Here is a 60,948-nt window from a genome sequence, read left to right as displayed (position 1 = left end):
CTGAGCTTTACTTTAACCAATGTTCTGGAAAGAACATAGTATTTCTCCAAATACAAGTAAACTCTTGTTGTAGATTATCATATCAGTAAAACCCTGTGTCTGATAAATCTAGGAAACTTTATTCACATAGTCATGTTTACTTTCCAATGTGTTGACGGCACAATAAACAGGATCAAGTATGTGAAAAGGGTTTCAGATGAATCTATACATTATGTACATATAATCATGAAATAAATCATGTGAACCATGCAACATTAAATGTTATTTCTGATCTATATTAATGAGTAAATCTGATTATATTGAAATGAGTTTTATTTAGGGCATAAAACCCAACAAACTCCCACTTGCACTAATATAAAACAAAAAAGTGCGTTTCAAATAATCTCAACACATTGATATACAAATCAAGTGTAGTAGTAGTAAACTCCTCGTAATAGGATCTGAAAGGTTGAATTAACCACAACCTTTTCTCCACTATTACTCTTCCTTTAATCACAAAATCATTGATAATGTGAAATTCCTCTCTATATGTCTACTCTCTTGGGATACTGGATTCTATATCTTTGGCAACTACTTTTGGTTAATCAGGAAATTAACACTAGTAGTTTAAGGCAATTTGGAATGATGCCAAAAATGTATAGAACTTTCCTTAGACTGAATAAGTACCTTTCCTGCAGCTTTAACATTCAGTCCCTTCCTGGTAGACCTAGAGACTTCAGATAGGTTTTTACACTTCTCCAAAATCACTATTCCACCCCCAGAGTAACCACCATCTTATCGGAAATATTTACTAGCACAAAGGCAAATTTCGAAATCTGATATGGTGTAGTCTAAGAGTTTTAAACACACCCTTATAGACTAACATATAGTTCCTCTTCTTTATCTTAAGATTTACTTGATTGTCTTCCAATGTTCTTCTCCTGGATTAATCTGATACCTACTCATTACTCCCACTCAACAGCAGGTGTCTGGTCTAAGGCATACAAAAGCATATCTAAGACCTCTCACTGTTGATATAAGAAATTCTTTCATGGCTTTATCTTTTCTGGAATAGTTGAAACTTTTCCTTAGATAAATAAAATCTATACCTTAGAAGTTGTGAAGCTTCTATAGATTTCCATTAGAAAGAAAATGCTTCAGCATCTTACTAAAATAAGTTGCTTGCATTAGAGTAAGTAATTACCAGGTATACCACAAGCCATAGGTTTAGATAAACTCAAACCTATAATACTAGGAACAGGAAGTTTGTTAAGTCCATAGAATAGACTTATTAACTAAAATTTCCTTTTATGTCCTTGTAATAGAAAACTTTAGGTTATTCCATGTGAATGGATTAAATCATAGTTCTATTGGATTTCTTCTTAGTTTCTTATCTTGACAATCCATTACTTGTTTAAACTCACAATGGATTTTAATCACTAGTGTCTCCCAAGTCATAAGTAGGTGAGTTCCTAGAAACTCTCCCACTACGACAAGGCACCGTGAATTATGTCTAAGAAAACTAAATGGTATTGATCTCTTCGGTTGTGACAAGACAACAGAGGCAGTGGGATCATCATATGTTATATAAGATGATAGAACACTTTTGGAATCAAGAATTAAATATCTCCTTTAATTGCTACTTATTTTCAGACTTAGTCATTATCTTAGAAAAGTAGTATTTGTTTGAACAAACACTTTCTTATTTATTGACAATGGGATGGTCCACCCCTAATCACTTAGAATAGCTAACAAACCATGGTTAACAGTTCTAGCTTTTCTTAAGATTTTGATTAGGTCATCCATGAATCTAGTAATGATTTACATTAAGTACCCAACTATTACATCATTCTGAAATTGTATTACCATAGAAGGATTTAGGCAACGACTAGTAACTAATCATCAATATGCAACTTGAAATTTCTGGGGAGGTAAGTTTGGATATAATTCAAAAATCAATTTAATGATCTTTGAACTGGATATCTACTAACTATTTCTCCACCCCTATCAGTTCTCAAGATCTTTAACCACTTACCTTAATGGTATTAACCATTGCTAGAAATTAATGAAATTTTTCAAACATTTCAAATTTCTTGCTAAAAGGTATAATCTAGAGTTATCGTTTTAAGAATACAACGAAAAACTCATATCCACCCCTGAATGTACATCCATCTGCGAATGAGATGAACTACTTTCAGTGGATATAGGCATATTAACTCTTTGCAGAGATTGATCTTGTCAAATCCACTATGAACAAGATACAAATGCCATAGATTAAAAAAAATGTGGTAGTGTCTTTTGATGACATAGGTTTAGTTACATCAAAAAGTTCTTAGAATACTACAAGTGGATCCTGGTCACAGAATACCTAACTCATATTCCATACAGTTTTAATCCATTAATAGAAGATGGATATTAAACACTTGAGAAAGTGTAACTGTATTGTATCTGGAATTAGAAATATAAGAAAATTTCTGTTTGGATTCTAAAATTAAAGTCAAAGACTTAAATTCAACCAAATATAATGAGTAATTCTTTCTTGGACCACCACTACTAATACAAACTCTAAGTCAGATTTGCCCATACAAGTAGGAGATTTCTAAGATTGAGGATTTATATCAATTGGGAATAGAATTTCGGGATTATAATCATATGCGTCATTTAATTTCTTAAGAGAAAATATAATGACATGAAATGATTTATAGACCATTCATCCAATGATATATTATGGAGCTAATTCGAAATTAATAAGCTAAGAGGAATTAGGATAATTTCGTTTATAAATAAGAATCCAACGATGCTTCGATTAGCGAAAGACAAAGTAATCTTATTTATGTAATCTTCTTGTTTCATATTGTAAAAATACTAGTCTAAGGTGTCATCAATTGATGAACAGCTAGATGTTGCGTATACAATATTTATCTTTCGAGATCTAACACTATTATGTATGTCTAATGGTGAAAATCCATTAGGGATTTATCTCATTAGAAAAACAAACATGTTAGACCAACAATGAAGATTCGAAATTAAACTACAACTTAATAACAGAAAATAACATGGTTCAATATAAATTCATACACAATTCAGAAATTATAAACATATAGCAAGTAGGAATGACTAGTGAAAATACTAAAACATACAATCCTAAATAATTTCCAAGGTTTTCAACAAACTGATACAGTGTCCCAGTAGGCGAGAGTCAAAGTATCATTTATTGAATAGAGTTGTCAGCTCATCTAAAATAGAAACCATTCTAGCAACCTTTTATTCGATCAAAATAAGAATCCAACGTTGTCCCGGTAGGCGAGAGTCAAGGTTATTCTCATTTTATGAGCTTCCACCATTGTTTCATGTTTCATAAGTTTATCTCTAAGTAGTCACCGTAGGGGAGAGTCTAATAGAGACGAAAACTTACAAAACACTTATCAAATGAAATCTTACGGTGTTAAATGCGTTCAACGAATAACCATCCATAGGGGGACGAAGTCTAGCGTCTCGAGGTTATATTGAAAACATTTAACTTTTGTAAGACCAACAATGGAGATCGAATATCTTAATAATAATCAAGCTCATTATTTAAAGTGAGTTGTATTTTCTTTGATTCTCTTAATTTAATTTATTTATTTTAAATATGTATTTATTTAAAATTTCCAATTTAGAATGAAAAATTCTAAATACAAATTTTAATTTAATATTTATAAATATTACTTAGATGGATATGAAAATAACATGTATTTCTTCCATCTTAGTAATAATTTCCAATAAATATTTAGAAAAATATTCAATTTAAGTTGTTACAAAATTAATTTAAATTAAATTACAACTCAAATTTAATTTTCTATAAATATATATTGCATTTCGAAAAATTAAAGTATATAAGAATACAATTTTCGAAAAATACATATTAAAATAAAAAATAAATCCTGGAAAAATTATTCTAATTTAATGTTGGCCCAAAATTAATTAATAAAATTAATTTACAACAAAAAAATATAATTTTCCTATTTAATTAAATATATAAGAAAAATTTCAAATATTTAAGTATGATGATGAAAATCAACTTAAATATTAATTTTCTATTTAATTAAATACACTAGAAAAATACTTCAAGCAAAAATATCATCTATCTAGATTTTCCTTTGATTAATTAATTCAATTTCTAATAATATACTTTAATTCAATTTATTTTAAATTAATCAATAAATGAAAAAATCATTGATTTAAGTTGATCCAAGAATTAATTAAAATAAATAATTAATTTACAACTTAATCTATTTTTCAAGATAAAATTCGAAATTCTAGCATTTAAGAAATGCAATTTCGAACATTGATTAATAAAATAAAGAAAAAATATATTTTGAAAATTATTTAAATTTAGTTGAAAAAATAAATTTCAACTAAAAATAATTTTCTATTTAATTAAGTGTCATGAAAAAGAAATATTTAAGTATCATGATGAAAATCAACTTAGATATTTAATTTTTCAAATTAATTAAATGTATTAAATTCAAGAAATAAATAATTAAGTGTAGAGAAGGCTTAATTATTAATCTCTAGTTTAATACTAGGAAAAAATTACTTAAAATAAATTGTACCAAAATTAATTATTTAAATAATTAATTTCACAATTTATAATATTTTCCTATTTAATATTAAAAATAATAAGTAGTCTAGAAATAACTATCTAGAAAATATCTTATTTGACTAAGTATCTTTTCCACAAAATTTGAAAAAAATATCTAATTTAAGTTGTATTAGAAAAAATCTAGAACTTAAATATTTTTCAAATTTAAATTTAATTAAATATCAAAAATTAAGTTGTAACCACTTAATTTGAAAATATTCCATTTTAAGTTAATATTCGAAAAGATATTAACTTAAAAAATATCTAAAGAATCTTAATAACCAATGCCTAAAATTCCTCAACTTAATTTTGAAATTTGAAATTCAAAAGATATTCAGATTTAAGTTGGTTAGTTGTAGATAACTAAATATCAACTTAAATAAGAATATTTAATGAAAAATTTAAATTAAGTTCCAGAAAGAATCTAGATGGTTATAATTCTATATTTAATTAAATACAAGAAAATACATATAGTTTAGCTTAGAATAAAGAATTCTTTAAACTATAATTTTCTTAAATTAATTTCAAAATAAATGAAATTAATTATGTTGCTAATCAATTTTATTAGGTTAAACTAGTGTAATTAACCTAGTACAGTTGTTCAAATCAGGCAAATGGGCCTTCACAATTGGGGTGGTTCATGTGAGGGGGTGCTGGGTTCAGTATGTCGTACCCACTTCTATGGCTCCCAACTCTCACACAAGGCCCAAAAGAGAGGAATTTAACCTTAATAAGAACAACTGTTATTAATTGAATAAGCCCAATAACTAAATGGGCCTAAATAAATTCTATCAAGAACTATGATAATTTATTTTAGCAACAACAACCTATATGTATCTATAATCAAATTAAACACATAGGCTCACACAGGCACACTTTAGATGGGTCCTATCATGTTGCTAGGTCATACACAGATGAAAGAAGATTGTAAATATACCTGTTACAAATTATTATCTTGACCAAGGGAGCCATCAGATCATTAGATCTGGCAAAAAGTAACCATGGCTATTTGCAATCAAGTAATAATAGGTTTTGAAAACTTACAAACAAGCTAAAACACATACTCCTGCAACAAGGTTAGCTGGATAGTTGGATGTAGGATTTATTTAATTTTAAATTAAATTATTAATTTCGAAATAATTAATTAAATAAAAATAAAAAAATTTTGAAAATTTTAAAAAAAATTTGAAAAATTCGAAATTTTAAAAAATTTAAATTTAAAATTAAACCTACAATTTTTGAAAAATTAGGTTTCAACCAACCTAAATATCATTTCAAAAATTTGCTAACTACTTTTAAATTTTAAATGTTATTTTATAAATAAAAATTAAATAAAAAATTAGAAAAGATAAATAAATATCTTTTTCAAATTTTAAATGTAATTTAAATAAATAAAATAACAAAATTTAAAAAATTAGCAAAATATCTTATATCATTTAAAAATTACATGATTATAAATATCTTATTTTAAATTTAAAATAAGATAAATATAATCAAATTTTAAAATAAGATAGATTTTTAAGCAAGAAGATAGATACTAATTCTATTCAAATTCAAATTACACTAATATCTTGAATTAAATTTAAAAAATATTAAATTAATTCAGAATGATAATTAGAATTGAATTAGGAATAGTAATAGTATAAATACAAAACTATACAAAAAATCGGAAGTTAATTCCATGAAAAAGCATGAAAAATCGAAGAAAAACGAAAAAATTGTGAACTGTACGGACAGATTTGCGATCGCAGGAAAATATCAAAGACAAAATTTCCGATTTTTTCAAATCTTCAAAAAATCATAACTAATTCAAATAAAATCCAAATTAAGTTATGTAAAAGGCTAACTTGCTTAATTTTTTTCATACTATCCAATAAAAATAATTCCAGAGATAAAATCGCAATTATTTTTCACGAAAATTTTACAAACATCAATCAATCATCAAATAACACTCAATACAACATGATACCATCCAAAGAACATACAAACAATCGTTTTAAAGTCTAATTTTCTTGCAAGTAAATCAATTACCATGGCTCTAAGGCCAGTTGTTGGAAATTATTTTACCAGGATCTTAGATCTACTCACAAGTATGTTTATTAACATCCTAAATAAGAACTTTCTAAAACGATAAATTAAACACATATAAAGTTTAAGAAACCTTACATTGGGTGCAGCGGAATAATATGACTCCTTCCGTTCAGATATCTAGCCCTTGATTCCTTTCTGTAGCAGAGCATTATCAATATCTGAACCTGGATCTCTTTCTCTGAATCTTTGATGCTGAAACTCCTTTGCTGATGATCTTTCTTCACGATCTTCCTCACTATGATTGAGGTATCACTTGATTTGTGTGGGCACTACTCTAATCACTAAGGATTTCGAAATTCAAAGGAAGAAGAAAGAAGAAGTGGTAGCTAAAGATAGGGAGAGAGAAGGCTCAGTTTTTCTGGTTCAGAAAGTTTGAAGAAAAGTGTAATTTTCCTGAAGCCTTCACTATCTATTTATAGCATTCCACTAGGGTTAGATTTGAATTATATGGCATTAAAATAATGAAAAAATCAACTTAAAATACTACAATAGGTGGCCGGCCATACCTTTAATGGATTGGGCCTTGCTTTTTGCAATTTTGTAATTTTAACACCTTTTGTATCTAATTTTCTCAAAAATGCCAATTTCCTAATTCAACCATTTAAATGCCAATTCTAACTATTTAATAACTATAAATAATTATTAAATAATATTGTCATTTATCATATTTATTAATTGAACCATACAAAGTATCATAATTAACAAATATGCCCCTATAAACTCTTTCTTTACAATTTCGCCCTTACTTAGTGAAAATTTCACAAACAGACATAGTCTAATTTGTGAATTATAATTGATTAATCAAAACCAATTACATGAGTCTTACAAGCAATATTATCTCAACTAGTGGGGGGACCATGGGTCTATATAACCGAGCTTCCAATAAGTAGATCAAGAATTTAGCACTGAAATTCACTAACTTATTAATCCTTCGTTGAATCCACGCATAGAACTTAGAATTGCACTCTCAGTATATAGAATGCTCTATATGTTCCACCATATAGACACATCATTAGTTATCCATTGTTATAATCCTAATGTGATCAATTATCCTCTATATGAATGATCTACACAGTAAAGGGATTAAATTACCGTAACACCCTACTATGTATTTTATCCGTAAAACACTTGACCTCGTATAAATGATATTTCAGCTTATGTGAAATGAGATCTCCACCATTTATTTTCGTTTGGTCAAGCTCGAAGGTGATCATCCTTTGCTTACTATTCGCCAGATAGAAGCTATAGATTCCATGTTTATGCTAGCGCTCCCACTCAATTGCACTACCGTGTTCCCAAAATGTACGTATCACCCTGACCTAAAAGTAGGCTTAACTAACAAATCAAAGAACACGAATAACCTTTCAAGATTGAGCCTAATCATAACAGGATTAAGATCATTTGATCTAGGATCAACTTGGCGATATTGACTTGAATAGATTCTACGGTAAGTTTAATTAAATCTAAGTCAAAGTTCAATATCGGTCCCTTCCGATGCATACTCCATGCATCCAACCTGAGCTTTACTTTAACCAATGTTCTGGAAAGAACATAGTATTTCTCCAAATACAAGTAAACTCTTGTTGTAGATTATCATATCAGTAAAACCCTGTGTCTGATAAATCTAGGAAACTTTATTCACATAGTCATGTTTACTTTCCAATGTGTTGACGGCACAATAAACAGGATCAAGTATGTGAAAAGGGTTTCAGATGAATCTATACATTATGTACATATAATCATGAAATAAATCATGTGAACCATGCAACATTAAATGTTATTTCTGATCTATATTAATGAGTAAATCTGATTATATTGAAATGAGTTTTATTTAGGGCATAAAACCCAACAGTGTCTTCTTTTTTCACTTTTAAAAAAATATTCATTTCTATTTTAGAATAAATTTTTCAAAAAATAATTCTAGTTGTACCACTAATTATTTTAGCTCAAAAAAGTACTAGCATGATCAATTTTTGAAGATGATCATTTTAATATGTGTAAAGCATATATTTTTGTGTTAGTATCTAAAAGGTAACTAAATGTCTTAAACAAAGTTTACAATGCCACCAATTCTTAAAGTTAGTAGAAAGTGTTTTATTATTTTAGATCTAAAAGTTACAATGTAGTATTTTAAATAAGTCAACTTTATAGAGTAATTTTGATAAATTATTAAAAAAAATATCTTATCAGAAAATTACTACATAGTTTATTAATAAAATTTATAAATAATATTATTATAAAAATTGGTTCCTTATCATTATGCCAAGAAGATATCAATGAGTTACCTTTTATAAAAAAAAAAAATATGTTATTATTTCTAGGGCAATTTACAATTTTGTATACTTTATATTAATTAAGTATAAAATATGTGCAAAAAAAAACTTATTACTATTTTCTCAAACATTTTTTATACGGTTAGAAACTTTTTTTCTGTTTTTTTTTTAAAAAAAATATATATAGTAATAATTATGGAGCTTTGGGTGACTTTTCTAACTTGTATTTGATATATGGATGTTAGAAACACACATTGGCCAAAAACTTCCCATTCTATGTGGTGGCCCACCACTGCGACTATTTGTGCCAAAAAATATATTTACTCTGTGTCATAATAAATACTATAATTTTTACCGTAAGCAAAAATAAAATTAAATCCAAATAAGATGTTTTTATCATAAAAATATATTACATCAGTTTCATTAAAATATTAGAGACTAATTTGCGGCGTAAATACTTAAGTTTCATTATCGGTTGTAGATAAATAAATAAGTTTAAATTTTGACAGTAATAATACCTAACTTTGTTTGTTTACTCCGTACAGTTAGCCTAACTTTTTGCTAATTCAAGTTGTCTGGCAATACATTCATCCCCGGGGAGCAGATGACTAGGAGGTTGTTTGGCTTTAAAGTTTAAAAACTGTTTTTTGTTTTTTAAAATTGAAAACAGTTTTTAAAAACTATTAGGGGTCGTTTGGCAAAAATTTTTAAAAACTGTTTTTTAAAAATTGAGTTTTAAAAAACTAGAAAACAGAAAACATCTCAATGTTGTTTTTAATTTTCAAAAACAATTTTTTTTGTCTAACATATTATATATTATATTTTGCTCACATACTCGGATCATATACCCAAAACCATACACGAACCTAGACCCGGATGGGTTAATGTCATGGTATGGTGCTAAAATATTGATTTTTTTCGTAAGAAAAAAATCTAAAAACAGTTTTTAAAAATTTGTGCCAAACACCATTAAATTTTTAAAATGATAAAAAACTGTTTTCTATTCTCACTTTTAAAAATACAATTTTAAAAACTGAAAACTGAAAACACAGCCAAATAAACTCTACATTTTCAGCTGTTTTGCATCTCCACGTGTCACCCCTTAGAGTGCGTCACGTTGTTCGGACAGAAATTGAGATAACAAATATTTATATTTTTATGTATTTATATCTACATATTTATATAAAAGAAAAGTTTAAGGATAATGAGATGGCCTCTAATATTTTTCGTAATGTATTTTTATAACTTTTGGAGACCATCAAGTTTACACTAAAAAAAATATCATATCATTTATACATAATCAGTAATAATCTCACATTGCCCAAAAATATTTTAAGTGTTTATGCAAATGAAAGTTTAAGAGTAATGAGATAACATCTCATATTTTTAGCGATACCTATTTTTACATTATTTTTTTTAATTGTGAAGTAACATTCTTTATTCAAATATTATATTTTCTTTTCCATGTCTTTTTTATTCCTTCTCTTTTAAGTGAAGTTAGATATCCTTACAAATGATATTATGTACACTAATAAAATATAAATAAAGATATAATGTATTTCAAATGTAATTAGACTATATGCAACTATAACTAATAGTAAAGTAATTTTTAAAACTAAAAAATAATTTTTTATTTTAAAACTATAAATGAGATAATTATTTATATGTTATTTTGTAAAAATATTAACAATTATTTAAATATGTAATTTTTACTCTAAAATTATACATAAAAAATTTCTATTAAATGGCAGGAGGCACAATTAGGTTACCTAATTTATATATATAAAAGTAATTTATAAAAGCTTCAGCCAAGATATGTTGCCACGTGTTGAAATGAGAATTAATTAAAGTCTTCTCAAAAGCCCAAAGCACAAATGGCTGAAATATCCCCTCTTGCCACGTGTTGATACCCTATGTATACTGAACAATCTCTCGGCCCCACCACCTGCATGTTGTCCCATGTGATCTGAAGCAGCAACCTATAAAAGAATAATAATTACACTCTAGAGCCTCACCTATTGTATTACTTTTTCATAAATAATGTATTACTTTTAATTAAAATAGTTATAGGCTGAGTCATAATGAAGGACATGTGTATCAAAGTCATATTTTCTTTTTATATAATAAATTAAAAAAATTAAATAATACACTTTTATTATCACTATTTTTGAAAAGAGAGTCGGTCTGAGGAGGTATATAAGGGAGTTGTGGTTGTATGGTCTCAGGAGGTATATAAAAGAGTTGTTGTTGTATAATTTGCATGATACAGAGATGCCTTCTTCAAATGCATTATCTGCAATGTATCATCAGTTACAAAATAACACTAATACTATAACTAATGGTTCATCTAGTGATAGCAATGGCTCATTTAGCAACTCTGAGAATCAACCTCCTGCATCCCGAGTTCGAAGTCGAAGTCCTGAAGTTCATAGTCTTCCAAATGGACAAAGAAGACGTTTCGAAGTACCTATAACTTCCCCACTGCCTACAGACATGATTACCATTACCCGGTCAAGTGTAAATGGTTGGAGATTTAGTATTCGGGCTCCGTTAACACCTCAACAAGAAGTTTACCTCCAACGCGTGCACAATGGTATTTCAGCAATAGAGAGTGCAATGGAATACATCCACCTAAATGGAATTACTGCAGAATCCATGACTCGGTTGTTGATTGTAGTAGAGACTGTTGCTCCAAAATTCGCCCAAAATACGTGGACCAGTCAAGAGGGGACACGTGGATCAGATAACTTGGAAAGATTTGCTAAGTTTTTTTATGCCACCAGGAAGCGCTATTAACATGGGTCCCGGAGGAGACACCCAGACTACAAGCCACTCTCGGAAGCTAGTATAGCGTAAAGGCCCTCCGGGATGTGTCAGGTCTCTCCCGAGAAATCAAGTCGCATTTAATGCTGCATGGGAGGAAGCGTGTTGGGACTGTAACACGCAATAAAGTCTGACGGCACAACCCCCAAACAGCAGCGCTACAGTAATGATCATTTAAGTCTAGCGACGGCTATTCTGCGAAGAGTCACGTCAATCATAAGACAAAAAGGACATTCTCCATAAAAGCCCTACAGCACCTAGGGATTTGACCATGCATCACCCATGGTATATTCATCGGAAATGCCCAACTTTATGGATACTTACAGACACATGTGTAAGAACAATTCTAGGGATTATCCCACCAAAACACTATAAATACCCCCTCAAAGCTCATTTAAGGGGGTCGGAGAATCTTGGTTACAAAAGAGCAAGAAGAGAAAAAAACTCACCAAGAACATTCTCTGTATTTAAGAGAAAGACATTCTCTCAAGTGTAGAATCTATATTAAATACATCCATTAAAAGCAGTGGCTCGTGGACTAAGGCTCATTAACGCCCCAACCACGTAAAAAGTCTTCATCTCACTTTCTTACAGCTCATTATTATAATTATATTTTAATAGTTGCCGAAAACCTCGGTCAACATTTTGGTGCTTTCATTGAGAGCTGAGGAAAGCTGCTTCACAACAAGCATTTAACTTCACGATAATGGTGGAGACAAGAGCTACACGTCATCCTCGCCCTCTAGAAGACGCTCAAGATCCCAATGAGGAAGATGTAGCCTCAAGGGCAGCAGAGGAGTCCGAGGAAGAAGAAGAAGGAATAGTTCCCGATGAAAACCACGAGGAACACCTCGACGAGTACGCTTATGATGATGGAAGCTACCAAGAGCTGGTGCTCCTCAGACAAAAAGCTATCGATCATGAAGCCGAGATCGAAGCTCAGAAAGTGCAAAATCAAAAAATGCATGAAGTGATGCTAGCCATGCAGAAAGCCATGGAGGCAGCTGGTATTCACGTGCATCCTAAGGCGATGGCCGCTGGACTCGACGGGGAGCCAGCAACGTCCTCACCTAATTCCCAGCAGCAAAGGCCTAGGGAGCCTAGCCCTATAAGGCACCCTGCTGAGGAAAACCAAACAAAAAACCCTACTTCTGCCCCCGGTCGAAAGAAAAAGGCGCAGGATCCGCGTAAGGTCCGCTCAGATTTCCCTAAAGGGAAAGGTCCGCAGAGGGGCAAGCCCCAAAGAGGGAGTCTTGGCCCTCAGGATCGAGGGGACCGGAAAAGCGTTTCCGTGCACCAGGAACCAGGGGGTAGAGGAAGAGGGGGACAGAGATGTCCACCCATTGATCTGAGGAATCAAATCAATGGGAATCAAGGTGACCTCCGGGATCACCTTGACCAAAAAAGATACAGACCCGTAGTCTCCTCGGGTACTGTAAACGAAGGGATTATGGCAGAGCTTGCCATACTCCGAAAAGATATTGCCCGAGTCTCCCGGAGGCAGAAGGGAGATGACTCCGACTCGGACAGTGAGGATCGGGAGCCTTGTGCTAAACATATCCTGGAGGCGGAGCTCCCTAAAAACTTCAAGATGCCCGAAATGGCGGCATATACTGGGAACTCCGACCCCAGTGATCACTTGTCACGATTCAACCGAGTCATGACAGTCATGCGGGTCAGCAACGACGCCAAATGCTTATGCTTCCCCCTCCTTTACGAGCGGATCGGCAGAGGAATGGTTCAAGAAATTGGAACCAGGATCGGTGGGATGTTGGAACAAACTCCAAACCAACTTCCGAAGGCAATTTGTCGCCGCCAGGAAGGTCAACTTGGAGGTTAGTGCTTTGACCAACATCAAGCAACTACCCACCGAGACCTTGAAGAATTACATCAAGAGGTTCCGAGAGAAAGCCTCGAAGACCAAGAAGGTCGACGACGGACAACAGCTTGCGCTTCTCCAAGCAGGAATCCGCACTGGGACTCCCTTCTGGAACGAATTACAGCAAGAAGGCGCTGCTAGCCTTCAGGACTTCCGAAGCGAGTCCAAAAATATATTAACCTCGAAGAAGCCCGGATCGTGGCTTACGGATGCTATTATCCCACCGGGATAGCCGGGATACATGCCGGGAGTGTCGCCTCGGTGCGTCCCGACCGCGACCCCTCCGGTAAGTGGCATACAGTTTTCTGCTACTCCCGGATACAGCCAGGGCCAAGCTTTGCCCCCGGCATCTTCCCATTACGGCAACCCGTCCGGGGTGAATGGACGGACTCCTTCACAGGCTGCCCCGACCGCTAGCTTGACAGGCCCTACCCAGGGGTCGAGAAGCAAAAGGTCTTCCAAGGGCAGCACCCGAACGGGAGAGAAGCGCCAAAAGAAGGGGTACACACCCCAATACACCCAGTACACAGAGCTCACGGACTCTCAGGAACGTGTATATTTTGCCACAAGGCAGAATACGCACTACCGGAGACCCCAGCCATTGTACAGAGACAGCTCCCGGAGAGATCCGAGTAAAAGGTGCGAGTATCACAACGACATTGGCCACAGCACCAATGAGTGTAAAAATCTCAAAGATGAGATTGAAAATTTGATCCGTTTGGGCCACCTCTATGAGTGGATCAAAAATAGGTTACCCCACCTTAACCCGGGGCAGGTGGCAGGGGGTATGCCTTCGGGAACACCAGGGGGTACAGCAGGAGTATTGCCTCCAGCTGCTCCCGCAGGTGACGCCCATCATGTACCCGGACTACCGCCCCGGCCTAATGGACGGGTAGCCATGATCTCCGGAGGTCCCCATATCGGAGGAAACACTCGAAAGGAGCGAAAGAGGTATGCCGAGGCCGCAAGGCACAGTGAGGTGTGGGAGGTCACTCAACTCCCAGCTCAAAGGCCTCGGCTAATGGACCAACCCATAACGTTCACGGAAGAAGACGCCAAGACGGTGCGCTTTCCTCATCACGACCCGCTGGTCATAGAGACCCCCATTGCAAATAAAGTGGTGGCTAGGGTCCTGATTGACAATGGAAGTTCCGTGAACTTGCTCTTCAAAGAGGCCTTCACTGCGATAGGATTGACCGACCGGGACCTCTCTCCTAGTGGATCGCAGCTCACAGGGTTTAACGGGACAACGCTAATCCCGATGGGAAAAGTCAGGCTCCCAGTTACCCTGTGCCCGGATACCCCCCAAAGCACATTCAAGTATTGCACCTTTGTGGTGGTAGACCGTCCAATGCCTACAACGCAATCTTAGGCCGACCGGCCCTCGTCGACTTTGGTGCAATAACTTCAATCCGACACCTATGCCTAAAATTCCCTACCCAGGAAGCCGGAGTCGGAACGGTGAGGGGAAATCAAGGAGAGGCCAGGCAATATTACAATGTTGCCACCCACTTGCCAGTACTCATGGTCCGGGGGCCCCCTGAAATAGAGAGGGCTGAAGAAGACGAGCTGGATCCTCGCATAGGATCCGAAAGGGTCGTAGAACCAATGGAGGACGTCGAAGAAATACCAGTGTGCGACGACGACTCCACCAAAGTACTCCGGATAGGAAGAAGCCTGGATCCGGAAGAAAAAGATAAAATAATAAAAACACTGAAGGGCGCCATCGACATTTTTGCATGGCGCCAAGAAGACATGACCGACATCAGCCCTCATGTCATCACCCATGTACTCCATGTCAACCCGGACATGCCCCCTGTACAGCAAAAGAGACGCCCGCTCGACTCGGTGAAAGCCGAGGCCTTAGAGAAAGAGGTGGATAAACTTTTGTCCAATAGCATGATCCGCCACGTATACTATCCGGAATGGCTGGCCAATCCGGTCCTGGTGCCCAAGCCAAACGGGACTTGGCGGGTTTGTATAGATTTCACAGATCTAAACAAAGCCTGCCCAAAAGACTGCTTTCCGCTGCCCAGGATCGACCAGATGGTGGACGCCACGTCCGGATTTAAACTGCTATCTTTCATGGATGCCTATACGGGTACAACCAAATAAAAATGCATACGGCGGACTGTGAGTGCACTAGCTTCAGGACCGATAAGGGGGTATACTGTTACCTAGTCATGCCTTTCGGACTGAAAAACGCCGGAGCAACCTATCAAAGAATGGTTAACCGGATTTTTAAAAGCCTCCTGGGACGAAACATGGAAGTATACGTAGATGACATGCTCGTCAAATCCAAAGCATGCAACAGTCATGCAAGCGACTTAGAAGAATGTTTCGAAGTCGTCCGGAGATACGGCATGAAACTCAACCCGAAAAAATGCACCTTCGGGGTCAAGTCGGGAAAATTCCTGGGCTTCATAGTCAGCCAAAGGGGGATCGAGGCGAACCCGGAGAAAATCCAAGCTCTCCTGGACATGCCATCCCCCAAAAAGCATAAGGATGTGCAAAGTTTGACCGGAAAGGTAGCCGCACTGAGCCGCTTTATCTCACGGTCCACGGACAAGTGCATACCCTTCTTCAACATACTGAAGAAATGCCAAAAGTTCGAATGGACGGATGAATGCGAGGAGGCATTCAAAAGGTTAAAAGACCACATGGCCAAACCTCCTATCCTATCAAAACCTGTCCTTGGAGAAGACTTGTTCCTTTACTTGGCCGTCTCCGAGCATGCGGTCAGTGCTGCGTTGGTCCGGGAGGAAGAAAAAATTCAGCACCCCGTATACTATGTTAGTAAACGCATGGTAGGGGCCGAGACAAGGTACCCGGTTATTGAAAAGTTAGTATTCTGCCTCCTGATGGCATCACGGAAGTTGAGACCATACTTCCAAGCCCATCCGATCAGAATTTTGACCAATCATCCACTCCGGCAAGTTCTCCAAAAGCCTGAAGCGTCCGGAAGACTCCTCAAATGGGCAATGGAACTGAGTCAGTTCGACTTACATTACGTGCCCCGGATTTCCATAAAAGGCCAAGCCTTGGCGGACTTCATCACTGAATGTAATGAAGTCGAGGCAACAGCCAATACACCGGAGCCACCCATTCCCACTTGGAGAGTATTTGTGGATGGAGCTTCAAATGAAAACGGTTCAGGAGCCGGAGTGGCTATGATATCACCCACTGGGTTGCGGCTCCAGGCAGCACTCCGATTCAACTTCACAGCTTCGAATAATGAAGCTGAATATGAGGCCCTGATAGCAGGGCTAAAATTGGCTAAAGCTATAGGAGCCAAGAGGGTGGAAGTCTACAGCGATTCTCAGCTGGTAGTAAACCAAGTTTCCGGAGAATACCAAACTCGCGGCGAAAGGATGGCCGCGGACGTAACAATAGTCCGAGAACTGCTCCACGAGTTCACGGACTATAAAATAGAAAGAATCCCCCGAGAAAAGAACGCTCACGCGGACTGTCTGGCTAAGTTAGCCTCGGACAGCGAAATTGAAGAGCTGGGGGTAGTACCAGTGGAACGTTTGGCAGAGCCAAGCATCAAAATAAAAGAGACCACACAAACGGTTGGGCAAGAACCCAGCTGGATGGTCCCCATCATAAAATACATAACCACAGGTGAGTTGCCCCAAGAGAGGGCACTGTCTCGAAAGATTCAGTATCAGGCTCATCGTTATGTAATGATGGATCAAATTCTCTACCGGAGAGGACTCAGCATGCCTTATTTAAGGTGTGTATCGGACCCTGAAGCTAGACAAATCATGCTGGAGGTCCATGAAGGGTTCTGTGGAGATCATACGGGAGGACCCAGCCTCTCAAAGAAAATATTGAGGCAGGGATACTTCTGGCCAACAATGAAAAAAGATTGTATAGACTATGTCCAAAAGTGTGACTCGTGCCAAAGGTACGCAAACATACCGAGAGCTCCTCCAAATGAGATCACTCTGATGACCAGCCCCTGGCCCTTCGCGGTCTGGGGCATAGATCTCATCGGGTCTCTACCTACGGGAAAAGGAGGAGTAAAGTATGCAATAGTAGCAGTGGACTACTTCACCAAGTGGACAGAGGCTGAGCCTATGAAGACAATAACCGCTAAGAAGGCGTTGGACTTTGTTATCAAAAACATAGTGTGTCGATACGACTTGCCTCACAAGATAGTCTCAGACAATGGAAAGCAATTTGATTGCGAGGAATTCACTGACTTCTGCAACCAACACGGAGTAGTGAAAAGCTTCTCCGCGGTAGCCCGGCCTCAGACAAACGGCCAGGCGGAAGCAGTCAATAAAATCCTAAAGGTCACCTTGAAAAAGAAGCTGCTGGCTTGTAAAAATAACTGGCCTGAAGAATTGCCAAGGGTATTGTGGGCCTACCGGACGACCCTCAGAACCACAACCGGTCACTCGCCGTTCTCAATGGCGTACGGTTGTGAAGCAATGGTCCCGGTGGAAACATTATTCCCATCCCACAGGAGGACGACTTACGATCCGGCCACCAATCAGGCCCTGCTCCAAGAAGCTTTGGATCAAGTCGAAGAACTCCGGGATGAGTCCCAAATACGGATGGCCGCTTATCAAAAGAAGGTGACCAAGTATTTTAACTCCAAGGTTAAAAACAGAAAATTCGCTATTGGGGATATGGTCCTAAGAAGGGTTTTCCCAGCCACCCAAGAACCCGGAGTGGGGGTACTTGGACCAAATTGGGAAGGACCATATGAAATCGAGGACGAAATCGGTTCTGGCACTTACAAATTGAAAAGAATGGACGGAACTACTGTCCCGAGAGCCTGGAATGCCGATCACCTCAGAAAATATTACCAGTAGCGAATTAAACTTAGATTTTGTTCAAGGGGTTTGTACCGTCCAAATGCATGCCTCCTTTATATTAAATAAAACTGAGTGCCTTAAAAACAAAGTTTCTATGCCACTCAGGGGGGTACTAGGGTATACCGCACGGACAAACAAAAACAATCTAAGTAAAATATCCTGACCCAAAGGGCAGGTCAAGCTAAGTAAAATATCCTGACCCAAAGGGCAGGTCAAGCTAAGTAAAATATCCTGACCCAAAGGGCAGGTCAAGCTAAGTAAAATATCCTGACCCAAAGGGCAGGTCAAAAAACATGCGCAAAAATAAAGAGCGTAAGTATAAAAACCCTGAGCCAAAGGACAGGTTGAAATATATAAAGTGTGAAAAAAAAAAGAGATCGCATATATATATAAATAAATAAAAAAAAATATCCTAGCCCGAAGGGTAGGTCATACACATGTAAATGGCCCGGGGACAGGCCTTAAATTGTCTCCCCTTCAAATAAAAGCTGCCGCCTGTATGTAAATTGTTCTAAGGCAGCAGCAAGTATGTACAAACAAAAAAAAAAGAAGTTATAAGAAGAACGGGTAAAATCTGGGTCAATAATATGGCAGCTCAGTCAGCCGCCGGTGGAAGACGAGGTCCAATCCGTGCCTCAAGCTCAGCATCAAGCCTCTTCTTCTTTTCCCGAAATTTGGCAATCATGTCCTCGGGTTTGGGATAAAAAGTGAGCTTGATACTCTGATCGTTGGTGGCCCAAGCCATGTAGACACCATCGTCAAAGCGCTTCGGGCACCGGGCGCAGGAGACAGGAGAAAGGAGCTCGGCCCTCTTGGCCTTCCTGATAGACTGATCTTTGTAGTCCCGAAGCTCCTTCAACTCCGCAGCTAGAGCGGCCTTGGATTCGATATCCGACTGATGAGTCTCCTCTAGAGACCTCACCTTGGCGGCCATTTCATCCAAAGCCTCCCTGGCCTCCCGAAGATCTCGCCTGGCCTTCTCGGCAGCCTCGGTTTGAGCCCTTAGTTCCTCCTGATGATGGGCCTCCATCCTGCCTCTCCGCTGGGCCTCGGCCTGGATCATGGCCTCCGCCTGAGCCTCCCTCCGGATGGCCTCCTCTTCCTTGGCCTTGGCCTTCTCTTCCTTGGCCTTGGCCGCTGCTTCCTGGCGCTCGGCAGCCTCCTGGTAGATCTGCCTCTCCGCTGTGAGGTCTTGGAGGACCTTCCTGACGTCGTTCATATCCCCAAAGTCGGACAGAGCGAAGCCATGGTTTATGATGTTCCTGGAGAGGCGACCAGCCTCAGCAGCAAGCTGAACCATAACGGGGTATAAGAAAAAATTTCTCAAAGGAAGAAAACAAAATACAAACAACAAAAAGGAAACGCAAAAAATTGCAAAGTACTTACCACTGTGAGGGAATGGCTGAGGTCCTGGACCTGGAAGATGGAGTTCAAGGAAGCGCAAGTGGCGAACCGTTTGGGCGCACAGCGTGTATGAGAAGCGAACTCACCGGTCATTTCCGCGGCAAAGGGAGCCAAAGTGGGCCCTAGGAGGGGACGGAACCAGTCCGTTAAAGGGTCCAGGTTGAGGTTCCACGGATCATGATAGTCCGGATGGTTGATGCTCGCCTCAACCTCAGCTCGCAGAATCCTCCTAAGGGCCTCCACCTCGGCATATCCCCGGGAGTACTCGTCCATAGCGTAGTTGTGTTTGGCTATGCGAAGCTCCTGCCTCACCTCATCCCCCGGAATCGGGGTAAGATCAATGTGAGGAGGAGCAGGATTTTCCTCCATCGGAGAAACCCCGCCGTCTAGGCCATGAGCAGGAGTGTCGGCCCTCCGAGGCCTCTTCGGCTCGTCCTGGGCAATCATCTTGCCCTTACGCTTGCGAATAAGAGCCACTTCAGGCTCCTCCTCGTCCTCCTCTGCTACCACTGGAAGGGCTTGAGGCTCTCCAGTACCCTCGGCGGCATCCTCCGAGAAGTCCCAGCCTTTCCCTTGGCCTTCTCCCGGAAGCACCTCCTCGTCATCCACTAAGTCAATGGTTTCGGGAGGAGCGCCGGAAGGAACCTTCAAGGAAGGAGCCGGGGGAGAGGGGGTGAAAGCCGGAGGAGCCACCGGAGTATGGACCCCGGCAAGCTGTTCCAGGATGGCATCCATGGAGGTACCTGTTCCAATAAAATAAGCAAGTGTTAGAAGTTCGTGAGAAACTGCTTACAAAAGGTGCAGCAAATAAACTACTCCTACCCGGACTTCCTAATTCGGCCCTAGCAAAGTCCCGAACTTTAATGCTGGCAGCATCATCTCCAAGATAACTGTCCGAGGGCCGGAACCAGCTGGACGCTATGTAAGCCGACGGACCTAAGGGAATAGGTTCCGGAGGGCCGGGGCCCATCCGGGACCGACCTAGGTAATCTCCTAAGTTCGTAAAATAAAATTCCTTCAAATGATCCCCCCACCGGGTCGACGGCATCTTAAACCTACGGAGACGCTCGTCGAACCCTATGGGCCTACGACTGGTATATTCATCAACGGAAGGGACATAGTGAATTATCAAGGGAGACTTACCACCGCACGGAAGTGCTAGCACGGAGCACCCGAGTTTGGTTCGGGGCCGAAGGCCGAGGCCGGAAGTACGGTTCTCGGAGAAGAACCTTCAAGACGAAGGGGCCCCCCGGCGGAAGGACCCCCAATCTCTTCTTGAAGAATCTTGTCAAAAAATTTTACCTCGGACTTCCCGCCAATGGCTTGGCTCCTTCGCACCACCGGACTCCCCACGCGAAGCCCTCTCCCAGAGGCAGCCTGGGCCTTAGAATACGCCTTCTCCTGGGCCTTCCGGTAGAGATAATCTTGATACTTCTTCTCTGCCGTGGCAATGAGCTCATCCCGAAAGGCCTTCTCCGCAACCGGCGCCCTCACATTAGGGCAGATGACCTTGGAGAGGTTGGAGTCATCCACGGATTGATGAGAAAGGATAAGTTTAGCCTTTCTACAATTCTCCGTGGTGACCAAGCCCCCGACATCAAGATCGGCGTGGTCGTAGGAGGCGAAGGCTTGGGCCCTTCGAAGGAAAGCCTGAGTGGGGAGCGTCCGCTGGTAAGGTGGGATCCGCACCCACTCCGTGAGAAGCTCCGGGTGGTCCACGGCCCTGAACCCGGACGAGAAGAAAAATCGGTGGCGGTACTCCTTAACATGAGTCTGCCTATTATACGGAACCATCCCCTCGTTAGCAGGGTGGATCCGGAACCCATAAAAACCGTCTTTAAGTTTGTCCCCTTTCTTGGGGACGGATACAAGTTCATAAAAATACAAAATTTCCGCCGGGCTAGGAGACCCCCAGCCGCGGGCGGTGTAAAAAATAAATAAGCCTGAGAGCAGGCGGTAAGCTTGAGGAATAAGTTGGTATGGCGCAAGGCCGACAAATACAAGAAAATTAACAAAATAATCCTGGAGCGGGAGCATAGCACCGGCCATCAAATGGGTCTGACTCCAAGCCCCGAAGCCGTCATAGTTGTGATTGGGCGTCTCCGAGTCACGAGGAGGCCGGTGGAAGGTCCCTGAGGTAGAGGGTTTGATCCCAGCCACATTAATGATGTTCTCCAGCTGGTGAGGGCAAGTCAGGGTCGATCGAAGCTCGGCCGCTTCCCAACCAGTGGCGCGGGACTTGTACCCTTCCTGGGCAACAGGTCCCAGAGAAACCTCCTCCAGGGTGGCTATGTTTTTCCCTTTCTTCTTCGAAGATTTCGAGCCAGAAGCAGACATATTATGTTCTGAGAAAAACAAAAAGAAAAAACCCAGCAGTTAGGCCCCATGCCAAACCCTAAATCAGGAAAAAGGGAGTGGGGGTCCCCTAACCGCTGGAAAGAGGCCCCCTCCGGACACGTGTCACCTGGGAAACTCAGGAGAGAATCCCTGAACAAGTGTCGGGTGCAGTAAAATCGCAGAAAAGTGGTTTTGCAAAAAGAAAAAGAAAAGAGAAAAGCCTTCCTATGCCCTAAGCAATTGCTAAACGAAGAACACATGGCCTTCTTCAAACAAAGCTGTATGCCTACAACAGAGGCATGACAATGGCGACTCTACAACTAACACAGTAAACATAAAGCAGAACTCGAAGAACTCAAACATTCACACACCCAGAAGTCTCTAAGTGCGAACCCAGAAAACAAACAAAGTAAATGTAAGCATGTTATTATTTAAAGATGCAAGAAACTTACAGTTGACTGTTGAACTGGGGGTACTGAGTATGGTTGAATGAGAGTTGAGAGGCACTGGCAAAACCGAACACTGGAAAATTAAAAGAAGTGTTTAAGTGTTAAAGAAGTTTATGCTACTTTGAGGAATTTTCTCTCTGAGAAATTCGAGCAGAAATGGCAAGGAATGGAAAGTAACCGAAATGAAGGAAAGGTGGTGGCTTTTATAGGCAAAAGTGCATGAGGAACAGGCGTCTTCACCTACCAATCGCACGGTGGGGGAAACGCTCGATTCGAATTCCCAATAAATCAACGGACCAGATCAATCTACCATTAAGGCGGTGGAAACGTTTGAGTATCCGTCTAACACCATCAATGCGCCGCATCAATCATGGGGCATGAAACGAATCGACCTCTGCAAAAGTGAATCGCCGCATTTAATGCCATTATTAGACACACCTTCACGCGCCCCCAAGTCATATCAGAAGACCGAGGAGGCGGCTGGAAACATTCCTGCAAACAAACATATTGCTGCATTAAATGACATCATTTAATGTGCCCCCACGCGCTCGAGGCTCGAGCTAGGGAAACGAGGGGTCAACCGGAGACACTTGAACAAGCCTTGGTTTATTTTTACTAAGTAAACAAGGCTTGGGGGTAAATGTTGCTCCAAAATTCGCCCAAAATACGTGGACCAGTCAAGAGGGGACACGTGGATCAGATAACTTGGAAAGATTTGCTAAGTCTTTTTATGCCACCAGGAAGCGCTATTAACATGGGTCCCGGAGGAGACACCCGGAGTACAAGCCACTCCCGGAAGCTAGTATAGCGTAAAGGCCCTCCGGGATGTGTCAGGTCTCTCCCGAGAAATCAAGTCGCATTTAATGCTGCATGGGAGGAAGCGTGTTGGGACTGTAACACGCAATAAAGTCTGACGGCACAACCCCCAAACAGCAGCGCTACAGTAATGATCATTTAAGTCTAGCGACGGCTATTCTGCGAAGAGTCACGTCAATCATAAGACAAAAAGGACATTCTCCATAAAAGCCCTACAGCACCTAGGGATTTGACCATGCATCACCCATGGTATATTCATCGGAAATGCCCAACTTTATGGATACTTACAGACACATGTGTAAGAACAATTCTAGGGATTATCCCACCAAAACACTATAAATACCCCCTCAAAGCTCATTTAAGGGGGTCGGAGAATCTTGGTTGCAAAAGAGCAAGAAGAGAAAAAAACTCACCAAGAACATTCTCTGTATTTAAGAGAAAGACATTCTCTCAAGTGTAGAATCTGTATTAAATACATCCATTAATAGCAGTGGCTCGTGGACTAAGGCTCATTAACGCCCCAACCACGTAAAAAGTCTTCATCTCACTTTCTTACAGCTCATTATTATAATTATATTTTAATAGTTGCCGAAAACCTCGGTCAACAGAGACGATGCCTAAACAGTTGCGAGATGTGGTTAGCATTTTCCGCCGTCCACCCTAGTCTTCCTTATCTGTTGAAAAACTATTTTGGTATAATAGAGTATGATTTTAGATAGTGGTATTTTATTATTTTTTGCTACCACTGTATTCTTATAATCCGCTTATGCCAAGATATCATTTTGATATATATATATATATATGCATGTAACTATATATATTTAAGTTTGTTTTATTAATTGAAATCTAATAATAAGTTATATATTACAACAAAAAATCTTTCCACCTATAAAATCATCAGTATATTATATAAACAAATGAACAAAATAAAAAAAGACATCCCTTTTTATTATATAACTAAACTATACACAGGGAGCCATTTTTTCATTACTTCCTTGTTGAGATTTTTAACTATGAACTGAGGATGTTTGCAGTGTAACCGATATGGATTTTAGTTATATTTTCAAACAAAACCATACATGCAATACTAATATTATTAAATTAATACAATACTAAATTTGTTTATATGAATTGATTCTAAATTTGTTATTATTATCTTTCATGGAAATCTAACATTACAATCAAACTTTCATTGTATTTGGACATTATATAGCATAAAATATATACTTCTACTATTAATTAGTAGTTAAATGTTTAAATATATACTAATGAGTTTTTTTGTTTTATTTATATACCAATTAGTAGTTATTTAGATATATACCAAATAATACAAAATTATATATGATACCATTAATTATATAATAGTAACATAATGCATATTATAACAAATCGTTTTGGATACCAAATATTATTAAATTAATACAATACTAATAAGTAATTAAATATATGATACCAAATTATTAAGGACAATTACCCCACATTTTTTTTTTAACTTTAAATTTTTTTTCAAATTTACGGTTTGGGTTTGTAAAGTGGTTTCTCCGGTGGTTTCTATGTAGGTTGCTATACGAATTTTTTTTTGCGATTTAAGTTGCAGCGCTAGTTGCAATAGGGGTTTCTATGTAGAATTCTATAAAAATGTAAAAAAAAATATATATATTTTAAAGTGTACAAATCAAAAAACCTCAATTATTAAATACAATATTGAATAGTATTAATTTACATATCAGTATATTATCGCAAAAAAAAAAATATGTGAATACTAATTATTAATATTTTGATACTATCAATTTTTAATACTATTTTTATTGTATTTAATTATCAAATTGTATCAAAAAAACAAAATAAAGAAAACATTTATCAATTTTTGTCATATAACAATTTTTAATTTCTTTCATTTTTTTCTTCTTTTTTTTTAATTGAATACCATATGATATCTAAATACCAAAATTATATAAACTCAATTTTTTGATTAAAAACAAAAGCATCTATTTTTTTTTTTGGACAAAAAAAGTATCTATATTTAAACAACAACAAAAGTAATAATATTATTACTTTTGTTGTTGTGAACTTTTATATTTATAAATATATAAAGAAATAAATTGATTATTTAAGAAAAAGAATTAATTTAATAGGATATAAATATAATTAATTATATATACGTTACTACCTAATATAATTGATAATTAAATTTTCAAAGTTAATTATTTATGATAAATGATTATAGAATATGGGTATAATAAAAACTACGTAATATATTTGTAATTAATTTAAATTTAATGTGGGTATATGTAAATTTTCCATGACATTTTACTAACAACTAAATCCCAAAAAAATAAGGGAATTTAACATAACTACACACTATACATAAAATAATAATCAAAATCTCATATCAAACTTAATATACCGTACTTATATATACTATTTATATATATACCTAAATGATTTAATTTAAAATTACATCCATTGTATGATTTACTCCTTTATGATAGCAACTTTAATATGGTTTTTGAATATTTAATTTCTTAAAAATAATTAACATATGTAGCCATAAATTACATTCTCATAATTGCTAACTACAATTTTTATTTTATTTTGTTAAGCATACATCACATCTTACTATTGCTATATGATCAACTAATTATTATCTATCAAAAAAACTACCCAATAGTACATGAGCTTTTTATTTACTTTTGTATTTGACTACTTAATAGTATCTTTTATTATTTTTAATTTGCATTTAACTACCCAATAATATATTTTTGTTTTGTTTTATTATTTTGATTTTGCCAAAATTTAAATGAGATTATGTACTACAAAGTATCAAACACACAGACTCAATTATATACTACAAAGTACAAAATACATACAATAATATTGTTGATAAATTCAACAAATAAAACTTATAAACAAAATAGGATTAATATATACTAAAAAGAAAATATAACATCAAAATAAATAATAATAATAAAAAAATATAGGGAAACTTACAAAAATACTGGAATTTGGGTTAATTTTTACAAAAATACTGTCACACGGAAAAGTTTTCAAAAATACTGTGTTTTTATAAAACACTAGTAAATCACAAAACAGATTAACTTAAAACAACAGTAGAACAACTAAAAAACACTAGTAGAACACCAGTGAAAATTTAACACAGTATACTGCAGTATGAAACTTATGAAAAAACACAGTAAAAAAGTAAAAAATACCGCCTGGTAGTATTTTTGTAAAAAAATGACAAAAATTAATATACCATGTAAATTTCCCAAATTATATACTATTACTAAATAGTATCCAAATAAGTACTTATCAATTTAACTAAACAATATAGAATCAAATTAAGCTTGCATTCTCTAATAATTAAACATTATGCTAAATAGTATCTAAATGAATAATAATCTACAGTTTCTTTTAAGCAATCTTATTAATACCATTTAGTATCTATATAATTTTGTCTTTGTGAAATTTTGAAATCAATTTGCTATATCATATAAAATCACTGAAATACTATTAACTTTATTTTTATGTAATAATAATGAATCCTTAATAATAATTTAATAACTTCATAAAATAGTGATATATACACATTTATTAAGCACAACAAGAAATAATGCTTTTTATAATACCCAAAAAGTATTATAAATATCTTTCCATAATACTTTTTGATGTATTAAGGAAGGCTCTGTTATTAAAAGTCATGCCACTTTTCATAATATTTTTTATGACTTATACTAAAGTATTATTAAAAACATTTTTATAATACTTTTTAACTATTATTTTAATACATTAATATGTTTAAATAAGCGTTATCTTTATTATTTTTCATGATATATTTTTTTACTTATATTAAAAGTGTTATTGAATAATTTACGATAATATGTATTATTTTATTATTTTCATAAGTTTAAAGTTATTATTATAGAATACTCAATAATAATACTTTTTTTTTTTCTTTTTTGTAATACTTTTTAACATTTTATAAGCTAAAAAAATAATTATTGTTTTAGTTTCATAACACATTTCCTTCCCCTTATATTTTATAATAAAACATTTTTTGTGTTATGTTATCATTCTCATAAGTCAAAGCCTAAAATATAATGAAAACTTTCAATTTCATTATCTTTTTTTTTTTCTTCTTCATAACACAATTAATTAAAAAGACTAGTTAATTTTATTTCATAATACCTGCTTTGTGATTCAAAATATCCAAAATATGAAATACAACATTCTAATAAACTCAATCTCAAACACACCAACTGATTTGGCCTTATAAATGTAATAAATCTCATTACATAGTCTTGAAATCCTACACATCGAAACTTCTCTCAAAATTTTGATGAAAAAATCTGCAAAATAGAATATATAACACGAATATACATGTATGTAAAGCATCAAATACATAATTGAGAAGTTCAAATAGAAAAACGAGACCAAACCACACTTTGCGTATATATTTATGAGAGCATAGCAAACCAAGACATCAGTATCAGGTACCTATTTAAGAGCACAAGCATGAATTTCACTACCATGATTCACATTTACCATCTCAATAGTGGCTGTCAAGATAGAAACTGCTTTTTACTTGAGAAAATAAATTTCTTAAACAAAACATTTGCATTAACTCATTCCTATAGAACCACATAGAGTACACTATTATAATTTATAAAGTCACACAACAACATACCCAAACCAAAATAAACTACTGACCAAGACATTTTCAAATGATAAAATAAGGTAGCATTAAGAATCTTACAGTTTCGATGGAGCATCCCTGAGAACATCCAATGCTTGAATAGTGTCTTAAGCAGACTCATGTTGCTTGCTCTTTAAAAACGGTTGGAGATGAAGTAAATCCATCCAAGTTGATGTGGTGGTAAAAACAAACAAGTATATAAGTGAATTTAAACCAGACACGTAGAATAGAGAAGCAAAAACTTGTATCATATTTGGTTCTCACCTACTTTTGAGGAGCATATCACTTTGCACGTTCTTTAAAAACTGTTGGAGATAAAGTAAATCAAACCTTAATAAACTAAGCCCAAAAATATGAGATCAGAATAGATGGATTGAATGAAAATGAAAAAACAACCAATACAAAATAAAATCTAACTCACTCTAAACGGTAAAGTAGTATAGATTAATTCAAATGTGAGAATGAAGGGCATTATACTAAAACTTCATAACTACTTTGTGCTGAAGAAACAATGAGTCAGAAAACACTCCTATCTCCAAAATTAACTCTATGAACTTGGAGTTGGTCTTAGAGAATGTAAAACACAAATCCAAATCTCAATAGTTAAAGGGAAAATTCTCTGTTCATAAACAAGTTACTTTACAACAACAACAAGCTCTCATTCTAGTTATTCGTAAACTGAGTCGGTAGTACTCGAGAACAATAGACAAGAAAAATGAAATTTCAACGGTTTCAAAAGAGAATATTGCTAGAAACTCAGTCGGTAGTACTCAAGAACAATAATCATTATAAAGCAAATTATGAACTAGGATCTGCTCTGGGACGCATCTTTGTTATTGATATAACAACTACATGTAAGCAGAAACTAAAAAAATACAGAGAGGTTTTAAATAATTCCTCAAGACGAGATCTTATGCATCAATTAGTATCTAAGGAAATACTATACCAATATACTACATAAATAGCCCAAGTTATATTAAATAACAAAATAAAGAAGAGGTCAAGACTATTATAATGATGCCTTATAGAAAGTCAGGTGGTTTTATCTAAAACAGAACAAAGATTATCATAGCAACTAAAAAGGAAGAACTTTAATTACTGGTGTTCAATTTTATCACAATATTACAAAAATTTTGACCTCTTTCTTTTTTTTACCAAATTTGCGTAAGAATTAAAAACAGAGCATATCATACAAAAAAAAAAAGAATGGGAAAAGAAGTACTCACTCCTCCATTGGCCAGTGCAATGGCCATAATAGTTGCTGCTTCCATAACCCATGATAGAGGGTTCCACATAAACCTTAAGAACTTCAAAAATTTACTTTCCTGAAAAGACAAAAGAAAAAAAAAATCATTTTAACTAGAACATATAACAATGCTATTAAGTTTAACCAGAACATAGCCACCTCTTTAGCCAAAATAAAACATGTGCTTCATCAAATAAGGGTTCCTTTTCGGAAGTGGATCATCCAATTGCTTCCTCGACAAATGATTCCAAAACTTATATGACATACTCTGTAAAATCTCTTAGACAAATACATAGTGTGCCAACTTAAGCTCACAATCTCATATTCTCGATCTAAGCAGAATAAACTGCTCTTAAAAATCAAATAAGGGAATGTCACACATGAAAGGAGTACTGGTCTTGAACAAATACATACTGCTCTTAAAAATCAAAAAATCGTAATTTGCTAAGAATTCATTTCTAAGAATCAAATATCGAAAACCTAACCGTAAATAAATATAGAAACAAAGTGAGAACAACAAAATTGAAACGCAAACCTGTCTGACAAGATGATCAATGGTTCGATAGAAACAGCGAAGAGGAATCAATTCGTTTATCGACTATAGTTTCCAACCTAATTTCAAAAACCTAATTGCAAATATATATAGAAAGAAAATGAGAACAGAGTGAAATCAAAACTCTCTTTCGCAAAGCAACAATGTATATTAAAGTACTGTCTAGATATACATCAATCGAAAGCAAATCAAAAGTGAGCGAGACTAAAAACTTGTATGAAATAGAGAAAATGATTGTTTGAGAAGACAATTTGTCCAATTGGAAGATGATGATCAAAATTTAATTTGAGTAAAATCTACAAACCCATAAATTTCAGATATTCTAGATAATAATTAAACAGATGTCAAAGTGAGAAAGATAACTTACCTAGCCGGAGTGAAGAATGGAGACCGACTGATGGAGAAGAACGATGCAAATTTCAGGGGATAATCGCCATGGTAGCGTTTGTTCGTGTTGTAATTAAGACACAAGCAAACTGTTAGTTTGCCACATCAGCAACTAACTTACCTAACCAACTGAATTCGGTTGGTCTCAAGTCAGCTGCATCCTACTTCTATAAAATGGACTCTAGTCTATTGTTTTAGGTACAGTTTTGATGCATTGTTAAGTTGTCTAGTAAGAGAGTAATCCAGAGAGAAGAGACATACATTGAGAGAATTGATTGAGGGATGTTAAAGGGATTGTCCATTCTTGAAATGGCTTCCCTCAAGTGAGGAATTAATGTAACAGGTTTCTGGTTTATACCAGATTGATGTTCTGGTTTATGTATCTCTCTCTCTCATTGATTGTAATAAAAGACAATTCAGCAATAAAGATTCTTCTTCACATTCAAATCTTTGTCTCATTAATTCTTGGTGAATTCAATTCAATTCATTCTCACTTCAGTTCATAGTTAATTGATTGATTTGATCTATTGCTTTTGTTCTGTTATTGCTTAAATTGTGTTGTTTCTTGCTGTGTTCTTGCACAACAAATGGTATCAGAGCCAAGGTTGGCTTAATCAATTCAAGAACTGCTCGATTTCAACACAGAGAATCCAAGAATGTCAATGGCAAAATTCGAAATGGACAAGTTCACTGGTGAGAATGATTTCGGGTTATGGAGGCTAAAAATGAGGGCCATACTGGTACATCAAGGACTGTATGAAGCTCTTGATGCAGAAGCCATGAAAGCCATTGAAGATGAAAGGAAGAAGAAGGAGATTCAAATCAAAGCACACAGTGCAATCTTGCTGAGTCTTGGGGATGAAGTTCTGAGGGAAGTCTCTGAAGAAGAGACTGCAGTTGGCCTTTGGGGTAAGTTAGCTAACATTTATCTTAAGAAATCTTTAGCTAACAAATTGTACTTAAAGAAAAAGCTCTACACCTTGAGAATGGATGAAAGTAAAGAGCTGAGGAAACATCTTGATGAATTCAATAGAATTATTCTTGAGTTGAATAATATTGGAGTCAAGATAGATGATGAGGATCAAGGTATAATTCTACTCTCTTCTCTCCCAAAATCTTTTGAACACTTTGTTGATACTATATTATATGGAAAGGAATCCCTAACCATGGCAGATGTCAAGTCTGCACTCAACTCAAAGGAGATTCAAAAGAAATCTGATGACAATGCTGACATCAGTGGAGAAGGGCTGTTTACCAAAGGCAAACCAGACAGAAAGAATCATCACAACAAATCGAACTACAATCATCAAAACAAGTCAAAGTTCAAATCAGGAAAGAAATGTTTTTATTGTCAAAAAGAAGGACATTTCAGGAGTGAGTGCAGGGCACTCAAGGCTAAACTTGCCAAAGAAGAAGGCAAGAAGCAAGGAGAAGCTGACATTGCATGCCAAGATTATATGTCTGCTGATGTTCTAGTTGTCTCAAGCAGAGCATATGAAGAGGAGTGGATCTTGGACTCGGGGTGTTCCTTCCACATGTGTCCAAAAGCTGAAATGTTCAATGATCTCAAGGAGATCTCAGGGGGAACAGTGCTGTTAGGAAACAACAAAGCATGCAGTGTACTTGGTATTGGGTCTGTGATCATCAATATGTTTGATGGCATACCAAGAACACTTAAGAATGTCAGGTATGTACCTGATTTGAAAAGAAACCTACTGTCAATTGGTATGTTAGACAGTATTGGTTGCATCATCAAGGTGGAAAGTGGAATGCTTGTAATCTCTAAGAATTCCATACCTGTGATGAAAGGAGAATTAAAGAATGGCTTATATTCTTTAATTGGGAAAACTGTTATGGGAAATGCTGCACCAGCCATAACAGATCAAGAGATTGACAAGACCAGGCTATGGCACCTAAAGCTTGGCCATGTGAGTGAAAGGGGCCTGCAAGAACTCGAAAAACAGGGACTGTTGAAAGACAAGTTGAATGGCAAGCTGGGATTCTGTGAAGATTGTGTTTATGGGAAGTGTTGTAAGGCAAAATTCTCATCTGGTCTACACATCAGCAAGGAACCATTGAATTACATACACTCTGACTTATGGGGGCCATCTAGAATCAAGACACTGGGAGGAGCTAGTTATTTTCTCAGCATCATTGATGATTTTTCTAGGAAGGTATGGGTGTATCTACTAAATTCTAAAGATCATGCTTTCAATGCATTTGTCACTTGGAAAAGACTTGTTGAGAATCAAACTGGAAAGAAACTAAAGAAACTCAGAACTGATAATGGTCTTGAGTTTTGCTCAAACCAATTTACTGAGTTTTGCAAGAGAGAAGGCATTGACAGACACAAGACAGTTCCCAAGAATCCCCAGCAAAATGGGTTAGCTGAAAGGATGAACAGGACACTGACTGAGAGAGTCAGATGTATGTTACATTGTGCTGGTCTTGAGAGACCTTTCTGGGGTGAAGCTGTGAAGACAGCAGGCTATCTCATCAACAGATGTCCTTCTGCAGCCATTGAGTTCAAGACCCCTCAAGAGAAATGGACAGGGCATCCACCAAGTTATGAACATCTTAGGGTGTTTGGATGTACTGCCTATGCTCACATAAGGCAAGACAAACTCCAACCAAGAGCCTTGAAGTGTCTATTTCTAGGATATCCAGATGGAGTGAAAGGCTACAAACTATGGTGTTTGGAACCAGGATACAAAAAATGTATTCTAAGCAGGGATGTTGTCTTTAGGGAAGAAGAAATGGCAATGAAATCTAAGACAGACACAAAACCAAATGAAAACTCTAGTGCTGAACCAGTTGGGTTTGAGGTGGATACAGACACTACAGATCATGTACCTGAAGAACAGGTTACTGATCAGGCTCATTCAGAAGAACATATGGGAGTTGAAACTGACATGAGTGTAGATGATTACCAACTCACTAGAGATAGAGAAAGAAGGGTTCATAGAGCCCCTGCCAGATTTGGTTTTGCTGATTTCACAGCTTTTGCACTTGCAGCAGCAGAAAAGCTTGACAACTCAGAGCCTGAAACCTTTCAAGAAGCAATCACAGGCAAGGATAAAAGGAAATGGAACAAAGCTATTGATGATGAGATGCTATCCTTGAAGAAAAATAAGACATGGATTGTTGTCAACAAACCAGAGGGTCAAAAGCTTGTAGGGTGCAAATGGCTATTTAGGCACAAAGAAGATGAAACTGGCAATGGTGAAGTGAGATACAAAGCAAGGCTTGTAGCCAAAGGCTTTACTCAAAAGGAGGGAACTGATTTTACTGAAATTTTTGCCCCAGTTGTGAAACAAACATCCATAAGGGTTATGATAGCAAAGGCAGCTAAGTTTGACCTTGAGATTGATCAAATGGATGTTAGAACTGCATTCCTACATGGCACACTTGATGAAAAGATTTACATGGCACAACCAGAGGGATTTGACAATGGGAATCCCAATCAAGTATGCCTTCTGCTCAAGTCTCTGTATGGTTTGAAACAGGCTCCTAGACAATGGAATTTGAGGTTTGATGAGTTCATGAAGGCCATTGGATTCAATCAAAGCAGGTATGACCCTTGTGTTTACTTTAATCAGCATGTCTATCTATTGTTGTATGTAGATGACATGCTATTAATTGGTAAAGACAGATCTGAGATAAACAAGATAAAAGAAAAGCTTAAGGCTGAATTCGAAATGAAAGATCTAGGATCAGCTAAAAAGATCCTTGGTATTGACATCAAAAGGAAAAGACCCCATTCTATTTTCTTATCTCAGAAAGGTTACCTACAGAAAGTTCTAACTAGGTTTGGAATGGAAAATGCCAAACCTGTTTCAACACCATTAGCACACCACTTCAGACTTTCAAAGGAACAATCACCAAAAACAGAGAGAGAAAGGGCTGATATGGATGGCATACCATATGCCAATGCTGTTGGCAGCTTAATGTATGCCATGGTCTGTACCAGACCTGACATTGGATATGCTATGAGCATGGTGAGCAGATTTCTCTCTGATCCTGGACAGCAACACTGGTCTGCTCTTAAATGGACTCTAAGGTACATCAAAGGTACTCTAAACATGGGAATTATGTTTGGAAAAGAGTCATTCACCAAAGAAATTGCTACTGGTTGTGTGGACTCTGACTATGCTGGCTGCATTGACACAAGGAGGTCTCTCACAGGTTTTGTGTTTACTGTTTTTGGTGGCTGTGTAAGCTGGAAATCAACCTTGCAAAAGGTTGTAGCACTATCTTCAACAGAAGCAGAGTATATGGCTGCCACTGAAGCAATCAAAGAGGCATTATGGTTGAAGGGATTCACTAGTGAACTTGGACTCAACACTGATGACATGACTGTGCACTGTGACAACCAAAGTGCACTTCATCTCATGAAAAATCCTATGCATCATGAGAGATCTAAACACATCGACATAAGGCTGCATTTCATCAGAGACATTGTCACCAGCAACCAGGTACATGTCAAGAAAATAAGCACAGATCACAACCCTGCTGACATGCTTACAAAGTGTGTCACTTTGGACAAGTTTAGACACTGTCTTACCTTGCTCAACATTGAAGAATCATAAAATCCCAAACTACAGTTCACTTGTGTCTCAATTAAGGTGGAAATTGTTGTAATTAAGACACAAGCAAACTGTTAGTTTGCCACATCAGCAACTAACTTACCTAACCAACTGAATTCGGTTGGTCTCAAGTCAGCTGCATCCTACTTCTATAAAATGGACTCTAGTCTATTGTTTTAGGTACAGTTTTGATGCATTGTTAAGTTGTCTAGTAAGAGAGTAATCCAGAGAGAAGAGACATACATTGAGAGAATTGATTGAGGGATGTTAAAGGGATTGTCCATTCTTGAAATGGCTTCCCTCAAGTGAGGAATTAATGTAACAGGTTTCTGGTTTATACCAGATTGATGTTCTGGTTTATGTATCTCTCTCTCTCATTGATTGTAATAAAAGACAATTCAGCAATAAAGATTCTTCTTCACATTCAAATCTTTGTCTCATTAATTCTTGGTGAATTCAATTCAATTCATTCTCACTTCAGTTCATAGTTAATTGATTGATTTGATCTATTGCTTTTGTTCTGTTATTGCTTAAATTGTGTTGTTTCTTGCTGTGTTCTTGCACAACAGTTCGTGAATGTGTAAAGCCCAGAAAAATAAAGCCCACCCGTGTAAACAACATCAGAGCTTGAGAGTGGGGGTCATTTCTTAAATCATTTTGGAAAAAACATATAATTACATATTAGATAATCTGGTACATTTGTCAAGTATAGGATACATGCATTTAATTCTTTTTAAACTTTTGATTGGTTAAAATAAATACCCTATGCTATAGGTTAATTTAACTACAGTAGCAATTCCCTATATATATATATAAATGTATTTACTCTACTTACAGTATGACATAATGAAAAGGTGAACACCTATACTTCTACCACCTCAACAACCAGCAGCCCTTTCTCATCGTAATATAACACTATGAAGCCCTATTTTATTATTTGGAAACAATACACACAACATTTTTGTATGATTTTTTTTGACAGATATGATTTTTTATTTGTATGTTATTATTATGTAATTCGTACATGTGTATATAATTTTATATTATATCTATATTATAGCTAGCTAGATATATATAATTATAAAGTTAACACATTCTATAGTTAGCTATGGAGGAGAAACATTTAAAATATAAAAAATAAATTTATTAAGAATCATTGATTTTTTTACAATTACTATAATTTTGAATTTTTTAACGTATATAGTTTTTTTTTTTTTTTTAGAAAGCATACTATTGGATTGAAACTAAAATCATATTAAAAAACATCAACCAAGATTTTTATTACATGTCATGTGATTCATGTAATAAGAAACTTATGTTCTACAACGACAATGAAGAAACAGATTGTGAGAATTCAAATTGCGGAAAAGATGTCTTCCTAAACCACGGTAAACACATTATAACTAAATTGATATTTGAACTTAATTGACATTCATACCAACCGTTATATATTATGTATAAATTATTAGTGCAAGGATATATGTACAACTGGACGATGGTACCGAGTTGCTAGATGCTATGATCTTTGGAGATGTTGCAAAAAACATATTCTCATGTACTGCAGTTCAATTAAAGTCATATTCGGACGAAGTAAATATAAAAAGATAAATTTATAAAATTTATACATTTTCATAAATAAAAGTATAATAAATCTTATTAATAATTATTTTTTACAAAAACATAGGTTGTTTGTCCAAAAAATTACGAAGAAATTATCGTCCAAAAAATGGAGAATTTAGTTGTATGTAGATCCAAAACGAACAATGAGTCCAAAGTACAATCAATTCATCATTTAGGCAGGTGAACCAATGGAAGATTAGGAAGAAGTTACACTACACTCTTTTTAGTTTTTCTAATAATATTCTATATATTAAGATTTTTTTTAATCATTTTTTCTTCTATTTAAAGATCGCACATTTTCTTTAATTTTTGATACATAATGTTTTCTTTAAATTTTGCAAAACCTATATCTTGTTCCTCTAAATTTTCTATAAGTAAATAATAAGTATTATTTTGTTATGACTTATATATACCAAATTATATTTTACTAACCAAATAAAATAGCACAAATATTACTTTAATAAAACAAATCATTCGCATAATCATACATTTAGTTACAGAAATCTAAATAAAAATAAAGAACTAAACTTTAAATAAAACTAATATTTACGTGCCTCGGCACATAACTTCTAACTAGTATATATATATGTGCATTTCTCTCTTAATTATTATTATTATTATTATTATTATCAAAGAAAAAATTCTATATTTTGGCTCGAGTGGTACCTACTGTTTTACAATATGAAAATCATATGTTTTTTGTCAAAAGAGAAAAAAACTCTTTAGAATCAAAGCATTTTTTTAGTTTTTTTTCTTAACGATGAGTAACTAAAAGATTTAAATAAAGTTTATTATACCAACTACTTTTAGAAAGAGTTGGAACTTATTTACTAGGATCTTAATTCACTAATATGTGTGTTTGATTATTAATCTATAATCTAATATTAAATATAAAAATTCTAAAACAATAAATTAACATGTAAGAGTTCAAGAAATCTTTCATTGGTTGTAGCAAAAACAATATGAATTCTTCCATTCATACTCTAACTCTTTTTCTGTCACAGAGTAGTAAAAAATGTTGATCATGGATCTCCTTTTTTAACTCGAAAAGTGATACTCAACTCACTTTTGGAACACATTTGGAGAGAGAAGAAGAGAACTTTTTCCAAGGTTGAATTACTTGAAATCATTTATCTAACAAAGCTCTTATCTCCTTCTTTATATAGCCTTCACTTAGGGTTTGGTTGAGATGAGATGAGCTTAAAATAGAAGACTTGGGCTTAAAATCAACCTAGAGCCGAAATCCACTTAAGGAAACCCAAATTTGGCTCAAGATATAGCATTCTGTCAAATTTAGCCCACAGTTAATAGTATTTAAATATCAACCATCTATTTTTCATATAGTAATGACTTGAATGGTAACTATATTAAGTACAATGGGAAGTGGAAGGATGAACATGGGTCATATAAGTGGTCGCCAAAATATAAGGAAGTTATACCTATAACTGTCGATGATTCGAGCACTACATTTAAGATGTTATTGGATAAATTGTATAAGAAGATTGAAGCCAATCAAAATGACATCGAATTAAAAATAAGTTACTTACTCGTAACACTTGGAGAAAGCATGTTGCCACTTATTTTATGAGGGGATGAATGTCTTGCAACTTATCTTTTAGACTGTGGAGAGAACAAACGCAAAATTGCACTACATGTGGAGCTTATAAAGAAAGACATATAAGGTTACTGGTAAAGACAATAATGCCATAGTTGATTTGGTTCAAAGACAATGCTCTTGTCGTATTTTTGACCTTGATAAACTTTCTTGTGTGCATGCATTAACAGCATATGAACAAGCTGGAATAGAAGTACATGATTTGTGCTCTAATTATTATAAGTTGGAAACTTAGGCATTGGATTATAGTGATACAATTTATTCAGTGCCTCAGCGAGAAAATTGGGATATCAATGAAGTTGAATTACTTCTGAAGATTTTTCCTCCAAATGTCCCAATCAAGCGTGGTAGAAGAAAAACTAATAGAATCCCATCAGTTGGAGATGGCAAAAAATGGATTAAAAGGTGTGGGTTATGTGGAAAGTCTGGTCACTCCAAAAAGACGTGCCCCTTAAGAGCCACAACTTCTAAATTCTAATTTTTTTTATGCATATGCTTATTTCAAATTACTATGGTTAATTGATTCATATCAATGTATTTGAATATTTTAGTATTTTTGTATCTTTGCTTTAGTTAGTGTTGACTCTTAATTTGGTCAACTGATAGGAAAGCCTTATTTATGACTAACAATCACCACGTGTAAATTGTAAAAGCAAATAATAAAGTTGACACATCAGTTTATAGAGGTTCGACCTCCTTGATTAGCAGGTAATGACCTACTCCTCTTTTTATTGTATTCACTCTTGAAATAATACCATCCAGATCACGTGTTAAGACCTTATGATTTTTAGCTATGGCTCTTTTCAGTATTACAATTATGAGAACAATGTGTTATAGATTAAGAACTAATGAGTTACTATGAAGAACTTATGAAGAAAGGAGAGGTTTAGAGCCTAGGAAGCCTTGGTGGCATATGATACTTAAAGGGAGAGAGGTGATGCTTGAGACTTAGAGAAATATGGTTCTCCACGTGTGAGAGGCTTCATGGAGCATGAGAGAGGACTTGTAGAGACCCTTTACTGCTTGTGGAATGACTTAGTCTTGAGAGAGTGATTTAATGTCCTTTATATAGTGTAAGGCTCACAAAAGATCCTCATTCAAACATGTAATTTAAAATAGGGATATTAACATCTTTTTATCTATTATTTAATTTACAAAAAAAAAAGATGGTTAAATCCCTAGAATGTAGGACTAATATCTCGAGGGAATATCCCTATTTTTGTTGGTTGTTGGGCCTATCCCACAATTCGTTAGCTTATTTGGAGTTGTCTGCACCAGTTGGTCGGCCAACCCTATTTTTAGAGCCTGGCCGGCCTATGACCTTCTATGGTCAGCCAAGTATGTTCCTGCTAACCTAAGTATGTGTTTGCCAGCCTAGACATGTGCCTACCAACCTAGGTATGTACCTACCAACCTTTTTATGTGCCTGCCAGCCTTTCTATGTGCCTGCAACCCTTGGTATGTGCCTGCCAGCCTTTCTATATGTCTGCCAGCCTTTTCCACATTACTTTTGTAACGCCCTAATGCTAAGGCACGCTACAGTGCTTTTTCAATTATTGTGCGATCTTTGCTAATCAAAGAAATTTCTTGAAAAACGTGTCAAATTAAAACTTTTGCTTTAAATACTAAACTTTATGATATAATATAATATTTACAAATTCTGGGATCCCGATTTCAAACTTCGTAAAATTTACTATTCAAACTTTACATTTCGAAATACATAATTTTCAGGTCGCACAGCGACTTTCAAAATACAACTCCCAGATGTCCCGAGACCGAACACTCCAGGTCGCGCTGCTTGACATGTACAATCTCACCCGAGCTCAGGTTCATTCTTGTTCAGCCTTCGCCTTTCCTTTACCTACACATGGAAGCGAACCGTGAGTCAACGGACTCCGCAAGAAATGCATATAACATACCATATAATTTCCGACCTGTAAATAGGCGCCCATACACCTATTTACAGAGCTTAACAGATGAGTATGAACGTTCAATACCAGGGTACAACCACTATACCACATACACATCGTACCTCACTGTACGAGTGTTGGTAGGGTTTACCCCGAACACTGAGTAACACTAAGTGATGTACCACACACCTTAGCATTTTCCCGTGCCCGTGTTGGTATCACTGTATCGTACTCACAGCCACCATAATCACTATACCAATACACTCTATAACTTATTCATACAAGTGTTGGTAGTGCTTAACATAATTCAAGCATGCATATATAAACACATATACACATATTCAGATAATCACATCATACATTATACACAGTTCTTACGTGTTTTCTGAATTCAAGTGTGCTGGTCGACCTGAACGGAATTCACGTGCTAGATGGATGCCCTAATCACAATAATTGCAACACAGATGAGTGACTCGCTAAATCACTTTCCGGGATTTAAACTTGAAACTAAAAGTTTCCCTATCGATAATCCTCATGGCAATACCCTAAATATCTCAAAATTGGCCAAAACTAGGGTTTTGGAATTTCCCCCAACAGGCAGACCGGTTCCCAACCGGAAATCCGGTTCTGGGTCACCATCCGGTCGACCGGTTGGTACTGGTCCCCTAGAACCGGAATTCCGGTTCTGTGCTGGGAACCCAAAAAACATCCCCCTTAACTCAATTCAATTCCAAACCTTACCAAACTCTCCAGTACACCTATACAATGTATAAACAACCATTTCCAACCAATAATTCACAGAACAAACCAACAAATCAAATCATGCCATTAAAGCTCAAAGCTTGAGTTTCAAAACTCAAGCTTGCTTAAAACTAACATCAAGCAATAAAATCAGCTGCTAGGGACTTCAATCAACTCAAACCAACCCTAGAATTCGAACCCTAGGCACTTCAAACCTTAACAGCCCCTAATTTACAATATCACCATTTTAACCTAACTTTTAAACTTAAAAACTAAGAAGGGTTTCATTAGGGCTTACCTTAATTTGAATCTCCCAAGCTTTCTTTGCTGAAAACACCAAGAATCAACAGCCCTTCCCCCCTAGTTTTTGCCCTAGCCGAAAGAGAAAAGAGAGAAAGAGAGAGTTCTCTTGATTTTTGACTTTTCTTTGTTTTTTTTTTCTCAAATGAAAATGGTTTTCCCCAATTAACTCATTGCTGAAAAAAAATAATGTGCTAGGTGTCAACTACTTGGGCAGCCACCTCACTCACCCTTAACCAAAAGACTAAAATGCCCTTTAGACTTAAAACTAGGGTATTTCTAAAGCTAGGGGTAAAATGGTCAATTTCCATACCCCGCTCAATGCCGATAATTTATTTTCTCTAAAATATTTCCCACTATGAAATAAGGTTCTAAACTTACCCATGTGATCAATCTAGCCATCCATCGCATTTTCCGTTGTCGCCGAGCAAAAATTACAAAAATAACATATTTCACATATAAGCTAAATAATACCCCTAGAGTTTAATAAAATCTCCAGAATTGAGAAATTATAACTCTAATATTTATTTCTAAATATTGGGGTCCACAATTAAATTAATTCATAAATAATAATAAAATAATAAAAATTAGTGCTAATTGCCTTTACTAATCCACATTACTAGAGCGGTCATTACAATTATCCCCCCGTTAATAGGATTTCGTCCTCGAAATCTAACCTGAATAACTCTGGATGTTGAGTCCTCATATCTGACTCCAATTCCCAGGTGGCTTCTTCCACCTTACTGTTCCTCCAGAGCACCTTAACCAGTGTAATAGTCTTGTTCCGAAGAACTTTTTCCTTTCTATCCAAAATCTAAACAGGTTGCTCTTCATAGGATAAGTCTGGTTGTAGTTCAAGGGCTTCATAACTCAAGACATGAGTCGGGTCCGACACGTATTTCCTTGACATAGAAATGTGAAATACGTCATGAACAGCTGATAACGCCGGTGGCAAGGCTAGCTGATATGCTACCTGCCCGACCTTCTCGAGCATCTGAAGTGGCCCAATGAACCTAGGGCTTAACTTACCCTTCTTCCCGAAGCGCCTAATACCCTTCATTGGTGAAACCCGCAGGAAAACATGTTCCCCTGCCTGAAATGTAACATCTCTGCGCTTCGGATCAGCATAACTTTTCTGCCTGCTTTGAGAAGCGAGCATCCGAGCCTTGATCTTATCAATAGCTTCATTGGTCCTCTACACTAACTCTGGACCCAAGTACTTCCTTTCTCCTGTCTCTTCCCAATGAATAGGAGAACGACATTTTCTACCATATAACATCTCATAGGGAGCCATCCCTATTGTACTCTGGTGGCTATTGTTGTAGGAGAATTCAATTAAAGGCAAGTACTTACTCCATGAACCCTCAAAGTCCATGACATAGGCTCGCAACAAGTCTTCCAAGATCTGGATAGTTCTTTCTGACTGACCATCAGTCTGAGGGTGAAAGGCTGTACTAAACTTTAACTTGGTACCCATAGCCTTCTGAAGACTCACCCAAAATTTCGATGTGAACTTTGGATCCCTATCTGACACAATAGATTTAGGGGCTCCGTGGAGACGAACTATCTCCTTCACATACAATTCAGTGTACTGATCCACTGAATATGTAACTTTCACTGGTAGAAAGTGAGCCGACTTCGTGAATCTGTCCACGATGACCCATACTGAATCATACATCCCCGTAGTTCTAGGCAAACCAGTTACGAAGTCCATTGCAATGTCTTCCCACTTCCATTCTGGAAGGACTAAAGGTTGCAATAACCCTGCCGACCTCTGATGTTCAGCTTTAATCTGCTGCCAGGTTAAGCACTTGGACATGTAATCCACCACATCTCTTTTCATCCCATACCACCAGAAGTAGGGTTTCAAATCTTGATACATCTTGGTGGTTCCCGGATGCAACGAATAAGGCGTGGTATGAGCTTCATCCAGTATTTCTTTCTTAAGCTCATCAACACTAGGAACACAAACTCGAGCTTTATATAACAACATTCCACTGTTCGAGACTGAAAAGCCATTAGGCCGACCAGCCACTACTTCGTCTCGAACCTTAACTAGCTCGGGATCTTCCAACTGTGCCTTTCTGATTCTCTCCAACAGATCAGATTGGAGTGTTAAATTATGTAATTTCCCGACCACGAATTCAATTCCTGCACTAACCATTTCCGAGGCTAGTTGAGGAGCTATCATAATCGTAGTATAAACTTGCCCGGGACCCTTTCTGCTTAAAGCATCGGCCACAACATTGGCTTTCCCGGGGTGATACAGTATTTCACAATCGTAGTCTTTAACTAACTCCAACCACCTTCTCTGCCTCATATTCAGATCTTTCTAGGTGAAAAAGTATTTGAGACTTTTATGATCAGTATAAATCTCACACTTTTCACCGTAAAGATAATGTCGCCATATCTTTAAAGCAAAAACTACAGCAGCGAGCTCTAAATCATGAGTTGGGTAACGCTGCTCATAATCCTTCAATTGATGAGAGGCATAGGCTATGACTATGTCAGCTTGCATCAGAACACATCCCAGACCCTGTCTGGATGCATCACAATAAACCACAAATTTTTCTTGATCTGATGGCAAAGCTAACACCGGAGCTGTTATCAGACGTTGCTTCAACTCTTGAAAGCTTGTTTCACACTTATCTGACCACACAAATCTCTGATTTTTCTTGGTCAATTCGGTTAGGGGCATAGAAAGTTTAGAAAATCCTTCAACGAAACGCCGATAATACCCTGCTAATCCGAGAAAACTTCGAATTTCCGTCACAGACTTGGGCCTCGGCCAATTCTTCACTGATTCTATCTTATTTGGATCAACCATAATTCCATTCTTTCCAACAACAAGTCCTAGAAAGGACACCTTAGACAACCAGAATTTGCACTTTTTGAACTTGGCATACAACTTGTGATCCCTAAGTCGCTGTAATACCATTCGAAGATGATGCTCGTGCTCCTCTTCTGACTGAGAGTATACAAGGATGTCATCGATAAACACTATAACACAGTTATCGAGGAAATCCTTGAATACCCTATTCATAAGATCCATAAAGGCCGCAGGAGCATTAGTCAATCCGAATGACATTACCAGAAACTCATAGTGCCCATATCTGGTTCTAAAAGCAGTCTTCGGTATGTCCTCCTCCCGAATTCTGAGTTGATGATAACCAGACCGTAAATCAATCTTTGAAAACACTGTCTTTCCCTGAAGCTGATCGAACAGATCATCGATCCTGGGCAACGGGTACTTGTTCTTAATCATCAGCTTGTTTAGTTCCCGATAATCAATACACATTCTGAGGGAACCATCTTTCTTTTTCACAAAAAGAACCGGAGCTCCCCAGGGCGACACACTGGGTCGAATAAACCCAATGTCAAGCATCCCCTAAAGCTGTAACTTAAGCTCCTTGAGTTCTGCTGGAGCCATCCTATATGGAGCTTTAGAAATAGGTTCGACTCCAGGTGCCAAATCAATTACAAAATCAATCTCTCGCTGTGGCGGCAATCCCGGCAACTCCTCGGGAAACACATCAAGAAAATCTTTCACCACCCGGACTACCTCAGGCCCAAATGTTTCAGGTCTGCTGGAGTCAAATACTACCGCTAGAAATCCTACACAACCATTGCATAGTAAATCCGTAGCTCTCAGCACAGAAATAACCGGGATTCGAGACCCCTGAACTGATCCAACATAAACAAATGGATCTTCACCTTCCGGCTGAAAAGTCACCATTTTACGCCTACAATCTATACTGGCCGAATACTTGGATAGGAAATCCATTCCCAGTATAATATCAAACTCAGTTAATTTCAATTCTATGAGGTCAGTACTCAATTCCCTATCTTCGATCCTAATTGGCATAGACCTAATGCGCCTATTAGAGATAACCAATTCCCCGCTAGGCATTAGGGTTCTAAACCCTCTTTCTAAAATATCACAAGGCCTACCCAAAAGATCAATCACTCTTGTAGCCACATATGAACGTGTAGCTCCCGAGTCAAATAATACTGTAAATAACAAGTTGTTGACGGGAAGCTGACCTGTCACAACAGAAGGACTGGCTACAGCATCAGCTTGGGTAATGGCAAACACACGAGCAGGAACCGGTTTCACCTCAGCTTTCGGCTCCTCTTTCTTTGCCTGGGGGCAATCTTTCTTGAAATGCCCCACCATGCCACACAGAAAGCATGTCTTCCGGTTACACTCTCCCGGATGATGTTTCTGGCACCGTGGACACTCAGGGTAAGAGTAACCGTGGACACTCAGGGTAAGAGTAACCCTGGCGTCCTCCTCTACCTTGGTTCCCACGGAACCGCTTGCTTTGCCCCGAACCACCAGAAGCCAGAACAATTTTTCTTTTCTGCTCAATGGTGGAATCACCACCATCCCTACCATAAACAGGAGTAGGAACAGTGGGGGTTCCACCAACACTCGGAGTCACCCGGGGCTCCTGAAGGAATTTCACTGCACCCTCGGCTCTCAAAGCCTTTTCAACCATCTCTGCATATGTGGTTGCTTTAGTAGTAGTAATCACCAAATCATGCCGAATCTTTGCACTTAGACCCACCAAATATTTTTCTTTCTTACTAAAGTCGGTTGGAACAATCCCCACTGCAAGCTTGGCCAAACGGTCAAACTTTGTCGTATATTCTGTAACCGACAATCCTTCAGTTTGAACTAGATCAGTGAACTCTTTCCGCTTTGCACTGCGGACTGCTTCATTGTAATACTTGGAGTTAAATAACTCCTTGAATTCTTCCCAGGTCATCAGCGTGACGTCTCGAGTGAGGGTTATCAACTCCCACCACACGAGAGCGTCTTCCTGAAATTGAAAAGTGGCGCAGGTCACCCGGTCATTTCCAACCACTCCCATAAAATTGAGGATGCGTTCAATCACTGAAAGCCACTGCTCGGCCTTCATCACATCAGGACCTCCCAAAAACACTGGAGGTGCCTGTTTCCGGAATCTTTCATACAACGGCTCCATACGGTTGCCAACAACAGACTGTTCTGCTGGCACCGCAGGAACTGCAACGGCTTGAACCACTTGAGGAGGCACGGCAGGAGGACCCTGCTGCCTCAATTTTTGAATCTCTTCATCTTGCTGGCGGATTCTATCTTGCATTTCAGCAAATCTTTGCTCCCAATCAGGAGGAGCTTGAGGTGGATTTACAGGGCAACCACCCTAAGCTCTGCCACGGCCACGGCCGCGACCACGAGGATTTTGAGGATTCCCCTGACCGCCTCCGGTCTCAACCATGCCACCCTGACTTCTTGTATTTCGCGGAGCGTCCATTTAATAGGACTTAGCCTGCGAATCCATAAGCCAGGCAGGTTAGACAGCGATCAAAACTTAACACCGCTCTTAAAGACTTAAAGGCAACACACTTTTATAATTAATTAAAATCTAATATGCTTCCTATCATGCTTTCACATTCATATTTATTTAAAATACTAAACAAGTACAGGCTTACTGAACCGTGAACCGAGCTTTCTCTGATGAAGATTGTACATGTCATAGCAAGCTTCGGTAGACAAACCTGGCGGCTCTGATACCAAAATTGTAACACCCTAATGCTAAGGCACGCTACAGTGCTTTTTCGATTATTGTGCGATCTTTGCTAATCAAAGAAATTTCTTGAAAAACGTGTCAAATTAAAACTTTTGCTTTAAATACTAAACTTTATAATATTATATAATATTTACAAATTCTGGGATCCCGATTTCAAACTTCGTAAAATTTACCGTTCAAACTTCACATTTCAAAATACATAATTTTCAGGTCGCACAGCGACTTTCAAAATACAACTCCCAGATGTCCCGAGATCGAACACTCCAGGTTGCGCTGCTTGACATGTACAATCTCACCCGAGCTCAGGTTCATTCTTGTTCAGCCTTCGCCTTTCCTTTACCTACACATGGAAGCAGAAACTGTGAGTCAACAGACTCAGTAAGAAATGCATATAACATACCATATAATTTCCGACCTGTAAATAGGCGCCCATACACCTATTTACAGAGCTTAACAGATGAGTATGAGCGTTCAATACCAGGGTACAACCACTATACCACATACACATCGTACCTCACTGTACGAGTGTTGGTAGGGTTTACCCCGAACACTGAGTAACACTGAGTGATGTACCACACACCTTAGCATTTTCCCGTGCCCGTGTTGGTATCACTGTATCGTACTTACAGCCACAATAATCACTATACCAATACACTCTATAACTTATTCATACAAGTGTTGGTAGTGCTTAACATAATTCAAGCATGCATATATAAACACATATACACATATTCAGATAATCACATCATACATTATACACAGTTCTTACGTGTTTTCCGAATTCAAGTGTGCTGGTCGACCTGAACGGAATTCTCGTGCTAGATGGATGCCCTAATCACAATAATTGCAACACAGATGAGTGACTCGCTAAATCACTTTCCGGGATTTAAACTTGAAACTAAAAGTTTCCCTATCGATAAACCTCATGCCAATACCCTAAATATCTCAAAATTGGCCAAAACTAGGGTTCTGGAATTTCCCCCAACAGACAGACCGGTTCCCAACTGGAAATCCGGTTCTGGGTCACCATCCGGTCGACCGGTTGGTACTGGTCCCCCAGAACCGGAATTCCGGTTCTGTGCTGGGAACCCAAAAAACATCCCCCTTAACTCAATTCAATTCCAAACCTTACCAAACTCTCCAGTACACCTATACAATGTATAAACAACCATTTCCAACCAATAATTCACAGAACAAACCAACAAATCAAATCATGCCATTAAAGCTCAAAGCTTGAGTTTCAAAACTCAAGCTTGCTTAAAACTAACATCAAGCAATAAAATCAGCTGCTAGGGACTTCAATCAACTCAAACCAACCCTAGAATTCGAACCCTAGGCACTTCAAACCTTAACAGCCCCTAATTTACAATATCACCATTTTAACCTAACTTTTAAACTTAAAAACTAAGAAGGGTTTCATTAGGGCTTACCTTAATTTGAATCTCCCAAGCTTTCTTTGCTGAAAACACCAAGAATCAACAGCCCTTCCCCCCTAGTTTTTGCCCCAGCCGAAAGAGAAAAGAGAGAAAGAGAGAGTTCTCTTGATTTTTGACTTTTCTTTGTTTTTTTTTTCTCAAATGAAAATGGTTTTCCCAAATTAACTCATTGCTGAAAAAAAATAATGTGCTAGGTGTCAACTACTTGGGCAGCCACCTCACTCAGCCTTAACCAAAAGACTAAAATGCCCTTTAGACTTAAAACTAGGGTATTTCTAAAGCTAGGGGTAAAATGGTCAATTTCCATAACCCCGCTCAATCCCGATAATTTATTTTCTCTAAAATATTTCCCACTATGAAATAAGGTTCTAAACTTACCCATGTGATCAATCTAGCCATCCATCGCATTTTCCGTTGTCGCCGAGCAAAAATTACAAAAATAACATATTTCACATATAAGCTAAATAATACCCCTAAAGTTTAATAAAATCTCCAGAATTGAGAAATTATAACTTTAATATTTATTTCTAAATATTGGGGTCCACAATTAAATTAATTCATAAATAATAATAAAATAATAAAAATTAGTGCTAATTGCCTTTACTAATCCACATTACTAGAGCGGTCATTACAACTTTGTTGTTCAGCTTTTCTTGCAAGGGCCAGGCCTCCGTTGTTCAACAAGCCTCTTTGGTCTGACAGACATTTTTGGTCGACCAGCTTATTCTCAAGACCTGGCCGGCCTACAAGCTTCCCTTGGTCAGCCCAACATGCTTTCTTTGACCGACTAGACATTGTTGGCCAAGGTCTTGATGGCATGCTTAACTCCTTTTACTCATTCTTGCTTGGCAGTTTTGCTTGATCGCTTTAGAACTCTTGACAGGTTATATACCGTGTAAGGTGACTTTGTCCTGCTATTGAAATATTGTATTCCATGTGTCTTCAGTTTTGACTATGTGGACATTCCATGTCAAGTGGAAAAAATTTAGAATAACATTTGCCCCCAAGTTCATGTTCGAACGTCTGTACAGATAGGGACTTTTCAGCTTTCACCTTAACTGTAGGAGTCCATACTTAGCAGCCTTATCTGGCCAAGTATCGGGCTTTTTGAATGATGTGATTTTTTAAACCTTTGATCTTCTCTCTCCATGTATGCCTCATCTTCTCTTCTTTGATGTTTCTTTCTTTTTTTTTTTTTTTTTTGAATTTGCCATTGATGAGTTTCAAGCTTTTTAAAGCTTTTTAAGTCCCATGTTTTAAAGTACTCTTTTCACATTATAATTCGCTTGATAGCTTTGGAATGCATAATGTTTGACTTTTTGATGAACAAGATCGAGTCTTGGACTTGCATCTTGCTAGAGACCTTGTCCGACTCTTAGATCTTGTTTAGAACTCTATTCAATACTTAAATCATGTATAGTAACTCTGTCCATGACTTAGATCCTGTATAGGAACTCTGTCCATGACTTAGATCATGTATAGGAACTCTGTCGATGGCTTAGATCCATTGTATGCCCTCGTTCGGTACTTAGCCCCCTCTTAGGAGCTCTGTCCAGTATGTCTCAGGCTGAATCTTCCCTGACTTATCAATAGCCTTTCATAGGCTATTCGGTTCGTGATTCTTGATTTTATACTTTTCCGATTACGCTTTATATTTTAAGGTTGTCTAGTTAATACCCTTAGGTTTTGGCCAGTTAACCTATCTTTTGTCTAAGTCTTTTCATGTTCTCTAGTTGTTCATTTTCCCTTATCCTTTTGCAGGGATGAACCTGCACGACTTTTAAGGAGGTGATAACCGAATTGATGAAGACTTACTTAGTCTAGACAGCTAGTCCTTTTGACACAACTTTGAACCCGTCGACTCCAGCTATTATTTTGAAGAAATCTAAGGATTTTGTTGTTTGTTTTTATGCTTTTATTTCGCATACTTCATCTTTTGTTCTTGTATGGTCTTTAGGCTCTTTACTTTTGAACATATAATATTTTTGTTCTTGTATGGCCTCAGGGCCCTTTATTTTTGAGCAATGTTCATGTATGGCCTTAGAGCATTTTACTTTGGAATAGGCGACTAGCCTTGTCATCTTTAATCCTAACTTTAACTTCTTTTGCTAAGCATGTAGCTATCCTAGCAACTTATGTCTAATCTAATGTATGCCATTTACACTTAGCTTTCAATTTTTTGCTTAACAAAGCCTTAAATTTTTCTTAAGTTTAGTTGTGCTTGTTCGATGTTGTATAGTGCGGGGGCCCCCAAGTGATCAACCAGACTTATGGTCTGTCGGTCACTTGTAATTTACTAAGTACTATAGTGTTGGAAATATTTTACCAGGATCTAGATTTACTACCATGTATGTTATTTAACATCCTAAATATGAATCTCTAAGACAATGAAAATAAACACATATAAAGTTTAAGAAACCTTACATTGATTGCAGCGGAATATAATGACTCCTTCCGTTTAGATCTCTAACCCTTGTACCATTTTTGTAGCAGAGTATCACCAAGATCTGAACCTGGATCTCTTTCTCTCCTTTCTTGAATTTGGATTCTTCACAGTCTTACATACTATGATTGAGGACCAACTTGATGTGTGTGGGAACTTACTCAATCACTAATGGGTGAATATTATTTGGTAAGAAAGGCTGTGTTTCGAAATTGAAGAGGAAGAAGAAGAAGGAAGAGGTCTCATCAGAAGCTAGGTTATTAGCTTTGGAGGCATTCGTTTAGATAAAGAGACCATAGCCTTCCTTATATACTATTTCAATAGGGTTAGGGTTGAATTATTAGGAATAAAAAAAATAATAAAATAGGGTAAAATTAACTTGATGGCTGGCCACTTAGTGAGCCCCACTCAAGTTTGGATTTTTGTCATTTTTCCCAACTATTTTACCTATTTTTCATAAATACCACTTTTTGTACTTTCAACCCTATAAATGCCAAAACTTTTTATTTAATAATTAAAATAATTATCAAATAAAATTATCATTTATAATATTTATTAATTAGACTCCATAAAGTCTCTTAATTAACAAATAAATCCCAAAACACTATTTCTTCACAATCAAGCAATAACATAGTGAAAAATTCATAAACTAGACATAGTCTAATTTTAAAATTATAATTGATTAATTAAAATCAATTAACTGAGTCTTACAAGGAGTTTGTCTCAACAAGTATGGGGACCATGGGCCTATATAACCGAGCTTCCAATAAGCAGACCTACCTAGAATTTACAAAGTAAATTCACTAACTTATTAATTCCTCATTGCATCCACTCATAGAACTTGGAATGGCACTCTCAGTCATATAGAACACTCTATATGTTCCACGATATAGATACGCTATTAATTATCCATTGTTATAATCCCAATAATTAATGATCCTCTATAGATGATCTACATTGCATAGGGATAAAATTACCGTTACACCCTTTCAATGTATTTTATCTTTAAAACACTTGGCCACCTATAAATGATATTTTAGTGAATTAATATAATCACTAAAATGAGATCTCAATCATTTATCTCTATTTAGCAAGCTCGAAGGAAATCATCGTTTCACTTCTATAGAAGTTATAGATTCCATATCTATGTTTAGCGCTCCGACTCAATTGTACTACCATGTTCCCAAAATGTATGTATCACTGACCAAAATTTAGGCTTAACTAACAAATCAAAGAATGCGAATAACACTCTTGAGATCGAACCTAACCATGTCAGGATTAAGATCATTTGATCTAGGATCAACTAGGTGATATTGAATTGAATAGATATTACGATAAATTTATCATATCTAATCAAAGTTCAATATCGGTCCCATCCAATGTATACTCCATACATCCGATAGTGGTAAACTTTGCCAATGCCCTGGAAAGGACATAACACTTATCCAAGGTGTAAGTATACCTATTGCTGATTATCATGCCAGTCTAAATCTAGTGAACGGAAAAATTAGGGAATTACATTTTTGAACATATAATCATGATTATATTCCACTGTGCTGACAACACTATAATCATGAACAAATACATATGTTCTGGACCTAATAGAATTTATACATTAAATATAATCATGAAATAAATTATGTGAACCATTCAACATAAAATGATTTCTAATCTTTATTAATTATTAAATCTGATTATATTGAAATGGGTTTTATTTAGGGCACAAAATCCAACAAACTCCCACTTGCACAAATATAAAACAAAAAGTGCATTTCAAATAATCTCAAGACCTTGATATCAAAATCAAGTGTAGTATGTAGTATTTTCTCCGTAATAGGATCTGACAATACAACATTTCCTTAATCACAAAATTCTTGATATTATGAAATTCCTCTTTATATGTCTACTCCTTTAGGGATACTGGATTCTTTACTTTTTAGCAACTACTTTTGCGTTAGTCAGGAAGTTGTTGGGTTTTATGCCCTAAATAAAACTCTTTACAATCTGATTAGCTATCAATATAAGAAATTTGAAGTGATTGATGTTTGCATGAATTTTACATGCTAATAGTTTAATATGTTTAATACATTCACACACACAAAATCTGTTAAATCCAGATCATATGTTTATTCACAATTACAGTATCGTCAACACAGTGGAATGTGATTGTGATCATATGAATCAAAAGAATAGGTCCCTGTTTCATCAGTGTTTTGGATTTACACTAATGTGATAATCAGCGATGATGTATACTTACACTTGGAGTAAGTGTTATGTTCTTTCCAGGACATTAGTAAAGTATACTAGTTTCGAATGTATGGAGTATACATTGGACTGGATCGATATTGCAACTAAGTTAAGATATTACAAACTTACCGTTATATATATCTTTCCAAGTAAATATCAGTAGTTGATCTTAAGATTAAAAGAATCTAAATCCTGATATGCTTAGGCTCAACTCAGGAGTGCTATTCATGTTCTATGATTTATTAGTTAAGCCTACTTTTAGATCAGGGTGATACGTATATTTTGGGAACATGATAGTATGATTGAGTGGGAGTGCTGAACATAAATATGGAATCTATAGCTTGTACTGGTGTATAGAAGTCAAGTGATGATTCCCTTCGAGCTTAGCAAATAGAAGTAAATGGATGAGCTCTTGTTTAACTGACTAATTATTAGATCACTAAACACCATTTACAGGTAGCTAAGTGTTTTAAGGGGCAAAATACATTGAGGGGTGAGAACGGTACAGAAATCCCATCTCGATGTAGATCATCTATATAGAGGATCTTTAAATCACAATAAGATTATAATAATGGTTAAATGAGATAGCATATTTATATCGTGGAACATATAATATGCTCTATATAAGTCTGAGAGTGCAAGTCTAAGTTCTAAGAGTTGATTCAACGAAGAATTAATAAGTAGGAATTTACTTGGTAAATTTGGTTCACTTATTGGAAGCTCAGCATATAGATCCATGGTCCCCATTCTAGTTGAGAACATTCTACTTGTAAGACTCATTAATTGATTCGTGATTGATCAATTATAATTCTAAAGTTAGACTATGTCTAATTTGTGAATTTTCACTAAGCAGGGGTGAAATTGTAAAGAAAAGAGATTCTAGGTTTATTTATTTATTAATAGACTTTATATGTCTAGTTAATAATTAAATTAAATGACAATATTATTTAATAATCTATTTTAGTTATTAAATAATTAGTTTTGGCATTTAAAAGGTTAAAATTGGCGTTTTTGAGAAAATAGAAATAAAATTTGATAAAACTGCAAAATCAAGTGGGCCCATAAACTACACCATGGCCGGCCACTTATTTGATTTTTTCAAATTAATATTTTCATTATTTTAATGCCAAATAATTCCTAACCTAAACCTAGTAGTTGCCTATAGATAGAAAGTGATGGCTCAGTCAAAACAACACATTCATTAGTTGTCTGACAGAAATTTCTCTCTTCAGAAAAACTGAGCCTTCCCCTATTCTCTTCTATTGGCCGAAACCTCTTCTCTCTTTTCCTCTTCTATATTTCATGACCCTAGTGAAAGAGTGAGTGCCCACACACAGCAAGCAGTAACTCAATCATAGATTGGAAGAATGTGAAGGATCAAACTCAAAGAAGAAGGACATTTGGGCTCAGATCTTGATAATACTCTACTACAGAAAGGATACAAGGGTTAGAGATCTGAGTGGAAGGAGACATTAATTCCACTGCATCAATGTAAGGTTTTCTTTACTTTATATGTGTTTAATTTATCGTTTTAGAATGTTCATATTTAGGGTGTTAAACAACATACTTGTGAGTAGATCTAAGATCCTGGTAAAATAATTTCCAACAACTGACCTCAGAGCCATGGTAATTGATTTGCTTGCAAGAAATTTGGACTTTAAAATGATTATTTGTTATTTGGATGGTTTCATGTTGTATTGAGTGTTATATGATGATTGATTGATGTTTGTGAATTTTCGTGAAAAATAATTGAAATTTTGTTTCTGGAATTATTTTATTGGATAGTATGGAAAAAATTAAGCAACTCATCTTTTTACAGAACTCAATTTCGATTTAATTTGAATTAGTTATGATTTTTTGAAGATTCAAAAAAAGATAGGGATCCTCAACATCACCCACGCGCGCGCGGATTCAGACAAGCAACGACCGAGCTTGCTGTCTGAATCCCTTCATGCGCGCGCGGAAGCTTGTTTGAAGCCCCCCCCCCCCCTACGCGCGCGGGAATGATGAAAATTCCCATTCTGCTGAGTTTTCTCGGCCCAGCAGCTGGTATGCGCGCGCGGACGGGTATGCACTGCATCCCGTCCGTACAGCTTGCAATTTTTTTCGTTTTTCTTCGTTTTTTCATGCTTTTTCATGGAATTTACTTCCGATTTTTTGTGTAGTTTTGTATTTATATATTTACTATTCCTAATTCAATTCTAATTATCATAATTATTTTATTTAATATTTTTTTCTTTTAATTAATGATATTAGTGTAATTTGAATTCGAAATTAGTAAATATCTATCTTATTTTTAGATTTGATTATATCTTATCTTAATTTTAAATTTAAGGTCAGATTTTAAATTTTTTAAATTAATTTTTTTTTGAATAATTTGACCTTATTTAAATTTTTTTTTTGATAAATCAGGACATTATATTGCACAACTCGTATTTACAAACTAAAGGCACCCAATTCGGTCCCAATCAATCTATACATCATCATATCTACCTTATAGTTCATTGAACCATGTTTTATCTACTTCTTTAGTTTTCTTGGGTATGAACATAGCAATTCGGTTTTTGATGTTCCATTTTGTCTCCTCAACCACCCGATTAGTGGACAATGATTCCCCTTGCCAAGTGATGTTATTCCTCAGTTTCCACACACTATAGACCAGTCCAGCTACAGCAGCCGTGTATACCTGCTTGCGAAATCTCGAAATCTTGGCCCTTGCAATCCACCTAAGTAGAGTAACAAGGTTCAAAGACACCACATTCCAAGCCAGCCACTGTTTGATGTCTTGCAACCATTTCACAGCCATATCACAGACCTTATTTAAATTTAAAATAAGATAACTATAATCGTGAAATTTTAAATAGATGTAAGATATTTTGCTAACTTTTAAATTTTGATATTTTATTTATTTAAATTAAATTTAAAATCTGAAAAAGATATTTAATTTATCTTTTTTAATTTTTATTTATAAAATAACATTTAATTTTTGAAAGTAGTTAGCAAATTTTTTGAAATGATATTTAGGTTAGTTGAAACCTAATTTTTCAAAATTGTAGGTTTAATTTTAAATATTTTAAATATTTTTTAATAATTTTGAAATTTAAAATTAATTTTATTTTTTTTTATTTTTCCAAAAATAAATTAATATTAATATTTTTTTAAAAAAATTAAATATTATTTTTTATTTATTATTTAATTATTTTATTTTCGAAATTTAATTATTTAAAATTAAATAAATCCTACTTCCAACTATCCAGCTAACCTTGTTGCAGGAGTATGTGGTTTTAGCATGTGTGTAAGTTTTCAAAACCTATTATTACTTGATTGCAAATACCCATGGTTACTTTTTTGCCAAATCTATTGATGTGATGGCTCCCTTGGTCAAGTTAATAATTTGTAACAGGTAAATTTTACAATCTTCTTTCATCTGTGTATGACCTAGCAACATGATAGGATCCATCCAAGTGTGTACCTGTGTAAGCCTATATGTTTATTTTATTATATAGATGCATATAGGTTGTTGCTAAATAAAATGTCACACTATGATAGATTTTATTTAGGTCCATTTAGTTATTGGACCTATTCAATCAATAACAATTATTTATTTTAAGGTTAAATTCCTCTCTTTTGGGCCTTGTGTGAGAGTTGGGAGCCATAGAAGTGGGTACGACATACTGGACCCAGCACCCCCTCACATGAACTACCCCAATTGTGAAGGCCCATTTGCCTGATTTGAATAACTGTACTAGGTTAATTATATTAGTTTGACCTAATAAAATTGAATTAGGAACATAATTAACTTTTAAAATATATGAAAGTTATTTTCATTTTAATATTTTAAAGTTAATTTTAAGAAAAACACTTTTAGTTTTAGATATTATTTCTAGGCAAACTATTTGTATTTTTCTTGTATTTAATTAAATAAAGAATTTTAACTAACTAGATTCTTTCTGGAGCTTATTTAATTAAATATTCTTATTTAAGTTGTAAATTAGTTGTATGAACTGATTTTCTTATCTAACTTAAATTTAAATATTTTATTTAAATTTTAAATTAAGTTGAGGAATCCTAGGCGTTAGTTATTAAAGATTCTTAAGATATTTTTTAAGTTTGTTTTAAACTTAAAATGGAATATTTTTCAAATTAAGTGGTTACAACTTAATTTTTGATATTTAATTATATCTAAATTTGAAATTATTTAAGTTCTAGATTTTTTCTACACAACTAAAATTAGATATTTTTCAAATATTTGTTGAAAAGATACTTAGTCAAATAAGATATATTCTGGATAGTTATTTCTAGACTACTTAATATTTCTAATATTCAAATAGGAAAATATTATACATTGTGAAATTAATTATTTAAATAATTAATTTTGGTACAATTTTATTTAAGTATATTTTTTCCTAGTATTAAACTAGAAATTAATAATTAAGCCTTCTCTACACTTAATTACTTATTTCTTGAATTTAATACATTTAATTAAATTGAAAAATTTAAATATCTAAGTTGATTCTTATCATGATACTTAAATATTTATTTTTCATGACACTTAATTAAATAGAAAATTATTTTTAAGTTGAAATTTAATTTTTTCAACTTAAATTTAAATAATTTTCAAAATATATTTTTTATTTTATTAATCAATTTCAAAAATTGCATTTTATTTATGCAATATTTTGATTTTTTTTTTGAAAAATAGATTGAGTTGTAAATTAATTATTTATTTTAATTAATTCTTGGATCAACTTAAATCAATGATTTTTTCATATATTGATTAATTTAAAATAAAAGAAGGTTAAAATATATTATTAGAAATTGAATTAATTAGTCAAAAGAAAATCTAGATAGGTGATATTTTTGCTTGAAGTATTTCTTTTCTAATTTTTATTATTTTCGAAATTTGTATAATTTTTATACTTTATTTTTCGAATACAATAAATATATTCGCAAGGAAATTTTTAAGTTGCTAATTAATTTAAATTAGTACAACTTAAATTAATTTCCTTAATATTTATATTTAAGATTATTACTAAGATGGAAATAATTAATTTTATTTCAATCACCATCTAAGTATAATTTTATAAATATTATATTAAATTCTTATTTTTAAATTTTAATTCTAAATTTTGAATTTAATGAATATATTTATTAGAATAATAAAGAAAATACATTTTAAAGAATGAGCTTTATTATTATTAAGATATTCGATCTCCATTGTTTGTTTTACATCGCGTTTGTTTTAGTGAGTAATCCTCCCTAATGGAGGAACGTTCATTAGCAATTTCGCACCGTTTAATCTCGAAAGATAAGTAGTTTGTAAGTGTTTTATATGGTATAGATCACCCTAATGGGGGCGACCATATTTGACATGCAAATTGCGAAACAATGGTAGTAGCTCATAAGATAGAATAGCCTTGACTCTCGCCTAAACGGGATAACGCTGGATTCCAATCTTGATCGAATAAAAGGTTGCTAGAATGTTTAGTTAACATTTTAGATGAGCTGACATCTCTATTCAATAGATGGTAGCTTTGACTCTCGCCTAAACGGGACACTGATATCAGTTTGTTGAAAAACCTTGGAAATTATTTAGGATTGAATTTTTTAAGTATTTTCTCATATCATTCCTACTTGCTATGTGTTTATAATTTCTGAATTGATTTTGTGTTAAATCATTATTGATTTCTATTATTTTGTAGTATCCTGTATTATCATAATGAATCCCATGTTATCACTGTTGACTGAAAATAAGCTGAATGGATCTAACTTTGCTAAGTGGAATGAGAACATTAATATTGCTCTCATAGGAGAAAGTGCCTTGTTTGTTTTAACTGAGCCGTCACCGGAAGTGCCTACGGACAATGCATCCAAAGCTGTGAAAGAAAAGTATGAGCGTTGGCAGAAAGCAAATGACAAAGCTCTATACTTTATGCTTTCCAGCATGGTTAACACCCTCAAAACTCGGTTTTCTAAAACCGAGAAGGCTGCTGAAGTTATGACGAAGTTAAATGAGCTATTCGGTAAGGCATCACTTCAGTCACGCTTTGACGCGACTAAGAAGTACATTAATGCACGGATGGAACCTCATCAAAACGTGCGTGACCATGTTCTCCTCATGGCAAGTTATTTCCAAGAAGCCCAGGATCATGGTGCTGAAATGGACAGTGCTACTCAAGTAAGTCTAATCTTGAATAGCCTAACTCCAGCATTTCTACCATACACTTTAAATTATGTCATGAATAAGAAGGAAATTGACTTTCATGAGTTACTCAATGACCTTCAAACTTATGAAAATTTGATCGGAGGACCCAAGAAGAAAGGGAGTAAACCTCACAATCCTGGGAATGGTAATGGGACGATCAAACCTGAAGCAAATGTTGCCTCTGCTTCAAAACCCAAATCGAAGAAGAAGTGGAAGAACACTAAGAAGCGTGCAAAAGCCATGAAACACAAAAGGCTGCATCTTCTAGTGATGCTACACTTAAAGGAAAGTGTTTCTACTGCAATGAAAAAGGTCATTGGAAACCCCAATGTCCTAAACTTCTTGCAAAGAAACAAGGTATTCCTATTTATAAACTTTAAGAGTTTTAGTGAATTATTATCCACTTGGATTTATGATTCTGGACTAACTTTGTTAATTTGTTTTTCTGCTTCTTATAGGCCACGGTACTTGAACTCAGATGAGTTGGATCAGAAAGCTGGACCAAGGGTGAAATCGTCCAGATGAAGATGAAGCTCTTTAATTTATTTTTGAATTAATTGTTTTAGTTTAAAGATAATTTGGATTTAGAATTTTAGTTAGGGATATTTATCCCTGTTTTTCTTATATTGTTGCAATACATTTTTTTTTATTATTATTAATAAAGCTTTTATTTTTCAAATTCAACAATTGTAATTTATGAGATTGAGCTTCATTTACTTTATCTTCATCAATTATTACCACATTATATTTATATGTTTTTATGTGTAAGTGTTTTATTATTGATGCAAATTCTATAATATTTACAACTCTTCATAGAGTTATATTAAATAAACACTAGAAACTATTTCTATGTTTATTAATAATTGTTCATTCTAATACAATTATTAAGAATTTGTTTAATAAAAGGATCTTTTGATCTGATAGGGGTGGAGAAAAGTTAAGAAAACTATGCAGTTCAACGGTCTTTTATATCTAATGAACTCTAGATAGTATTCAACTCCACATAAACTCTATCACACTTAGAGAATCATGATCTTTACAACCTTTAGGGGTGGATCATAATCTCTATATACTTAGGGGTGGAGTTTATCCACAATACCCTATATGTATATACTTAGGGGTGAAGTTTATTCCACAATTCCCTATGTAACACACATCTTCTTTAAACATGGAAGTAATATAATGAGTTAGCTATTATCAATATAAATTCTTGATCTTGATTGTATGTTCCATTTTGAATTTACTGTTGTAAGTAAAAGTTTGATACCTATGAAAATTCTTTGGTAAAGTTTCACACTACCTTAATTGAGTGGGAGAATTTTAAAATTCTTTTCCCATCTTCATTAGGTTGACACTTGTGATAGATACTTAAGAACACTACTGAAAGCAAATCTAACCATTTAAATGGATAGGTATAACTTATCAGAATTATGAGAATAAGATAGAGAACTCTAGTTCAGTCTATTCGAATGACTTGAACCTAGAATTCTTAATCCTCATGATATTTTATGGTATCTTAATTTTGATTACTTTATCTCTGGCATGTATTTTTCACTTCAAATACTAGTCTGCCATGTTGATGACTTAGTCTTAACTTAAAGTTTCAGACTAATACAAAAGTCACAACTAGATAACTCTCCAAACGATAAGAGGTTAAAAGTATTATTTAACCAGACATCTGCTATTGAGTGGGAGCTATCTGAGATGTAATCAAATAGGGAACATTAGAAGATATTCAAGAAAGATTTATGAAAGTGATCTATATGTTAGATATTAAGGAACTGTGTATCAGTTGTCCTTGGATCTCACCAACTCATTTCGAGATTTCATGAGATGGTGCTTACTTTGGGGGTGGAGGAATTATTCTATAATAATTCAAGCTC

At 35.7% G+C, this 60,948-nt stretch overlaps 2 long non-coding RNA genes across 4 annotated transcripts; both read right to left on the bottom strand.

Annotated features, from left to right (window-relative positions):
* Positions 1-11,104: 11,104 nt before the first annotated feature.
* LOC133035442 (uncharacterized) lies at positions 11,105-11,621 on the bottom strand. The gene is made up of 2 exons (XR_009686654.1): positions 11,542-11,621; positions 11,105-11,452 (listed from the first exon to the last, which is right to left on the bottom strand). It is a non-coding gene; the product is annotated as an uncharacterized LOC133035442 (long non-coding RNA).
* A 16,220-nt stretch (positions 11,622-27,841) lies between these two features.
* On the bottom strand, positions 27,842-30,453 carry LOC133035675 (uncharacterized). 3 transcript variants are annotated; one of them, XR_009686805.1, is made up of 6 exons: positions 30,367-30,453; positions 29,982-30,072; positions 29,427-29,525; positions 28,465-28,505; positions 28,261-28,331; positions 27,842-27,853 (listed from the first exon to the last, which is right to left on the bottom strand). It is a non-coding gene; the product is annotated as an uncharacterized LOC133035675 (long non-coding RNA). The 3 variants fall into 3 exon arrangements; XR_009686804.1 differs by lacking the exon at positions 27,842-27,853 and adding an exon at positions 27,951-28,001; XR_009686803.1 differs by lacking the exon at positions 27,842-27,853 and having other exon boundaries at positions 28,132-28,331.
* Between the last annotated feature and the right edge of the window lie 30,495 nt (positions 30,454-60,948).

This window comes from Cannabis sativa, chromosome 3 (genome assembly GCF_029168945.1).
Source record: "Cannabis sativa cultivar Pink pepper isolate KNU-18-1 chromosome 3, ASM2916894v1, whole genome shotgun sequence".
Classification (NCBI taxonomy): domain Eukaryota; kingdom Viridiplantae; phylum Streptophyta; class Magnoliopsida; order Rosales; family Cannabaceae; genus Cannabis; species Cannabis sativa.
The sequence above is the reverse complement of the archived record's forward strand: the minus strand, read 5'-3'. Positions and strand labels throughout refer to the sequence as shown.